General features: G+C 48.3%; 3 protein-coding genes across 12 annotated transcripts in view; 1 reads left to right on the forward strand and 2 right to left on the reverse strand.

The window, feature by feature from the left end:
- Window positions 1-14,122: 14,122 nt before the first annotated feature.
- Window positions 14,123-28,565, reverse strand: LOC147349086 (uncharacterized). Of its 7 annotated transcripts, none has more exons than XM_086363133.1 (6): window positions 28,463-28,565; window positions 21,059-21,209; window positions 20,525-20,677; window positions 16,064-16,093; window positions 14,882-15,043; window positions 14,123-14,373 (listed from the first exon to the last, which is right to left on the reverse strand). In XM_086363133.1, the coding sequence occupies exons 2-6, from the start codon at window positions 21,129-21,131 to the stop codon at window positions 14,144-14,146; spliced, it is 648 nt and encodes a 215-aa protein (XP_086219259.1). In that variant the 5' UTR covers window positions 21,132-21,209; window positions 28,463-28,565; the 3' UTR covers window positions 14,123-14,143. The 7 variants fall into 7 exon arrangements, with proteins under 7 accessions (XP_086219259.1, XP_086219257.1, XP_086219263.1 ...); XM_086363131.1 differs by having other exon boundaries at window positions 21,059-21,214; XM_086363137.1 differs by having other exon boundaries at window positions 21,059-21,214; window positions 28,311-28,565.
- Window positions 28,566-28,652: 87 nt separating this feature from the next.
- On the forward strand, window positions 28,653-47,039 carry DDX24 (DEAD-box helicase 24). Of its 4 annotated transcripts, none has more exons than XM_086363129.1 (9): window positions 28,653-29,659; window positions 29,927-30,646; window positions 36,999-37,511; window positions 38,579-38,732; window positions 39,055-39,570; window positions 41,043-41,118; window positions 44,277-44,465; window positions 45,767-45,896; window positions 46,499-47,039. In XM_086363129.1, the coding sequence occupies exons 2-9, from the start codon at window positions 29,932-29,934 to the stop codon at window positions 46,762-46,764; spliced, it is 2,559 nt and encodes an 852-aa protein (XP_086219255.1). In that variant the 5' UTR covers window positions 28,653-29,659; window positions 29,927-29,931; the 3' UTR covers window positions 46,765-47,039. The 4 variants fall into 4 exon arrangements, with proteins under 4 accessions (XP_086219255.1, XP_086219253.1, XP_086219251.1 ...); XM_086363127.1 differs by having other exon boundaries at window positions 28,653-29,087; XM_086363125.1 differs by having other exon boundaries at window positions 28,653-28,751.
- Window positions 47,040-51,780: 4,741 nt separating this feature from the next.
- OTUB2 (OTU deubiquitinase, ubiquitin aldehyde binding 2) overlaps window positions 51,781-56,560 on the reverse strand; it is a 20,324-nt gene continuing 15,544 nt past the window's right edge. The window contains exons 4-6 of the mRNA XM_086363130.1: window positions 53,693-53,777; window positions 53,011-53,209; window positions 51,781-52,040 (exon numbers count right to left, since the gene is read on the reverse strand). Of these exons, the coding sequence (XP_086219256.1) occupies window positions 51,838-52,040; window positions 53,011-53,209; window positions 53,693-53,777 (487 nt within the window). The 3' untranslated portion in view covers window positions 51,781-51,837. The remainder of the gene's footprint in view (window positions 52,041-53,010; window positions 53,210-53,692; window positions 53,778-56,560) is intronic.

Raw genomic sequence — 56,560 nt, forward strand, 5'->3', positions numbered from 1 at the left:
GTGAAAAAGCTGGCTTAGGACTCAACATTCAAAAATCTAAGATCATGGCATCTTGTCCCATCTCTTCTTGGCAAATAGGTGGGGAACCAATGGAAACAGTAACAGACTTTATTTTCTGAGGCTCCAAAATCATTGCAGATGGTGACTGCAGCCATGAAATTCAAAGATGCTTGCTCCTTGGAAGAAAAGCTATGACCAAACTAGACAGCATATGAAAAAGCAGAGACATTATTTTGCTGACAGTGGTTTGTCTAGGCAAACTAAGGCTTTTCCAGTAGTCATGTATGGATGTGAGAGTTGGGCTATAAAGGAAGCTGAGCACCGAAGAATTGATGCTTTGGAACTGGGTGTTGGAGAAGACTTTTGAGAGTCCCTTGGGTGTCGAGGAGACCAAACCAGTCAATCCTCAAGGAAATCAGTCCTGAATATTCACTGGAAGGACTGATGCTGAAGCTCTAAAACATTCACTACTTGATGAGAAGAGCTGACTCTCCTCAGTTCTTAATCACCCACTTGATGCTGGGCACTAGGACTCTGGGGCAACAAGCCTGGTCTGCACCAGGTGACCCTCAAGTCTCCAGGCCGGGTAGGCATGAGATGGGCAGGGAAGAGACAGCCATTCAGTTCTGTTCAGTTCAGTCGCTCGGTCGTGTCCGATTCTTTGCAACCCCATGAATCACAGCACGCCAGGCCTCACTGTTCATCACCAACTCCCAGAGTTCACTCAAACTCACGTCCATCAAGTTGGTGATGCCATCCAGCCATCTCATCCTCTGTTGTCGCCTTCTCTTCCTGCCCCCCATTCTTCCCAGCATCAGAGTCTCTTCCAATGAATCAAGTCTTCACATGAGGTGGCCAAAGCACTAGAGTTTCAGCTTTGGCATCATTCCTTCCAAAGAAAGCCCAGGGCTTATCTCCTTCAGAATGGACTGGTTGGATCTCCTTGCAGTCCAAGGGACTCTCAAGAGTCTTCTCCAACACCACAGTTCAAAAGCATCAATGGGAGTTCCTGGAGATCCAGAGATTAGGACACTGTCCTTCCACTGTAGGGGACACAGGTTCCATTCCTTGTCTGGGAAAAAAGCTTCAGCATGCTGAGATGTGGCAAAAAAAAAAAAAAAAAAGTCAGACTAGAAGAGATGATTCTTAAAGAAAAACTTGTTTACTACCAATGAATATTTGAGAAGACATTCAATCTTGCTGAGAGTAAAAATAATTTTTAAAAAAAGTAGCTCTGTGTGTGTGTGTGTGTGTGTGTGTGTGTGTGTTCCATGAATCATTCAGTTAGAATTTGGCTGCAGATATCAGGACTCACTCCAGCTAACTGAAGCAGAATGTGTTTTTACACAAGGAGTTCCATGCCTATAAAAGCACCCCAGGATTGGAGAAGAAGGTTCAGGGTTGAGCCTCCGGGAATGAACACCCCACCCTCTAGAGGAACACTGAAGGACTGGGCACCGAGCATGCTGGGACTGCTGCCGTGATCAGGAACCAGAGACACTGGGAAGCCACTCTGGGACCAAACTGCCTTGTATGTCATGTCTGCAGATAAAACGATGCATCTCAGTCAGGTGAGAGCTGGATTCTGACTCCACTGCTGCTGCAGAAGACCTAGTCCTCGCTACTGTGCTTGGCAGCAAAGCAGCAGCCCTGTCTCCCTGCCTGACACAAGATCCAGTGCCTTTGCAGAACCGGTGTCGCCAGAGAATCTGGGGAATATGGTCATTACTCTTGTCCTGGGGGTCACAGCAGGGGTGAAGCAGAACTGAGTGAGGACGACCCCCACTGCTGCTCCAGAGAAAGTAAATCAAAATACCCGGTGTTGGCTTGGGGCAAGGAAAGCTGAATGCTCACGCCTTGCTGGGTGGGATGTGCTCTGATACCTAGGTCACAACCGGCATCACAGAAATGTGTAATAACAGCTGTCACTCCACTCGATTCAGAAATACTCTTTCTGGGAATTCATTGTAAGAAAAGAGTCAGATATGTGCACAAAAATATCTGTACGTGATTGATTTTCATGGTGTTATTCAGGACACCGAACCTTTAAAACAAGACGAAATCAAGGACTCATAATTTTATGTCCCTGAGTAACAGACGTCTATGTGGCCACTGATGCTAGTGTCAAAGATCAGTTCACCATTCAATGAAAGAAGCCTGGGAGAGTTGAACAATAAAGAAAGCTGAGCTCCGAAGAATTGATGCTTTTGAACTGTGGTGTTGGAGGAGACTCTTGAGAGTCCCATGGACTGCAAGGAGATCCAACCAGTCCATCCAAAGGAAATGAGTCCTGAATATTCAATGGAAGGACTGATGCTGAAGCTGAAACTCCAGTACTTTGGCTACCTGATGTGAAGCACTGACTCGTTGGAAAAGACCCTGATGCTGGGAAAGATTGAAGGCGGGAGGAGAAGGGGATGACAGAGGGTGAGATGGTTGGGTGGCATCACCAACATGAGTTTGAGTAAGCTCCAGGAGTTGGTGATGGACAGGGAGGCCTGGTGTGCTGCAGTCTATGGGGTTCCAAAGAGTTGGACGTGACTGAGCGACTGAACTGAATTAAACTGAAAGAAGCCTGAGTTCAGGGACCCTCACTTGCACTGGTTCTGTCCAGGAGAATCCCTGAGAACAATTCTGCAGTATGCTAGAATTGCTATCATTCAGTTCAGTTCAGTCACTCAGTCGTGTCCCACTCTTTGTGACCCCATGAATTGCAGCACGCCAGGCCTCCCTGTCCATCACCAATTCCCAGAGTTCACCAAACTCTTGTCCATCAAGTTGGTGATGCCATCCAGCCATCTCATCCTCTGTCGTCCCCTTCTCCTTCTGCCCCCAATCCCTCCCAGCATCAGAGTCTTTTCCAATGAGTCAACTCTTTGCATGAGGTGGCCAAAGTACTGGAGTTTCAGCTGTAGCATCATTCCTTCCAAAGAACACCCAGGACTGATCTCCTTCAGAATGGACTGGTTGGATCTCCTTGCAGTCCAAGGGACTCTCAAGAGTCTTCTCCAACACCACAGTTCAACAGCATCAATTCTTTGGCGCTCAGCTTTCTTCACAGTCCAACTCTCACATCCATACATGACCACTGGAAAAACCATGGTCTTGACTAGACGGACCTTTGTTGGCAAAGTAATGTCTCTGCTTTTGAATATGCTATCTAGGTTCGTCATAACTTTCTTTCCAAGGAATAAGCGTCTTTTAATTTCATGGCTGCAATAACCATCTGCAGTGATTTTGGAGCCCCCTAAAATAAAGTCTGACACTGTTTCCACTGTTTCCCCATGTATTTCCCATGAAGTGATGGGACCAGATGCCATGATCTTCGTTTTCTGAATGTTGAGCTTTAAGCCAACCTTTTCACTCTCCTCTTTCACTTTCATCAAGAGGCTTTTTAGTTCCTCTTCACTTTCTGCCATAAGGATGGTGTCATATGCATATCTGAGGTTACTGATATTTCTCCCCGCAATCTTGATTCAAGCTTGTGCTTCTTCCAGCCCAGCGTTTCTCATAATGTACTCTGCATAGAAGTTAAATAGGCAGGATGGCAATATACAACCTTGACGTACTCTTTTTCTTATTTGGAACCAGTCTGTTGTTCCATGTCCAGTTCTAACTGTTGCTTCCTGACCTGCATATAGGTTTCTCAAGAGGCAGATCAGGTAGTCTGGTGTTCCCATCTCTTTCTGAATTTTCCACAGGTTATTGTGATCCACACAGTCAAAGGCTTTGGCATAGTCAATAAAGCAGAAATAGATGTTTTTCTAGAACTCTCTTGCTTTTTCATGGATGTTGGCAATTTGATCTCTGCTTCCTCTGCCTTTACTAAAACCAGCTTGAACATCTGGAAGTTCACGGTTCACGTATTGCTGAAGCCTGGCTTGGAAAATTTTGAGCATTACTTTACTAGCATGTGAGATGAGTGCAATTGTGCGGTAGTTTGAGCATTCTTTGGCATTGCCTTTCTTTGGGATTGGAATGAAAACTGACCTTTTCCAGTCCTGTGACCACTGCTGAGTTTTCCAAATTGGCTGGCATATTGAGTGCAGCACTTTCACAGCATTATCTTCCAGGATTTGAAATAGCTCAACTGGAATTCCATCACCTCCACTAGCTTTGTTCATAGTGATGCTTTCTAAGGCCCACATGACTTTACATTCCAGGATGTCTGGCTCTAGCTGAGTGATCACACCATCGTGATTATCTAGGTCGTGAAGATCTTTTTTGTACAGTTCTTCTGTGTATTCTTGCCACCTCTTCTTAATATCTTCTGCTTTTGATAAAGGACCATTTCTGTCCTTTATCGAGCCCATCTTTGCATGAAATGTTCCCTTGGTATCTCTTCAAGAGATTTCTTGAAGAGATCTCTAATCTTTCCCATTCTGTTGTTTTCCTCTATTTCTTTGCATTGATCGCTGAGGAAGACTTTCTTATCTCTCCTTGCTGTTCTTTGAAACTTTGCATTTAGATGCTTGTATCTTTCCTTTTCTCCTTTGCATTTCGCTTCTCTTATTTTCACAACTATTTGTAAGGCCTCCCCAGACAACCATTTCACTTTTTTGCATTTCTTTTCCATGGGGATGGTCTTGATCCCTGTTTCCTATACAATGTCATGAACCTCCATCCATAGTTCATCAGGCACTCTATCTATCAGATCTAGGCCCTTAAATCTATTTCTCACTTCCACTGTACAATCATAAGGGATTTGATTTAGGTCATATCTGATTCCCTAAAGATCCAAATGGCTAACAGGCATATGAAAAGATCCTTGAATTCAGTCAACATTAGGGAAATGTAAATCAAAACCATGAGATACCACTTCACATCCATCAGGATAGTTACTACTAAGAAAACAAAAAAAAACATAAAATAACAAGTCTTGGTTAGAATGTGGAGGAGGTAGCACTCCAGCTGAGAGGTTCGTAGGAATGTAAAATGCTACAAGAGTTATGGAGAACAGTATGGCAGTTCCTGAAAAAATTAAAATAGAAAATCATATGATCCAGTGAGCCAATTCCTGGATATAGTTTTAAAGGAATGGAAAACAGGGTCTGAAGATATATTTGCACCCCATGTTCAGAGCAGCATTTTTCACATTTGCCGAGAAGTGCAAGCAATCTAAGTGTCCATCAACGGATAAATGAGTCATAAACATGTGGTAGATACACACAAGAGAATACCATTCTGGCTTTAGAGGAAGTTATGACATATGGGTGAACCTAGGGAACATTATGCTAAGTAAAACAAACCAGTCAGAAAAATACAAATACTGTATGATTCCACTGATGTGGAAATCAGATTACATTACTCAAAATTTGAGAGACAAAAAGAATTGTGGTTGCCAGGATCTGGGGGCAGGAGGAGGTGAATGTTTAACGGGTACAGAGTTTCAGTTTCGGTAATGAAAAGAATTCTAGAGATCAAGTACACAGCAATGCAAATGAAGTTAACACTATTCAACCTCTGCTGACAGACTGTCATCTTGGCGCATTAAATTCTATTGTGTATTGTCACCTGATTTTAAAAAAAGAAGCTGATACCTTTGGTGGCCTGGCCCTAGGCTGCCTTCATGTTAGAGACAACACTGCTCTTGGAGGGTGTGTTCTGGGAGGACCAGGCTCTAGGGTATCAAGGGAGGAGCACAAATGGAGAAATGAAACTTACCTGCCTTGGGTGCTGTGGGGCAACAGGGCAATCATGGGCAGTGACCTTCAACTGGCAAAGAGCCATGCCCAGCCTGTGCCAGATGGCTGTCAGGCATCTAACCTGAGCAGCACCTCTGCCCCACCTTATTGGAGGTGACACGACACTGAGAGACCCCTAAGAGTGACCTCATCCTACCCCTGTGCTTAAAAACAAACCTATGAAAGCCCAGAGAGGGCAAGTAACTGGCTCTTGGTCACTCAGCAAGTCAGAGGCAGAGCTAAACCCTGAAGTGTGGTCCCTCTGATTCTACAGTATCATTTATTTCATCTCCTATGTACACTGTGGCTTTTTTCTGACAGTGTGTCAGAGAGATTCCATCAGGAAGACTGTCCTTACACTGACAACTTAGCAGGTAGAGCTGAGCAGTGGGTGTGGGCATCCATGGATTGGTGCTCAGAGACCCATTACCTGCATAATGGTAGACATTGCTGCCTTCCAACATGGGTGGGTTTCTGGGGTCAGAGCCAGAACCATCTGGCCGCTGAAGTGGTCCCTATGGTACCTTCCCAGGAGAAGAGCCATAGGAGGCCTGGTTGGTTGACTAGGAAGGTTCTTCTTCCTCTGGAAGAAAGAAATAATGGGTGAGCACACAGCGGGGGGGTGGGGGGGAGCAGCTGGGGGAACAGACCCCACACAGCCCCCTCCACCCTTTCCTGAAGACCCCAGGATCTCTGATGTAGGGAGGGGACCTCAGGGGAAGCTGAGCTGAGAGGTGTCAAGGGTGCTTGGAGGTGAACCAGGGAGAAGACAGAGACAGGGAGGCCCAGCACCAGTGGAGAGCTGGGGGTCCTGACTGCACAGAGCAGGAGGCTGAAGCCCAGGGGAAAGAGCCTTGATGGGCCCAGAGCCCCTGGTGGCAGCACCAGGCCAGAACCCAGACCCCCGCTGCTCACGTCCAGGAACCCCAAGCTCTGGGCCACCCACCCTCAGGAGCTTTCCCAAAGGCACTCACCTTCAGACAGCAATTCTGGCAGGAGCGGGCCCAAGGCATCGCCTTCCCCACTCTCTATGGCTTTATCTAACATTCTGGAGGCAGTGTGGGAACAATGGTTCTGGAGCCAAGGACCCCACTGTCTTTCTGAGGAACAGAGTGTGAAGTTAAAACTGCGCTGCCTGATTTCGGGCTTCCCTGATAGCTCAGATGGTAAAGAATCTACCTGCAATGCAGGAGACCCTGGTTTGATTCCTGGGTTGGGAAGATTCACTGGAGAAGAGATAGGCTACTGACTCCAGTATGCTGGCCTGGAGAATTCCATGGTCTTGGGGTCCATGGGGTCACAAAGAGTCGGACATGACTGAGCGACTTTCAGGGGGGTATCTCTCTGCCATTCCAGCCCTGCCCTCTGTCCCATTGCAGCCTATGGACCATTTCCAGCCCACCCCTTTAATCTGGTCAGACCACAGTTTTGAAGTTAATAATGACTTTGCTTGGCTCCCTGATCTCCAGAATCCTGGCCACTTCTAACACCCCATCTATGTTCCCTGCTCACTGCCCAGCTGGTCTAAGTTTCAGGGCTTCATAGTAACCTGGGTCAAGACAAGACCAGAGGTTCCCAACACCCCATGGTAAAGGTGGGCTCAAGCCCCCTCTGCACATTCAGCTCTGGTCACAGGGACAGCAGTCCTGATGGAAGTGGAGAGGGAGGCTGAGAGTGGAGTCCCTTTGCTTCCTCCTCTCCCCACCTCCCAGGCCCCTGTTCACGCTGCTTAGTAATTGTTGGGGATCGAAGAGTAGTGTGTGAAGCCCTGCACTTAGTGAGGCTGTTGAGAACTCCAGCCGGCTAAATAGTCCCTCTCTGGAAGACCTCTGATCCCAAGAGTCCAAGGCAGAGGTGAGTCCCCTTCATCCCAGGCTGGGTGCCATGTAGACCTCACCTTTGCATGCTAATCGGAGGATGAGGGGCAGGGCTTCTGAAGGAGCATGACTTTCCCTCTCAGATTCCCCTTCTTGGATATGTGATGAATCCCTAGTCCTCCTTTTTATAAAACTTACCTGCAATTCTTGTGAACTTTATTTTCCCTGCCCTCCACGATTTGCAGGTTTACAATACAAAACGTTTTTCCTTACTAACAAATGCAGAGAGCCCTAATCTCATATCTGTAATAACTGAGGAGGCAGAGCAGGTTGATGGTCAAGAACACCATCTCTGACCAGTGCCTGGGGAGGAATCTGTAGTTGTGACTAAGGGAGTGAATTTCCCTTGTTGTGCCTAGCTTTGGTGACACACTGGCATTCACAGAATCGGTGTTATTACTACATTTACTTCTTTTTGTCCCTTGATGTGTGGAAGTGTTAGTCACTCCGTCATGTCTGACTCTTGGTTACCCCAAGACTGTAGCCTGCCAGGCTCCTCTGTCCACGAAAGTCTCCAAGTTAGGGTACTGGAGTGGATACCCTATTTCCAGGGGATCTACCCGACACAGGAATTGAACTGGTGTCTCCTGCATTGCAGGCAGATTCTTTACCAGCTGAACTACCAGGGAAGCCCCCTGAGACTTATATATTTATAAGCCTTATTATTATATAACATATGTAAATATTATATATTCTTATATATGTATATATTTTACTTATTTTACATTATCTGCTGAAAGGAAATGACCAGATTATTTCCCTTTAAGAAAGAATAGTGAATAGTTGTTTTACCCATAATTTTTTTTTTTTTTTTACTATTTTTGCTATGCAAAGCAGGACCCAATGCAGGTTCAGCTGCTTCCAAAGGGAGGTATTGGAAAGGCTCTTATTTGCTCCTAATAGAAAAAGCACAAAATGGAATCAAGAATGCCGGGAGAAATATCAATAACCTCGGATATGCAGATGACACCACCCTTATGGCAGAAAGTGAAGAGGAACTAAAAAGCCTCTTGGTGAAAGTGAAAGAGGAGAGTGAAAAAGTTGGCTCAGAGCTCAACATTCAGAAAATGAAGATCATGGCATCTGGTCCCATCACTTCATGGGAAATAGATGGGAAACAGTGGAAACAGTGTCAGACTTTATTTTGGGGGGCTCCAAAATCACTGCAGATGGTGAGTGCAGCCATGAAATTAAAAGACGCTTACTCCTTGGAAGGAAAGTTATGACCAACCTAGATAGCATATTCAAAAGCAGAGATATTATTTGGCCAAAAAAGGTCCATCTAATCAAGACTATGGTTTTTCCAGTGCTCATGTATGGATGTGAGAGTTGGACTGTGAAGAAAGCTGAGCGCTGAAGAATTGATGCTGTTGAACTGTGGTGTTGGAGAAGACTCTTGAGAGTCCCTTGGACTGCAAGGAGATCCAACCAGTCCATTTTGAAGGAGATCAGCCCTGGGATTTCTTTGGAAGGAATGATGCTACAGCTGAAACTCCAGTACTTTGGCCACCTCATGCAAAGACTTGACTCATTGGAAAAGGCTCTGATGCTAGAAGGGATTGGGGGCCGGAGGAGAAGGGGACGACAGAAGACGAGATGGCTGGATGGCATCACTGACTTGATGGATATGAGTCTGAGTGAACTCCGGGTGTTGGTGATGGACAGGGAGGCCTGGCGTGCTGCGATTCATGGGATCACAAAGAGTCGGACACGACTGAGTGACTGAAGTGAACTGATGGCTGATTCATGTTGAGATTTGACAGAAAACAACAAAATTCTGTAAAACAATTATCCTTCAATTAAAAATAAATTTACAAAGATACAGGACAGAGAATAACATTTGTGTAACTGGATGTTTCTGCCTGGGAAATCCCATGGACAGAGGAGCCTGCCCGGCTACAGTCTATGGAGTCACAAACAGTTGGACACGACTGAGCAACCAAACAACAACATTGGAACCTTGTGACCAGACCTAACTGGATAGCTGCAAGAAGAAAGGCATCAAGAATATTCCAGTAACCAGCTACACCAGCTATACTTCTCATTATCAGAGAAGACTGAATTGCAGCCCTGCGAAGAGAGTTCTTGGGAACACTGGTCTACCATCTTCTCAGTCTCCTGGCATTTTGAATAAAGTCTCTATTCATTGCCCAAACAATTTTTCTCTCAATTTCTTGCCCTGTCATGTGGCAAGCAATATGAGCTTAGATTCTGTAACAGGTGTAGACTTCGTGGTGGTGGGGGATGGGGGTGGAAGGCACACACACAGATGATGTCATTAAGGGTCATTTACCATACCCCCTCGATTACCAGGATGACCATATTCTCCATGCCCTTTCAATGTATCTGTAGCGCTCCTGGATGTCACCTTGCTTATTTAACTCATATGCTGAGTACCCCGTGTGAAATGCCAGCTTAGATGAAACACAAGCTGAAATCAAGATTGCTGGGAGAAATACCAGTAACCTCAGATATGCAGCTCACACCACCCTTATGGTAGAAATTGAGGAAGAACTAAAGAGCCTCTCGATGAAAATGAAAGAGGAGAGTGAAAAAGCTGGCTTAGGACTCAACATTCAAAAATCTAAGATCATGGCATCTTGTCCCATCTCTTCTTGGCAAATAGGTGGGGAACCAATGGAAATAGTAACAGACTTTATTTTCTGAGGCTCCAAAATCATTGCAGATGGTGACTGCAGCCATGAAATTCAAAGATGCTTGCTCCTTGGAAGAAAAGCTATGACCAAACTAGACAGCATATGAAAAAGCAGAGACATTACTTTGCTGACAGTGGTTTGTCTAGGCAAACTAAGGCTTTTCCAGTAGTCATGTATGGATGTGAGAGTTGGGCTATAAAGGAAGCTGAGCACTGAAGAATTGATGCTTTGGAACTGGGTGTTGGAGAAGACTTTTGAGAGTCCCTTGGGTGTCGAGGAGACCAAACCAGTCAATCCTCAAGGAAATCAGTCCTGAATATTCACTGGAAGGACTGATGCTGAAGCTCTAAAACATTCACTACTTGATGAGAAGAGCTGACTGTCCTCAGTTCTTAATCACCCACTTGATGCTGGGCATTAGGACTCTGGGGCAACAAGCCTGGTCTGCACCAGGTGACCCTCAAGTCTCCAGGCCGGGTAGGCATGAGATGGGCAGGGAAGAGACAGCCATTCAGTTCTGTTCAGTTCAGTCGCTCGGTCGTGTCCGATTCTTTGCAACCCCATGAATCACAGCACGCCAGGCCTCACTGTTCATCACCAACTCCCAGAGTTCACTCAAACTCACGTCCATCAAGTCGGTGATGCCATCCAGCCATCTCATCCTCTGTTGTCCCCTTCTCTTCCTGCCCCCCATTCTTCCCAGCATCAGAGTCTCTTCCAATGAATCAAGTCTTCACATGAGGTGGCCAAAGCACTAGAGTTTCAGCTTTGGCATCATTCCTTCCAAAGAAAGCCCAGGGCTTATCTCCTTCAGAATGGACTGGTTGGATCTCCTTGCAGTCCAAGGGACTCTCAAGAGTCTTCTCCAACACCACAGTTCAAAAGCATCAATGGGAGTTCCCGGAGATCCAGAGATTAGGACACTGTCCTTCCACTGTAGGGGACACAGGTTCCATTCCTTGTCCGGGAAAAAAGCTTCAGCATGCTGAGATGTGGCAAAAAAAAAAAAAAAAAAAAGTCAGACTAGAAGAGATGATTCTTAAAGAAAAACTTGTTTACTACCAATGAATATTTGAGAAGACATTCAATCTTGCTGAGAGTAAAAATAATTTTTAAAAAAAGTAGCTCTGTGTGTGTGTGTGTGTGTGTGTGTGTGTGTGTGTTCCATGAATCATTCAGTTAGAATTTGGCTGCAGATATCAGGACTCACTCCAGCTAACTGAAGCAGAATGTGTTTTTACACAAGGAGTTCCATGCCTATAAAAGCACCCCAGGATTGGAGAAGAAGGTTCAGGGTTGAGTCTCCGGGAATGAACACCCCACCCTCTAGAGGAACACTGAAGGACTGGGCACCGAGCATGCTGGGACTGCTGCCGTGATCAGGAACCAGAGACACTGGGAAGCCACTCTGGGACCAAACTGCCTTGTATGTCATGTCTGCAGATAAAACGATGCATCTCAGTCAGGTGAGAGCTGGATTCTGACTCCACTGCTGCTGCAGAAGACCTAGTCCTCGCTACTGTGCTTGGCAGCAAAGCAGCAGCCCTGTCTCCCTGCCTGACACAAGATCCAGTGCCTTTGCAGAACTGGTGTCACCAGAGAATCTGGGGAATATGGTCATTACTCTTGTCCTGGGGGTTCACAGCAGGGGTGAAGCAGAACTGAGTGAGGACGACCCCCACAGTTGCTCCAGAGAAAGTAAATCAAAACACCCGGTGTTGGCTGGGGCAAGGAAAGCTGAATGCTCACGCCTTGCTGGGTGGGATGTGCTCTGATACCTAGGTCACAACCGGCATCACAGAAATGTGTAATAACAGCTGTCACTCCACTCGATTCAGAAATACTCTTTCTGGGAATTCATTGTAAGAAAAGAGTCAGATATGTGCACAAAAATATCTGTACGTGATTGATTTTCATGGTGTTATTCAGGACAGCAAACCTTTAAAACAAGACGAAATCAAGGACACATAATTTTATGCCCCCAGGTAACAGACGTCTATGTGGCCACTGATGGTAGAGTCAGGGACCAGTTTACCACTGAGTGAAAGAAGCCTGTGAGAGCTGGACTATAAAGAGAGCTGAGCGCCGAAGAATTGATGCTTTTGAACTGTGGTGTTGGAGGAGACTCTTGAGAGTCCCTTGCGCTGCAAGGAGACCCAACCAGTCCATCCTAAAAGAAATCAGTCCTGAATATTCATTGGAAGGACTGATGATGAAACTGAAACTTCAATACTTTAGCCACCTGATGTGAAGAGCTGACTCATTGGAAAACACCCTAACGCTGAGAAAGATTGATAGCAGGAGCAGAAGGAGACGACAGAGGATGAGTTGTTTGGGTGGCATCACTAACTGGATGGACATGAGTTTGAGTAAACTCCAGGAGTTGGTGATGGACAGGGAGGCCTGGCGTGTTGCAGTCCATGGGGTTGCAAAACACTGGACATGACTGAGCGACTGAAGTGAACTGAACTGAAAGAAGCCTGAGTTCAGGGACCCTCATTTGCACTGGTTCTTCCCAGAATTCCTGAGAACAATTCTGTAGTACGCTAGCATTGCTATCATTACTATTTGCAAAAGTGTGATATTCTAAGAGTAACAGGTTAAGACTACAGACTCCTTCCAAATTGTCTTTCCTCTCCCGCCTTCCCTTGTTTCTGAATGACATTTTAGTGCTATTGGCATTTTAGATTGTAATTCTCTATTATATTTTTTAGAGTTTTCTCTTCCCAATTACTTTAATCTCAAACCCCTAAATCCTAGATCTGTCCTTGGTTATATAGATTTATATTTGTCAATATGGGTAACTGTTCCTTAGGTATTATTAAGAAGGAATTTGACAACGCAGTAGTAAGGGAAGATACTGTTTGGTGTTTTAACATGTACATATGTTTTTCTTTTGCTTGTTTGTTTTTCTGGTAAAATGTCACATAAAGTCAAACTTGCTATTTGAATTACATTTAACTGCATGTACATATCTTTTTCATTATTTAGTTTATTTCTCTTTGGCTGTATTGAGTTTCATTGCTGTGCAGGCTTTCTCTAGTGGTGCTGCTCAGGCTGCTCACTGTGGTGGGTTTTCTTGTCTCAGACCATGGGTTCCAGGGCACATGGGCTCAGTAGGTGAATCTTGGGGGCTAAGTTGCCCCAAGCATGTGGGGTCTTAGTTCCCTGACCAGGAATCGACCAATTCTCTGACCAATGTCTCCTGCATTGGAAGGTGGATTCTTAAGCACTGGACCACCAGCGAAGTCCCTGTACCTGTGTTTGTGATGTATGGTACTTGGAGCAACTTTGGAAGTCTGGGCAAAACTCTAGGTAATTTACGATGTCGCAGACATAAATTACTTTTACCATCTGAGTAAGAAAACAGAGTTTTTCAGTATCATGGCCACTCAGACGACTTTGGACGTCAGACGTGTGGATTTCTTTACAAGAAACTCCAGTTGCCTATGGATAGCAGCTGGGTGTCCTGGAATTTAACTTGATTCTAAGAAAAACTAGAGTTAACCCCATGGGTTAAGGGCTCAAACCCACAAGATTGCCCCACTTAGTGGCTCAGATGAGAAAGAATCTTCCTGCAATGTGGAAGACCCAGTTTCTATCCATGGGTCGGGAAGATTCGCTGAAGAAAGGAATGGCAACCTACTCCAGGATTCTTGCCTGGACAATTGCATGGACAGAGGAGCCTTGCCGGCTACAGTCCATGGGACCGCAAATAGTCAGACACGACTGATTGAATAACACTTTCACTTTTGGTCACAATAGAGTGGAAACAGACCTGGCTTCCTGTCATGGATATCACTGCCCATTCTTACAGAGTTCTTGGCCCATATCCTGTCACCAGTGGCTCTACAGATGCCCTGCACCCTGTCTGATAAATAAGACCCCAGTAGGGACACTCATGAAAGGTCACAGTATCTTGCTTTTACTTCTTATGATTCTTTGAAGCATTTTGGGAGGCAGAGGGCTTGTCATTTGGGGGACTGACATCCTGAGGCCCTGGAGGGTCGTCTCCAGCATGGGAATCACTCTCTTCTTCAGTACTGGATCCTGATGGAGAAAAGGCCTTCTTTATTGCATCCCAACACGATGCCCCAATTTTTGCCCCAGCAGAGCCCAGGAGGATGTTGGATGATGTGGAAAGTCCAGCTGCCCCTGGAAAAGAGGACGAGGTTAGAGCACAAAGGGACAGGCAGGCCCAGCAGCCCCCGGCAAGGCTGTGGGAATCAGAAATCCCAGGACCATCTGGAGGCCCAAGAAATAGACATCCCACCTTTGTTCCCTCCTCTACTTCCTGATACCCCAGGATGTCTGGGATGCTGCACATGGCTGCCCAAAGAGGAAACATGAACTCTGATGGTCAGTCTATCAGCGACAGGACAGATCCTCTGAGAAACGACAGGCTGCCCCTCCCTCCACAGCACCAGGCTGGGCCCAGGGAGGGGACCTACATGTAGGGTTGAGGAGGAATGCCCACCTCCTGAGCTGCACGCCACTCATCCCACCAACCGTATTCCCAACTAGAAGAGGGGACAATGAGGGTGACACAGAGGACCAGGGACCCTGATGACCACGAAGCTGGAAGAAGCACAGAGGCCCTCCTCATGCCTGAATCCTGAGCTGGTTTGTCACACCCTCCCCATCCTCCTGCCCGGACACCTACCCACGGACTGGAGAGTGGCCACCAGGCTGCCGGCGGCAACTCCGCCCCCATTAGCCACGGCGGCCGCTGACATCATCTTGGCCGCGATGGAGGAGGCGGCGATTCCAGCCCCGGTGAAGCCCATGGCACCCAGCACCACGGGAACAGACCCCACGGCTAGGGCTGTAGGGAGAGGGGAGATTTGGGGTTAGCCCCATGGGACCGACTCCCTAGATCTCCCTGACACCTTCCTGTGACATGAGGTGAAGGGTCCACTTTGCTCTCCTGAGAGCCTCGGCGTCCAAGGCAAGGGAAGGCTGTAGATATGGACACACGTGGGTAGGGGGAACCCCTCCAAAAACCTTAATCCCAGGCCTGTTTGTGCCTCATTTTAGCTGTGTTCCTGGGAACCTCAGGAGCCCTCCCTGGGCTTTAGTTCGCCCTTTATAAAATAAAGTTGAAACAAGCAGGGGTTTGACGGGGAACTGGTGTCTTTCACGCAAGCACAGGCCCACAGTATGAGGACAGAACTGCTCTTCTGAAAAGGTGCTGGGTGGAAGCTTCTGACCTCTGGCCCGAGGCCACTGGTGAGCATTCCCCTGGGTCCCTACATCTCAGATGGTGCAGGCATAGAACCTTCTGCAACCTGGAACCTTCTATGTCTACACCGTCCACATGGTGGACACATGTGGCACTGAGCACTTGAGACTGGCTGGTGTGACATAAATGTTTGATTTTCTTTGATTCCAGCCACCACAAATGACCCTCACCAGTGAATGACCCTCACCAGTGGATGACCCTAACTGGGCTCACTGGATGGGCTCCAAGGATTACAGAGCAGTTCTGAGGAATACACACAGTTCAGCTCACACATTTCCTACAAGCCTTTGCAAGAAACCATGCCCCGGCTTTCTGGGGAGATATCACAGATTCAGATAGCTCTAACGCCTTGCCTGGGTTCCCACAGTTTGCACTCGGGAGAAGCTGAGATTGGCAGTGGGTGATGTGAATGGCTTTGCTTTGGTTCCTTCTTGGCAAGGTTCTTGTTACCTCAAGAATTCCACCTCTGACCACTTCCACCCCACCCCTACCACCCAGGTCTTGAAGCTCAAGGCAATCTTGGACTCAATCAAGGCCAGACTCTCCCAGGCGCCCAGGGACAGGGGCACATGGGGCCTTGAGTTGCTTTACAAAGAGACTCACCTCCTCCGATCACGGCTGCGGCAGTCTTGCCTGTAGACAGAAAGAACTCCCATGAATAGCCAGCATTTGCCTTCCCCTACGTCTCTGCTGCTGTCCCAGTGGGAAGAGTTCCCTGGAGTTGGGATCACAGGACAGAGCAGCCCCTGTGTGGCTCTCTGCTTTTACATAGTAGCCTGATAGTCCAGGAATCGGAGGAGGATGGAAAAGAGTCCAGAGCCCTGTGATGCTCCAGAGGGGAGCACAACCTGCCTTGAAACGGTTTCATACTGCTCCTTAACTTTAATACCTTCAGTATCATTTTCTCAAAAAGAAAAAAAAAGAAGTCAGAAAAGCATGCTGATTTTATTTGCAATGGAATAAATGTGACTGTTCTGATTTGTTCATCTTTCAGACACCCTATGCCCTTCCAAGGATATAGCTTGAGTGGAAGCACCCTGTCCTCCAGGGCTCAGCCTACTTGTGACTTTCTGCACAAAGCATCCCTGACTCCCCCATCAGGAAATGTGTGTGCTGCCTTGAGGCTGGAGCCCCTGGCCACACTGGATTCCAGCAAGCCTGTACCACACTGAATTGCTCAGAGCTCTTGGGTCTGGCAGGGACACCTGACCGCAGCAGGGACTGGGGTGTTCGGCAGTAGAGACCAGGTGTTACGGAGATTTCAGGAACTGTGGGAGTGAGCTCAGCCAGCTCCCCAGGAAAAGGAGCCTTGATGCTAGGCAAGGAGGAAAAGGTGCAAAATCAGCCTTGGGCCCCCAGTCATTTCTGGAAGGTTGTAGCTCCTGACTCACCAACACCTCTCTGTCTATCAGGAGCCCTGACTTGTCTTGAGGGCTTCCATTTCTGCACAGATGAAATTTCTAACAACCTGGTCTTTCAGTTCTCACCTCCCTACTTCCAAGGATCTTAGACTCTATGCCATACACACCCAAGGTCATACCCTATACCTACGCTGCCTGCTATGGGAAGCACTAGCTATGTGTGCTACTTAAATCTTGAAAGTGAAAGAGAAAGTCGTTCAGTCCTGTCTGACTCCTTGTGATCCCATGGACTATACAGTCCATGGAATTCTCCAGGCCAAAATACTGGAGTGGGTAGCCTTTCCCTTCTCCAGGGGATCTTCCAACCCAGGGATCGAACCCAGATTTCCCACATTGTAGGCAGATATCTTACCAACTGAGCCACAGTGAATTACAATAAAATAAAGATTACAACTCAGTTTCTGGGTCACATGACCCAGTTGTCATTAGTCAAACATGGCTAATAGCTACTGTCTTGGATCACACAAAGTTCATGGTCATCACTGCAGAAAGCTCTGTTGGACAGTGGGGCCCTAGATCTTGTCACTGACAAACATTGCCTCCTCCCTGCGATCAATTTCAGCACCCCTCTAGAAACTCCCAGCTCCTCCTTTCACAGATTCTGATTCCAATATAGCTTTCAACAGTTCCTCAACCGCAATGAGATTTTTGATCTCTGTCCAGACACAACTTGGAGTGCTAGGGATTCAGTTCCAGGTTACTGCAATAAAGCAATTATCAGATGATTTTTTAGTTCCCCATTGCATATAAAAGTTATGTTTATAATATGCTGGAGTCTACTAAGTGAGCAATGCCCTTATGTATTAAAAAATGTGTATATCTTAAGTTAAAAATACTTTATTGCTAAAAATATGAACCAACTCTGCCAACTCTTGGTTGCTACAAGCCTTCAAATTGTTAAAAAAAAAAAAAAAAGAGTATCTGCAAACTCCAATAAAATGAGATTTGCCCACATTAGTTCCCTGAGGCTGCAGTAACTAATGACCACAAGCTCTGTTCATTCTCTCATGTTCTCCCAGTTCTGGAGGTTAGAGGTGTAGGCAGAGCCAGGCTCTCTCTGAAGGCTCCAGGGGAGGATCTTTCCTTGACTGTTTCAACATCACTGTCTAGTGCTTGCTGACAACTCCTGGCTTGTGGCTGCCTCGCTCCGATCTCTCTGACTCCACCACTGCCACCCTCGTGGGCATCACCTCTCCTTGTCCAGGATTAGAGATGGGGGGCAACACACAGAATGAGACACATCTGTTGGCTGCTGGGTACAGAGAAGAGTGAAGGTGTTGGGGTCCCTCCTTGGCCCTGGTGCCCACAGGCGAAAGTTCACCTCCTTAGTGAGGATGAGGAGGCTCTCGTTGATCTGGCTGCTTCTATCCTGGGGAAAGAATAGAAGCCATGCCCAGCCCTCAGCATTCAATCTCTTGCCTGACAAATCCAGGAACATCTTCCAGACTCTGCCACACATTCCCAATATTCCTGAGCCACCTCCACCTAAAGACTCAATGTGAGTCTACTGCGCTCCTGCTGCCACAGAATTTTCCACAAGGCAGTATGATTCTCTATCGTTTCTACTTTTTGAGTGTTTTAAAGTCAAGGGTAAATCCTCCTTCTCTGCCATCTCCCAACATGCCAAGAAGTACTGGCTTGGGAACAAGGAAGCTCTGAAGGTGAATTTCAGAAAAAGAAATATGAATGAAGTATATCTTTGTGCATGCAAAGTCATGTTATGATCTGAATGTTTGTGTTCCTGTATTTTCACAGGTTGAAACCTAATACCCCGTGTGATGGTGTTAGGAGGGGAGCTTCTAGGAGGTGATTCAGTCTTGAAGCCAGAGCCCTCTTGGTTGAGATCAGTTTCCTTATGAGAGAGACTCCTCCACCCCATTCCCCTGCCAGTTCCTTTGTTCCTCCCAGCATAGAAGCTTACAGGGATGGCTGTCTAGGAAGTGAGCTCTCACAACACACAGTCTACCGGTGTCCTAATCTGTGACTTCCTAGGCTATACAAAAGTGAAAAACAAATTTCTGTTCTTTTTAAGACACCTAAGTTATGGCATTTTGTTATAGCACCCATAATGATCTACATCAAGACACAATCCACACAGTGGAAAGGCAACTGATAGAATGGGAGAAAACCTTGGCAAATCACGTATCTGCTGCAAAGTCGCTTCAGTCGTGTCCAACTCTGTGCAACCCCAGAGATGGGAGCCCACCAGGCTCCTCCGTCCATAGGATTTTCAGACAAGAGTACTGGAGTGGGGTGCCATTGCCTTCTCCATCATGTATCTAGTAAGGGACTAATATTCAAAGTGTGGTAGATAGAATTCCTATGAGAGAGAACTCAAAGAACTCGGTTTAAGATTGGCAAAGAATTCAAATAGGCAATTTCCTAAAGAGATACAAATGGCTAACAAGCATTAGGAAAGATGCTCAAATTCAGTCATCATTAGGGTCTTGTACACTGTTGGTAGGAATGTAAAATGGTGCAAGAGCTATGCAGAACACTATGGCAGTTCCTGAAAACATTAAAACAGAAAATCATATGATCCAGCAGCAAGCCGATTTCTGGATATGATTTAAGAAACTGAAAACAGGGTCTTGAAGAGAGATTTGCACTGCATGTTCATAGCTGCATTTTTCACAGTTGTCAAGAAGTGGAAGCAATCTAAGTGTCCATCGATGGATAAATGGATCATCACCACGTGCTAGAGACCACAAGGGAATACCATTCTGCATTAAAGAGGAAGCTATGTCGTATGGGTGAACCTAGGGCCTTATGCTAAGTGAAATAAACCGCTGACATGGAAATTAGATTACCTTACTTAAATTTTAGAAATAGAAAGAACTGTGGTTTCCAGGAGCTGGGAGCAGGAGGAGACAGATAATTAATGTTTAACATGTACAGAGTTTCAGTTTTGAGAAATGGAAAGAATTCTAGATATCAAGTACTCAACAATGCAAATGTAGTTAACACTATTCAGCCTACGCTGACAAACTCTCATCTTGGCAAATTAAATTCTATAGTGTATTATCACCTGATTTAAGAAAAAACATACATGTACCTTTGGTGCCCTGGCACTAGGCTGCCCCACATTAGAGGTGACTCTGCTCTTGGAAGGTGTGTTCTGGGAGGACATTAGTGACCAGGCCCTGGGGTATCAAGGGAGGAGCATAAATGGAGAAATGAAACTTACCTGCCTTGGGTGCTGTGGGGCAACAGGGCAGGCATGGGCAGTGAACTCTGATCGGCAAGGAGCCGTGCCTGAGACCGGGCCTGCCGGCTGTCAGGCATCTAACCTGAGCAGCACCTCTGCCCCACCTTACTGGAGATGACCCAACACTGAGAGACCCCTGAGAGTGACCTCACCCTACCCCTGAGCTTAAAAACAAACCTATGAAGGTCCAGAGAGGGCAAGTGACTGGCTCTGGGTCACTCAGCAAGTCAGAGGCAGAGCTAAACCCTGAAGTGCGGTCCCTCTGACTCTACAGCATCATTTATTTCATCTCCTGTGTACAGTGTGGCTTTTTTCTGACAGTGTGTCAGAGAGATTCCATCAGGAAGACTGTCCTTACACTGACAACTTAGCAGGTAGAGCTGAGCAGTGGGTGTGGGGTGAGGATCCGAGGATTGGTGCTCAGAGACCCGTTACCTGCATAATGGTAGACATTGCTGCCTTTCGACTTGGGGGGATCTGTGAGGTCAGAGCCAGAGCCATCTGACCCCTGACGTGGCTCCTGTGGTGCCTTCCCAGGAGAAGAGCCATCAGAGGCCTGGTTGCTTGACTGGGAAGGTTCTTCTTCCTCTGGAAGAAAGAAATAATGGGGGAGCACAAAGCGTGGTGGGCAGCTGGGGAACAGACCCCACACAGGCCCCTCCACCCTTTCCTGAAGACCCCAGGATCTCTGATGTAGGGAGGGGACCTCAGGGGAAGCTGAGCTGAGAGGTGTCAAGGGTGCTTGGAGGTGAACCAGGGAGAAGCCAGAGACAGGGAGGCCCAGCACCAGTGGAGAGCTGGGGGTCCTGACTGCACAGGGCAGGAGGCTGAGGCCCACGGGGAAGAGCCTTGATGGGCCCAGAGCACCTGGTGGCAGCACCAGGCCAGAACCCAGACCCCCGCTGCTCACGTTAAGGAACCCCAAGCTCTGGGCCACCCACCCTTGGGAGCTTTTCCAAGGGCACTCACCTTCTGACAACAATTCTGGCAGGAGGGGGCCCAAGGCATCGCCTTCCCCACTCTCTATGGCTTTAGCTGACATCCTGGAGGTGGTGTGGAAACACTGGTTCTGGAGCCAAGGACACCACGGTCTTTTTAGAAACAGAGTGTGAAATTAAAACTGCTCTGAAAAAAAAGAAAAATAAAATAAATACATAAAACTGCTCTGCCTGATTTCGGGCTTTCCTGATACCTCAGATGGTAAAGAATCTGCCTGCAATGCAGGAGACCCTGGTTTGATTCCTGGGTTGGGAAGATTCACTGGAGAAGAGATAGGCTACCGACTTCAGTATTCTTGGGCTTCCCTTGTGGCTCAGTGGGTAAAGAATCCACCTACAATGTGGGAGACATGGGTTCAATTCCTGGGTTGGGAAGATCCCTGGAGAAGGGAAAAGCTACCCATTCCAGTATTCTGGCCTAGAGAGTTTCATGGACTGTATAGTCCATGGGGTGGCAAAGACTCGGACATCACTGAGCGACTTTCACTTTCACTGCCTGATTTAGGCTGCACTAAGGTTTCAGGGGGGTATCTCTCTGCCGTTCCAGCCCTGCCCTCTGTCCCACTGCAGCCTATGGGCCACTTACAGCCCACCTGCTTAATCTGCTCAGACCACAGTTTTGAAGTTAATAATGACTTTGCTTGGCTCCCTGATCTCCAGAATCCTGGCCACCTCTAACATCCCATCTCTGTCCCCTGCTCACTGCCCACCTGGTCTAAGTTTCAGGGCTTCATAGTAACCTGGGTCAAGACAAGACCAGAGGTTCCCAACACCCCATGGTAAAGGTGGGATCAAGCCCCCCCACCCACACACACTCAGCTCTGGTCACAGGGACAGCAGTCCTGATGGAAGTGGAGAGGGAGGCTGAGAGTGGAGTCCCTTTACTCCCTCCCCTCCCCACTTCCCAGGCCCCTGCTTACCCTGCTTAGTAATTGCTGGGGATCGAAGAGTAGTGTGTGAAGCCCTGCACATAATGAGGCTGTTGAGAACTCCAGCAGGCTAAATAGTCCCTCCCTGAATGACCTCTGACCCCAAGAGTCCAAGGAGGAGGTGAGTCACCCTCATCCCAGGCTGGGTGCCACGTAGACCTCACCTTTGCCATGCTAATGGGAGGATGAGGGGCGGGGCTTCTGAAGGAGCATGACTTTCCCTCTCAGATTCCCCTTCTTGGATATGTGAGGAATCCTTAGTCCTCCTTTTTATAGAACTCACCTGCAATTCTTGTGAACTTTATTTTCCCTGCCCTCCATGATTTGCAGGTTTACGTTACAAAACGTTTTTCCTGACTGACAAATGGCACAGAGCCCCAATCTCATATCTGTAATAACGGAGGAAGCAGAGCAGGTTGATGGTCAAGAGCACCATCTCTGACCAGTGCCTGGGGAGGAATCCTTAGTTGCGACTAAGGCAGTGAATTACCCTTGATGTGCCTTAGTTTGCTGACACCCTGGCATGCACAGAATAGGTGGTATTACTATATTTACTTCTTTTTGTCCCTTGAAGTGTTAGTCACTCTGTCGTGTCCGACTCTTGGTGACCCCAAGACTGTAGCCTGCCAGGCTCCTCAGTCCTTGGGGATTCTCCAGGCAAGATTACTGGAGTGGGTTGCCGTGCCCTCCTCCAGTGGATCTTCCCGACCCAGGGATTGAACATAGGTCTCCTGCATTACAGACAGATTCTTTACCACCTGAAGCACCAGGGAAGCCCTTCTGTCCCTTATCCCTGGTGGAATAAATCTTATGAATAGCATAGATTTGTCTGTCTTCTCCTGGGTCTAGAGCTCAATAAATATGTTTTGAATGGTAGAACAAAGAAGAAGAGGGAAGTGAGAATGTCAGTGTGAAGCTGGGTCAGGGAACAAGGGGCAGAAAACGGGGGAAGGGGCAGAATCAGTGCTGGAAGAGGCCTCTGCTTGGGACGGGCTTGAGTGTCTTGGGAATGGAGGCCTTGTCCCTCCTGCAAGACGAGGACAGGAGCGGCCAGAGCCAGGGCCCTGTCTTTCCCCAACCCCCACCTCTGCTTAAGCTTTGGGACAACAAAGCCAAACATTTCCGCAAATCTGCTCCAGTTTTGGTGAGCCACTGCGGGACGCTGTCCACGGGGCCAAGAGCAGAGAGGCTGCGGGAGCCCCTCCTCGGTGTCACGTGGTGTTGACTTTCCTGGCAGAATTCAGGACACAAGGAACATCCCCAACCTGGAGAATCAGGCCGATTGGTTTCTCTGAAATTCCTGTCACTAGAAGATAGCTAGAAAGACAGCCTATGAAACAGAAAAGACTGGTATCGTCCGATCACAGGTGACATTAAAAACACCATCCATCCCTGTCTCTTTGACCTAAGGGCTGTGGTGGTCACCTTGGGTCACGGTCTGGGACCCGGTCCCGTCTGTGGCGCCGGAGGAGCTTGAGAACTGACTGGGTTCTGGATGCCTGGCTCCTTCATGATGATACCTGGACAGGGTTTGGGGACCAGGCCCTGAGGGCACCACCAGCTGAGATCTGCCTCCTCAACCAGGTCTGGGCACTGTGGGAGGACCCTGATGGGGTACTTGACCTGGGCAGGGTAACCTACCCCTTCATGTACCTTCTCTCCTCTTAGGCAGGGCCTGAGCCTCGGAGGGCAAAAGTTGTACCTTGGGACCTTGCTCTTCCTGCTTCCTTGGCAGGACAGAGAATAATCTTTGTTTGGTGGAGATTTACAGGAACATAGTGCCCTGACTGGGACCTGACCTCTAGAACAAGGGATCTGACATCAGGAAGGTTACAATAATCAAATACACCCCTCCCTCGTTTTTCCTAGAAAGGGGCTTTACTGAAAGCTTCCAGATTTCTGGATTTTTAAGGCATGAGCCACCTGTCTCCTTCCTGGCCCTGCAAGAAACAGTCCTCTGCTCCAAACTGACGTTTTGATATTGTTTGGCCCCACTGTTTGCTGGGCACACGGACATACATTCGGTTACATAACCTCTTCCTTGGGTTCTATAATTTGCCAAAAGGCTTACGGAACTCAGAAAAGCACTTTCCTTACTATTACTGATATACTACAAAGAGTATTAAAGGATGCAAGTCAACAGCCAGATGGAAAGATACCTCCGATGAGGCTGGAGCACAGGAGTTGCGGTCCCTGCGGAGTCTGGGGTGCATCACCCTTCCAGAGTGTGGATGTGTTATTGTTTCCCAATTGGCAGTTCTCAGAACTCCATATTGTAGGGATGTTGATGGAGGCCCCATAGTGTAGGTGTGATGGAATATTAGCTTCATTTTTATCCCTCTCCTCGCCCTGCAGGATTGGGGTTGGGGCTGATCATGGCTTGGTCTTTCTGGTGACCAGCTCCCATCCAGGAGCCCAGCTAGAATCACCCCGTTAGAACAAAGGATGTTTCTGTCACTCAGGAGACTCCAAGGAATATAGGAGCTCTCTGTAAGATGCACCTATCACTGGTACAAAGGTTTTAGGAGTTCTGTTGTTAGGCATTAGGGTCAAAGATCAATATATATATATTTTTTCCTTATTATTTCACATCATCATGATATTCCCTATTACTCCACATCACCTTCTGCTAAAACAAAATGCCAAAATTATTTCCCTTTAAGAACGAATAGCAAATTAATTGTTTTACTACTAGTATTAATTATTTTAGTAATCAGAATTAGATGCAGGTTAAATACCTTGTGATAAGAATATATGGGTGATGTAGTTTCTTCTTTACTTGTTAAACATTCAAATACTGATAGATTTAAAGAAGTTCCCAAGTTCGTGCAGAGGGGCTCTGGGGGTCCTTCACCCAGTTAACTCCACCGCTTATATATTATGTAATGATAGTATAAGCTAAAAGCTAGGAAGCTAACATTGGTAGAAAGAGTGTGCATGTCATTTTACTACATGTGTAACCAATATTGCCTCAAGATACAGAACTACTCCATCACCACCAAACCTCTCTCTAACTGAAGCCTCACACTGAACCTCTAACTATCTCCCTGGCCCAGCTTTCCTTATCCCTTGAAACCACTAATCTGTTTTATATGTCTATAATTATGTCATTTTAAGAATGTTATATATTTCGTGATGGGCTTTTTTTCATTCAACATAATGCAGTTTAGATCCATTGAAGTTGTGTGTATCAATAGTTTGTTCCTTTATATTGTTGAGAAGTATACCATGATATAGATCCACGGGGTTTTCCCCCCCGTTTTATTGAAACATAATTGATGTATACCATTGTGTAAGTTATAGTGTGCAATGTGATTTAATACATGTATATATTGCAAAAAGATTATGTACACTGCCGTTTGTTTATCCATTCACCTATCTTGGTTGTTTCCGGTTTTCAGCTATTAGCTATTAAAGCTGCTATGAACTGTCAACAAATGGCTGACCAGGTCAGCACTCTGTAACTTTTGGTACCAGGTTCAACTACAAAAGTGGACTTGAAGAGTCTGTTCTCAGCTAGAATCAACTGCTTACTCATTCATTCATTCATTCACTCAACAAATATCTATGACTCACAAAGAGTCAGACATTGATTAGACATTTTGGGGGGATGCCAAGATAAATCTGATGGGATTTGGTGAGGAGTTTGCAATCTAGGAAGAAATATAAGACAAGAAAAATACATCTCTCTCTCTAATACAGAGCTACAAGTGCTATTCAGCACAGCAAAAGCTCTGGGAATCCTGAAGAAGGAGATGTTGAGACAAATTCTTAGCCTGAATTATACTTTATTCAACTGTGGTTACATGTTTGAAACAACATTCGGCAAGGAAATTATTACAAATTTCAAGTTAATTCAATCTCAATGCTTTTATACTTTGAACTACATATTGAGCTAAGGGTCACAAAGCTGGTTTTGAGACAACTTCCTTGCCAGGTCTAAGGCTCTCCAAGCAACTTACTTTGCAGAGTGAGGAAATTTGACAGCTATTGTTTTCTTCTCAGTTTGAAACCAACTCAGAAAGAATGCCATTTCAACATTGTATCTATAATAATCAGGAAAAGTTTTATTATGAAAAAATAATGCATACATAAAAACTTAATCTGATGTCAGAATTTCCATCTCATGTGTCATTCATAACTTCTCCCCTTTCCCCAGCTTAGATTTGATTCAGGCTCTCATGTGGAGAGGTTTCAGAAGGGGAAGGGAGACAGAATCTGCTCCTCGCTTTTCTTTCCTCTACTTCCTTACCAAATGGCTGCTTTTGGCAACGTCAGGGTCAACTGAGTAGAGCCATGAGACATAAAGGTGCAAAAAGCTATTTTACTTTAGGTGGTACAGTATGTAGAGGTCTCTTGACTGTCCAATAGAGCTGTCTCGGTCAGGGAGGACATCCAAACAAAAGCTGCCCTTTTCTCTCCAAGGATGTTTTGATGGTTAATTCTATTCATCAGTTTGACTGGGTCATCATGCCCAGATATTTTTCACACATTATTCTACATGTTTTTGTGAAGGTGTTTTTAGATGAGATTAATATTTAATATCTAGACAGCATATTAAAAACCAGAGACCTTGCTTTGCCGATAAAGGTCTGTATAATCAAAGTGATGGTTTTTCCAGTAGTCATGGATGGATGTGAGAGTTGGACCATAAAGAAGGCTGAGCGCTGAAGAACTGATGCCTTCAAACTGTGATGCTGGAGAAGACTCTAGAGAGTCCCTTGGACACCAGGGAGATCAAAACAGTCAATCCTTAGGAAAATCAATCCTGAATATTCATTGGAAGGACTGATGCTGAAGCTCCAATACTTTGGCCATCTGAGCTCATTGGAAAAGACCTTGAAGTTGGGAAAGATTGAGGGCAGGAGGAGAAGTGGGCGACAGAGGATGAGCTGGTTGGATGGCATCACTGACTCAATGGACATGAGTTTGAGCAAGCTCTGGGAGATAATGAAGGACAGGGAAACCTGGCGTGCTGCAGTCCACTGGGTCACAAATTGCTGGACACAACTTAGTGACTGAACAACACCAAACATTAAAAAAATATTATTATTATTATTACAATTTTGCGGTGTGCTGGGTCTCCATTGCAGTGCACTGGTGTGGTTGTTGCTCCACGGCATGGGAGACGTTAGTTCCTCATCCAGGGAGTCAACCTGTATCCCTTGCATTGGAAGACAGATTCTTAACTACTGGACCACCAGGAAGTCCTAAAGGACATTAACATTTAAATCTGTGGACTTTGAGCAAAGTAGATTCCCCTCTACGGTGTGGGTGTGCCCCAGCCAAGCAGTTGAAGGCCTTAATACAACAAAAATTGACTTTCCCTCAGCAAGCAGGGATTCTGCGAGCTAATTGCCTAGGATGCTTTCCCTGAGTCTTCAGCCTGCTGGACTACTTCAGCAGATCTTGGATTCACTCAGTTTCCACAATCACTGTAACTCAATTCCTTAAAACAAACCTCTCTCTATATATGGTATTCTGTTGATTCTGGGTCTCGGGGGAAAGTGAAATTGAAAGTGTTAGTCTCTTGGTCATGTCTGACTCTTTGCAACTCCATGGACTGTAGCCCACCAGGCTCCTCTGTCCATGGGATTTCCCAGGCAAGAATACTAGAGCAGGTTGCCATTTCCTTCTCCAGGGAATCTTCCCAACCCAGGGATCAAATTCAGGTCTCCAGCATGGCAGGCAGATTCTTTACCATCTGAGCCACCAGGGAGAACCCTGACTAATACAGATGCTTTTTTTAGTTTTTTGGAGGCCTCCACTGAGAATCTCTATGTATCTTTTGGACCCCATAAGACAGCCCCCAAGTACCACCTCTGGGACCCTACTTCTAGCCTCTTTCTGGTGAGGTCCCTTTTCCCTTGGCCACAAACTGGGCAAGGTTTGTCAAGGTTCTGTCACGACAACCTTGCAACGCTCCCGAGCTGGGTAGCTGGCCCAGAGTCGGACAGGACTGAGCGACTACCATTTTACAACTCAACCAGTCTGTACTGGAGGTTCTGTTTTCCCCAGGTTTTCATGCCTCCGCCTATTGCTCACTGATGGTTGGGGACTCTGTGCGACCGTACGAACTGCAGCTCGCCAGGCTCCTCTGTCCATGGAATTCTCCAGGCAAGAATACCATAATGGTTGAGTGGTCGGTTAAACGCTAAAACGTTTGCGAGGTTCCAGGCACACAGCCGATACGTAACACAGTGCGCTGAAACTAAAGCAAAAAGACAAGAAAACTTGCATTCCCGTGCATGAGCTAGCACAGAAGTCTCCTGGAGGAAGCAGGGTAAACCTCACCTGTTGCGCTTGCTCCCTAAGCCCTGGAGGAGGACCTACATTTCAGTTCAGTTCAGTCGCTCAGTCGTGTCCTACTCTTGGCGACCCCATGAATTGCAGCACGCCAGGCCTCCCTGTCCATCACCAAACTCCCGGAGTTCACCCAGACTCACGTCCATCGAGTCAGTGATGCCATCCAGCCATCTCATCCTCTGTCGTCCCCTTCTCCTCCTGCAAGCGGAGGCCGATTTCACTCGCTTCCGCAGTCCGGCAGTCAGTCGCGCCGCAGCGAATCAAGTGCGGCGTCTAGAATGGGGGCGGGACTTCCTTCGCTACGCGCACGCGTGCCTGCGTGCAAGCCCCGCCCCGGAACTGCGGCGGACGCTGCCGCGGCACGCCGGTGCTGCGTGCTTGGGCGCGTTTGCCGGGCGTCTGAGGGGGCCGCGGCAGGGTAGCCTCGCGGTGAGTGCCGGAGCCGGAGCGGGGCTGGGGGCGGGCTCTCGCTGCGGGCTCCTCCAGGCCCTCGGGTTGTCGGGACCAGAGAGGGGTGGCCGCCGGCCTTGTCAAGCGCCCTGGCCGACCCTGCTCTGGGGGCCTCTTCTAGGGCCTCCGAACCAGCCGAGTGGGCGTCAGGGCTTGGCTGGTTCGGCTTCTCCGCTTGGTGCGCCCGTTCGAGCCTGAGACGAGGCGCCGGTGCGGGCCGGGCCGGGCCCCAGAAGGAGGGACCTCCGGGCTTACCCCGCGAGTCACACTCCGCGTCCTCGACCCGCTTGTGCCTGACCCTCACGCCTCCCCTCGGTTGGTGAGGGTAGTCTGTGATCGCGGCGTCGCGGATGCGGGGTGGGAGTGGACCTTCCCTGCACGCTGGCGTGCTTTGCCCACGGGGTGCGATGCTAAGCGGTTCTGAACGTGCGCCACTTTTTCGTCATGGCGTGACAATCCAAGGAGCCGCAGGCTCTCTCATCCCCATTTTCCAGACGAGGAACTGAGACTCGTGGAGATTAATAACGGCCACCCCAGACCCACAGCTGACCAGTGGCGCGTCAAGATTTGAACCTAGGTCTCCTTTTGTTTTCCACGGAAGCTATGATTTTCCTCTTCCTTTCTGAAAAAGGGAGAACATGGGTCAAGTTCCAGTCAAACGAGTTGTGCATCAATGGTTTTTAAATTACCTAAAATGTAATGATTAAAGCTGGTTGGGTTTTAAGTCACTTGACAACAGCCAGAGTGGTGACACAGGCATTTGACCTCTTGGGGTAAGATTTGAGAGGGAAGAAAGCTTTGTGCAGTCAGTAGAGCCGACCCCCTAAAATATGAAAACTCTGAGGTTCAGAGAGGATTGAGCAGGACCTGCCAAGGGCACCCAGGCAGTAAGTATTGCGTCTGAAATCCAAACTGGATCTAGCTCGTCTCTTTGCTACACCTCCTGTGTCCTCTCTGTTGTAGGCCTAGCTGCGTGTTCTTGGGTACATTTCTTCCCTTCTGTGATCTTCTCCAGCTGGCAGCGTTGGTGTTAGGCCATCTTTGTGTCCTTAGTTTTTTGTAAGACCTGATAGCTGCTTCGGAAATATTTGTTGCCTCAGAATCCTTTGCTTCCCAGTTGCCAATCTAATGGAACATTTTTTTTTCCTTTTCAGCAGCCATGAAGTTGAAAGAGAAAAAATCAAGGCCGAAGCCAACAAACTGTGGCAGATTTCAGAAGAAGGGAATCAAGGTTGTGGGAAAATGGAAGGAGGTGAAGATAGACCCAAATATGTTTGCAGACGGACAGATGGATGACTTGGTGTGTTTTGAAGAACTAACAGATTATCAGTTGGTCTCCCCTGCCAAGAGTTCCTCCAGTCTCTTCTCAAAGGGAGAGCCCAAGAAGAGAAAGGCACAGGCTGTTGCAGAAGGAGAGGAGGAAGGAGAGCCTGGCTCCTCAAAGAAAAAGATGAAGTTGAAGAAGAGTAAAGATGTGGAAACTGAAGGAACCAGTTCCCAGAAAGCGTTTGGGGTCAAAGATACTGAGCCAGCGCCCCAGGGAGAGAGCACAATTTGTCCTGATCCAGAGGTAGGGGAGATGGCATCAGAAGGCCTGGCGCAGACTGTACCAAAAAAGAAGAAAAAGAAAGGGAAAAAAAAATCAGAGCCTTCCCAGGGTACTTCTCCAAAGGTGCCCAAAAAAGCAAAAACGTGGATGCCTGAAATGCATGATCACAAAGCAGATGTATCAGCTTGGAAGGATCTGTTTGTACCCAAGCCGGTTCTCCGAGCACTCAGCTTTCTAGGCTTCTCTGCCCCCACACCAATCCAAGCGCTGACCTTGGCACCTGCCATTCGTGACAAACTGGACATCCTTGGGGCTGCTGAGACAGGTAAGGGCATTCTTATCTGGCCAGGGCGAGATTGCTTCTGGCTTGTGGCCACTAACAGGCTGGATGGTTGGGAGACTGGGGAATGTTGGGAACATGACCACAAAAGCACTGTTGCATGAAGACTTTAAGAAGTCCGCTAGCTATGGGTTGAAATGGCTCACTTCCTGATTGGTGCCCTATGCAGGTCACTTTATTTCTCTCAGCCCTGTAGACTGCATTATTAAATGGAGATAGGTAAATTCAGTACCTACATCTTTTGCTGTGTGCTGTGTACTTAGTCGTTCAGTTCTGTCGGACTCTTTGCAACCCCATGGACTGTAGCCCTCCAGGCTCCTCTGTCCATGGGGTTCTTCAGGCAAGAATACTGGAGCGCATACCCCTTCCCTTCTTCAGGGAATCTTCCCAACCCAGGGATTGAACCTGGATCTCCTATATTGCAGGTGAATTCTTTACCACTGAGCCACAAGGGAAGCCCTTTTTGCTATGTGGGTTAAGTGTAAATGCTTACTAAATTTATACATTTACACAATAGTAAACTGCTAACAAAAAACAACAGTAAACTAAAATTTACACAGTACATTGTAAGTAATCTGTGAAAGTGAAAGTCACCCAGTCGTGTCCTACTCTTTGCGACCCCCATGGACTGTATACAGTCCATGGAGTTTTTCAGGCCAGAATACTGGATTGGGTAGCCTTTCCCTTCTCCAAGGGATCTTCCCAACCCAGGGATCGAACCCAGGTCTCCCTCATTGCAGGCAGATTCTTTACCAGCTGAGCCACCAGGGAAGCCCAGGTGATCTGTAAATGGTAGTTTTTTCCAATTCTTGGACCTCTTCTGCATGACTCGGGGGTACAGTGGGACTAAGATCAGCCCTCTGGAGAGGTAGGTCTTCATCAGTATAAAGTGTCTAATTCTCAAGAGTTGTCTACAGATAAAAGGGCTGCATTGGGAGTTGGTGGGTTTATTGGCATTGGAAGGTTTCGAGTGTGTAATAACCATTGGGTGGATTTTGTAGGCAAATTTGGGCAGGCGGTGACTGTTGAACTAGGCCTCATACCCGGGCCGTCTGCGGCTTTCTGAAGCGATGCTAGGTTGACACCCTGGGAGACTAAACTGTTGATGGGGGTAAGGAGCAAACAGACCTGAAACTATTAGTCCAACTTGACCAACAGTAACCATTAGAAATAACATATGCTATGCAAGCCTCATGTGTAATTTAAAATTCCCTAGGAGCCATATTATAAAAGGTATTTTTAAAAAGTGAAGATTAAATTTAATAGTATATTTAACCATTACATAACATTTCAGTGTTAATTAATGTAAAATTATTAATTAGATATTTTACGTTCTAATGTTTACACTGTTTTCAAAATCTGATGTGTATTTTGAACCCATCTCAGTTTAGAGCAGCCACATTTTAAGTGCTTGATAGCTGTATGTGGCTAGTGGCTACTATATTGTATGGCATAGACCTGTAACCAAAGTGGGGCGGCTGCTCGCTCCTCAAAAGCCAATGAAGAGGCCAGGTTGGTGGAAAGGAAAGTTTGCTTTATTTTGGATACCAGCAATGGGGAGTGGGGGAAGACTCCTGTCCAAAGGCTGGCTTTCCCCCTGCCACCCCATGACAACCAGTGGGCAAGAACTTTTATAGACAGAGGGAGGGGGCTTCATGCAGAAACAGCACAGTCAGCTCTGACAGACATCTTGAACTTGGTCATTGGTAGTCTGACCAGCCTCATTTTGACTGTTTTAAGTTCATTTAATTTCAGCTCCAAGGTCTGTTTGTTTCAGTTTTCTTGAGGCCGGTTCTCAGAAACGTGGCCGCTTATGGGCTTCCCTGGTAGCTCAGTGTAAAGAATGCATCTGCCAATGCAGGAGATGCAGGTTTGATCCCTAGGTTGGGAAGATGCCCTGGAAAAGGAAATAGCAATCCACTTCTAATATTTTTGCCTGGGAAATCCCATGGACTGAGGAGCCTGGGGGGCTACAGTTCAAGGGGTCACAAAAGTAGGTCATAACTTAGTGAGTAAATAACAACAATGTCACGGCTACCGTCCAGTCATCGTGCAATTAACTTCTTTCATCTGGTGGGAGTTTCAGTATCTACAAGACAGCTCACAGGATGTGGCTCAGAATATTATCTGTAGCCCTTGAGAAGGAACTAAAGGTCCTTAACTGTGTTTATTGACTAAACTATTATTATTTAGTCTTGTTGGACTGCTTTCCTTTTTTTCTGCATTTTCTCACTTCTCTCATTAAACTTACTGTTTGGCTCAAGTTTTTCCACAGACAAAAGGCAGGCAGAGGGTATGATGGGGAAGAACTATTGGGTCCTACTCTGTTTCAGAAATAGACCATCTAGAAACTTTGTGCCTTAGGTTTCTGGAAGAGTGGTCAGGGAACTTGAGGTGAGGTCCTGTATAAAAGTCACACAGATGGAAGAGGGGGGAGCCCCAGGAAAGGGGAGTGGAGGTAGCAGTTGTGTGTTACGTGCGCTACATTGGTGAAAGTTCTCACAACCACTGTGAGGTGGGTGCCGTTTTTATTCCCATATTACTGAAGAGGAAACTCAGCCTCACTGAGGATAGACAGTCCCTAAAACTGCCCCACTGAAAGTAGTGCTAGGATTCTAGACCAGATCTGTGTGCTGTTCAGCGCTGCTGCAGGACTTGGGTATGTGCAGAGAGGCCTGGAGGCAGAGGCCAGGTGTGAGCCACTGCGCCTAGAGATTGGTGTTTGGGCTTATACCGCAGATCCTCTCAGGCTGTTTCTCTTGAGTGCTGTGGATCCACAGGTCCAAGTCTCAGAGACAAACTGCTGTAGACGGACTGCTGCCAATGCCGGTAATGAACTTACCCATCACCCCCAAAAGATGTTAGGCCCCTTAAGAATCCCGCCTTCTCTGGTCCGCTCCTTATCCATCCCCAGATAACCTCTAATAGTCTTTTTATCGCTATAGATTAGTTTGCATTTTCCGGAATTTTAAAATAGATCCTACAAATATGTATTTTGGGGAGGGAGAACCTTGCGCTTTAACTCAGCATCCTTTGAGATTCAACCGTGTTATTGCAGATACCAGTGGTTCGTTTCTTTCCCCTGATAAGCGGCATTCCACTGAATGGATATAGTGCAGTTTGTTTATCTGTGTTGATGGATGGTTCTGGTCTTTCTAGTTTTTGGCGTTTACAAGTAAAACTATCATAAATATTGGCATATCAGTCTTTGGACGTATGCTTTGATTCATTGGCTGAATACCTAGATGTGGAATGGCTAGGTCTTTTGTAAATGTAACTTCTTAGGAGTTTTCCAAAGTGATTGTACCATTTTACATAATCACCAACTTATGAGTTTGAATTGATCCGTGTCCTTGCCAGGGCTTAGTGTGGTCGGTCTTTAATTTAGATTTTAAAATTTTTAGTGTTACTTCCTTGTGGCTTTAATTGGTATTTCCAAAGTAACTAGTGAAGCAGCATCTTTTCAAGTGCTTAATTGTCATCCATGTCATCATCTTTGGTGATACCTGCTTAGTTCTTTTGCCTGTGTTTCAATTGGGTTGTGGTTTTATTACTGAATTTATTATATGTTGTAGATACACCTCCTGTATCAGATATATGGTGTGCATTTTTCTCCCCTAGTTTGTGCCTTATCTTTTAGTTCTCTTCTGAAGAGCAGGAGTTACTATTTTGGTGAAGTTTAAATGATCTTTTACAGATTTGCTTTCCTGAGAATCTTTTGCCTAACACAAGATCACAAAGATTTTCTCTTACGTTTTCTTGTGGAGGTGTTACTAGTTTAGTTTTAGGTTCTGTGTTTCAGTCGGATTGTTCCTGTGTTAACTTTTGTGGTCAGAAATATGGATCAAAGATTTGGTTTTGTTTTGCATATGGATATCTAATTACTCCAGCATTGTTTGTTGAAAAACTCTTTCCCCACTAAATTGCCTTCACATCTTTTTTGAAAATTGGTAACAATATAGGTGTGGGTTTATTTCTGGAGTCTTCTCTTTTCCATTGACCCATTTGTCTATCTTTACTGTTTTCCCAACACCTCACAGTGTTGGATAGTGTAGCTTTAGTGCAAGTCTTAAAGTCAAGTAGTGTAAGTCCTCCAACTTTGTTCTTTTTAAAAGTTGTTTTGGCTATTCTGGTGACTGCAGCCATGAAATTAAGTGACGCTTGCTCCTTGGAAGGAAACTATGACCAAACTCGATAACATATTAGAAAGCAGAGACATGACTTTGCCAACAAAGGTCCATCTAGTCAAAGCTATGGTTTTTCCAGTAGTCATGTATGGATATGAGAGTTGGACTATAAAGAAAGCTGAGTGCTGAAGAACTGATGCTTTTGAATTATGGTGTTGGAGAAGACTCTTGAGAGTCCCTTGAGCTGCAAGGAGATCAAACCAGTGAATTCTCAAGGAAATCAGTCCTGAATATTCATTGGAAGGACTGATGCTGAAGCTGAAACTCCAATACTTTGGCCACCTGATGTGAAGAACTGACTCATTGGAAAAGACCCTGATGCTGGGAAAGACTGAAGGTGGGAGAAGGGGATGACAGAGGATGAGATGGTTGGGTGGTATCACTGACTGAATGAACGTGAGTTTGAGTAGGCTCTGGGAGTTGGTGATGGACAGGGAAGCCTGTCGTACTGCAGTCCATGGGGCTGCAAAGAGTCGGACACGACTTAGCGGCTGAACTGAACTGAGGCCCTTTGCGTTTCAATATGAATTTTAAAGTCAGCTTTTCAGTTTCTTCAAAAAAGCCAGCTAGTATTCTGATTAAGATTGCATTGGTTATAGAGCCAACTGAGGATGTGACATCTAGACAGTCTAGAATCTTCCAGTCCATGAATGCAGTATATCTCTCCAATTTTTTAGGTCTTTGCTTTTTCTTACTGCTGTTTGTAGTTTTCAGTGTATATACTTCCGCTAGCTTTATCCTTAACTATTTCATATTGTTGATGCTTTTGTAAATAGCAATTTAAAATTTCCTATTTCTGTTGCTAGTAAATAGAAGTATGCGTTTATTTATATTGATCTTGTATCCTGCAACTTGGTATAATTAACTGGTTTCCTGAAGATTACATAGGATTTTCTACAAAGGTGATTATGTCATCTGGTCTGGTTGCATTTTGTTTACTTTTTTCTTATCACACTGGCTAAAACTTGTGGGCACCGTTGCTTTGTCCTTGATTTGGGGAAAAATGTTCAGTGTTTCATCATTAAATATGATGTTAGCAGTAGGTTTATCATATTTAGCTTCTGTCAGGTTGAGAAAATTCTCGTCTATTTCTAGTTGGAGAAAGAGTCTTATCAGGAATGGTGGTGGTATTTTTTTAAAATGCCTTTTCTGCATATATGGGATGTATACTTTTTTCATTTTCAATTTGTTGATGATAAACTGAATTTAGTTGCAATATATTATTCCATTTATACATTGTTGGATTTGATTTGCTAAAATTCTGTTGATGATTTTTTTAATTTCTCTTAATGGGATATTTGTAGTTTTCTTCTAATGTCTTTAGTTTTGAAATCAGGGTAATACTGGGCTCAGAAAGACTTGAAGTGTTCTCTTCAGTTTTCTGAAGGAGTGTGTGTAGAATTGGCATTTTTCTTCCTGAAATATGCGATAGAAGTCATCTCAGAAAATGGGCAGCTCTAAGGAACAAGGTACTATAAGCAAGAACTCAGCTCATTTACTCTGAAAAATCATCTGTGAGTTTTTTGAGGCCTGTGATAAAAGCTTCTTCACATAGAGATCACTTATTTGCTTCTGCCTGGGGCATTGTAATTTTGGAATCACTTTAAATTCTCAGCCTGAGGTATTTTGTTTCATTTTGTTTTTTTGACGACATAGATGGGCTCCATACACATTCAGAGGCTAGTTTGAAAATGTTCAAGCGTACACAAAAGCTTTAAAGTTTCCTTGAAAACTAAGAAAACTTTCTTTCATTACCTCCTCCACCAAAGAAACGTGTTGGGAACGTATTATACAGATTTCCATTTTTTACCCTTCAGTTTTATGTTCCTCCACAACAGCAGCAAAACACTCACACCCACAACTCACCTGCCTCTTTGGGTCTCATTGTTTGGACATTTGTCTCCGGTTACTGTTGGCCTCAGCTCAGTGCTGTCTGTCGGACGCACCCTCAGGTGCCTAAGTATACGCGTGCCCTCTGGGTGCAGTGCAGTTGGGATACCGGCGTAGGGTGGAAGGAGCTTTGCATTGGTCAGGGTGGCACTTGGCTATTTCAGGGTCCCTTATTCCGAGTAAGAATAGAACCTCAGGCAAGAGTGTGTACCTCTGTTGATTCACACTGCTTTTGTTTGTTTTTTTGTTCTGCTTTTAAGGAAGTGGGAAAACTCTTGCCTTTGCCATTCCAATGATTGACGCAGTGCTACGGTGGCAGGTGAAGAAGAAGCCTACCCCAGCAATAAGTAACACAGGAGCTCCACCTGGGGAGACCGGTAATGAGGCTAGAGCTGCGCCTGGAGCTTTGCCTGATGAGATTGGAATTGAGGGGGAAGCACCTCCCAGTGAGGTCGGAGCGAAGACTGGACCACCACCCAGCCAGGCAGGAACCAGTATTGGAGCTGCCGCCTCAGACCCGGGGCTGCTGTCCCGTGACGGTGATGGTGACGCTGGTGAAGGGCCTTCTTCCCTGATCAGGGAGAAGCCCACCCCGGAACAGGAAGACAACCAGGTGGAAAAGCATGATGAAGAGCAGGCTGGAAAGTTGAAACAAGAATTGGGTGGCAGCACTGTGCCGCCGAAGCGTCCTCTGCTTGGACTGGTTCTGACTCCCACTCGAGAGCTCGCTGTTCAGGTCAAACAACACGTCGATGCTGTGGCCAAGTTTACAAGTGAGGTTTAATTCATTGAATAAATGTTTCCTGAAAGGATCGCAGTGGTGGGGGTGGTAGAGGTGAATGAGCTGTGCCTCCCGCCCTCTAGAGGGAATTTGATTTGCCAGAAAATTAAGCCAGACAGAAAACTGTTTGAGTGACACATTCTTAATTCTCCCAAGGATGACACATAGGTAACGCTGTTCTAGCTGCATAAGCGCTTAGTTACCTTACGGAATACAGTGGATACTTGGAGGGGTTTGGCAAACCACCGTTTAGGGGGTGGTTTATTTTTTTCTGGTAAATAAAGTGCTGCCACACCCATGTATTTACACATTGTCCATGGCCACTTTTGCACCACCAGTGAAGAGTGGAATAGAGCTAGTAGTTGTGACAGAGACCGTTTAGCCCACACACAGGGCCACAACTGTTGACTGTTCAAAAAAGTGTGCGGACTTCTGCTTTAGGGCATTAGCACTTAAATTTTCTCAGGGAATTCCTTGGGAAAGGCTGCATAGTGGGGGTTTCAATTTTATAGTAAAAGGAACGATTCTTTACCGAGCTCTTACTGTGTATGTGAGGCACTTGACTAAGCACTTTGCCTGCATGATCCTTTTTGTTCCTCCCACACTGGACACCTTGAGAAGTCCTCCACTGGAGAGAAGAGAACACTAGGCATTAGAGGAGATTGAGATGAATCTGGATTGAGGGGGACGGGCAGGAATTCCCCTGGGAGAAGTGTCACAGCTGCTGGTTCCATCTTCCCAGCACTGCGGTGTGCCACTGGTCTGCTCCAGAGCCTTGGATGTCACCATCCCTGGGTTCAAATCCAGCGCTACTGTTGCGGGTGAGGGGAAAGAGTAGAAAAAAATGAGGCTGGGGGAGTAGGCCAGGCCTAGATCATAGCAGACCCAGTAAGCCCTCCAGTAATAGCATCAGCAGCCCAGGCCAGCTCTTAGCACTCCCCTGGAGAGGGGAGCTGTGCCGCTGACTGGCAGCCTTTGCTAATCTGGGGGCACTGGTGTCCACGGTGGAAGAAATAAGCAATCAGACTAACACTGTCCCTCGTGTTGTGTGAACCATAGGCATTAAAACCGCTATTCTGGTTGGTGGAATGTCCACGCAGAAACAGCAGAGGATGCTGAACCGCCAGCCTGAGATCGTGATTGCCACTCCAGGCCGGCTGTGGGAGCTAGTTAAAGAAAAGCACCCTCATTTGAGCAACCTTCGGCAGCTCAGGTGAGAGTACCTCCCTTTTCCCCCACCCCTTGTTCTGAAGTGGGCCTGAGGTGACTTGGCACAGTGCATCCTCCCTGTCACAAAGTGCCATTGTGGGGTACTAAGCCTTGGTACTAGATACCCTACTAGGTACTAGAGACTTGGCCTTTAGAAAACCAAGCATGTGTGAAGGAGGTTAGTTGAGGGCCCTGGTGGAGGTGGTGAAAGTGGTGTTTGTCTTGGGTTGGCCAGGGGTGGGGGGGTGGGCACTGGCAGAGTATGCTGTGGTGACTCCTCTTTCCTGCTACTAACCTGGTGATCACGGGTCTGTCTGGATCTGTAGGTGCCTGGTGATTGATGAGGCTGACCGGATGGTTGAGAAAGGCCACTTTGCTGAGCTCTCACAGCTGCTAGAGGTGCTCAGTGATTCCCAGTACAACCCAAAGAGACAGACCCTTGTTTTTTCCGCCACACTGACCCTGGTACATCAAGCTCCTGCCCGTATCCTTCACAAGAAGCACGCTAAGAAAATGGACAAAACTGCCAAACTTGACCTCCTCATGCAGAAGATTGGCATGAGGGGCAAGCCCAAGGTCATTGACCTCACAAGAAAGGAGGCTACGGTAGAGACGCTGACAGAGACCAAGATCCATTGTGAGACTGACGAGAAAGACTTGTATCTGTACTACTTCCTGATGCAGTATCCAGGCCGCACCTTAGTGTTTGCCAACAGTATCTCCTGCATCAAGCGCCTCTCCGGGCTCCTCAAAGTCCTGGATATCATGCCACTGACCCTGCATGCCTGCATGCACCAGAAGCAGAGGCTTAGAAACCTGGAGCAGTTTGCCCATCTGGAGGAGTAAGTCAGGCCTGTGTACAGACTGGCCACTGGGTCCAGGTTGCCAGGAGGGTGGGAAGCTACCTTCTCTCTTGGGAGCCTTATTAGTAGAAGGTAGCAACGGCACCCCACTCCAGTACTCTTGCCTGGAAAATCCCATGGATGGAGGAGCCTGGTGGGCTGCAGTCCATGGGGTCGCTAAGAGTCGGACACGACTGAGTGACTTCACTTTGGCTTTTCACGTTCATGCCTTGGAGAAGGAAACGGCAGCCCACTCCAGTGTTCTTGCCTGGAGAATCCCAGGGACGGGGGAGCCTGGTGGGCTGCTGTCTATGGGGTTGCACAGAGTCGGACACGACTGACGCAACTTAGCAGTAGCAGCAGCAGCCCCCAGCCTTTTTTAAAATTTTGCACAGCATGAGGCAGGTTCACTCTCATCTAGTACATTTATTTTTAAAACATATCTCAAGTGCTTTTGACTCTCCTCAAACTACACATACATTATGAAACATCATCCAGTACATAGTATTGAGTGTTTGTTTTGAACCTGCTACTGTGGTGCTGCTGCTGCTAAGTCACTTCAGTCGTGTCTGACTCTGTGCGACCCCATAAATGACAGCTCACTAGGCTCCCCCTGGGATTCTCCAGGCAAGAACACTGGAGTGGGTTGCCATTTTCTTCTCCAATGCATGAAAGTGAAAAGTGAAAGTGAAGTCGCTCAGTCGTGTCCGACCCTCAGCGACCCCATGGACTGCAGCCTTCCAGGCTCCTCCGTCCATGGGATTTTCCAGGCAAGAGTACTGGAGTGGGGTGCCATAGGGCCTGGTAATAGAATAGTGCATAATGCAAAGTCCCTGCTCTCAGGGAGTTTACATCCATGTGGAGGAAAAAGTAAGTATATAGCTTGTCAAGTGGTGCTAGGTGCTAAGAAGTGAAGTTACCTAGGGAGTTGAGCAGACTGCGGGTGTGTGGTCTGGGAGGCTTTTCTCATAAGGTGAGATTGGAGCAAGCGTGGAAGAAAGTAAGGAAATGTGACTATCTGAGGAAAACCATTCTGGCCTGAAGTACGCTAAGCAAAGACTTGGAGGCAAGAGCAGATCTGGCATGTTTGAGCAAAAGCAAGGATGTCTACCTGTGTGACTGAGGGAATGAAGTGGGAGGGTGATAGGAGACGAAGTCACAGACCTAGAATATGACCCTATTTAATTCACTTAAAGTAGTCTGTGTTATTGCAGAGTGTGGCTTTATTGATTGTGGCCAGTGAAACCCAGGTTTGGATCCTGGCTCCACAGCCGAATAGGCGTGTATGTATCTTGGGAGGTTAGTATCTCTGAGCCTCAGTTTTTTCATTTCTCAAAGGGAGATATGTACATAATAGTGTTATCTTGTAGAGTGTTAGTAAGGGTTGTAGTATTTAGAGTACTCGATTGTGGTAAGGAGTTGGTTATGATAGCTGTTAGTTGTTATTAATAAGTTTTCTCTCTCTACCACAGTTGTGTGCTCCTGGCGACAGACGTGGCAGCTCGGGGCCTGGATATTCCAAAAGTCCAGCATGTCATCCATTACCAGGTCGGGACATCGGGGAATTTGTGGGCATCTCCCAGCATTGAGCAGGGACTTTTTAAAGCCAAGGTTGAGGGAGAGAGCAGGGAGAAGGAGAGTTGTTGGTCCCAAGGCCTCATGCAGCAGAGAATACCACTGGTGTCTGGTGACCAGCTAGCTGCTTCCACGTAACTGTGGTGAGATTTATTCTCCCAAACCTCTTGGCATTGTCTGGTGTCAAATAGGCCCTCTCTTTTTGACTTGGGTAGGCTATGTAATACTGGCAGGTAGGAGTCTTAGTTTCTTCTGTGAAGTGGGCGTAGTAAAGTTTAGCATGTAAAATGATTACCCTGCAAGAGAGAAAAGACTGTGGTGGTTAAGTCCTGCAAGGTGAAATAGGTTATTATGTGTGAGGACTTTAGAAAGCCAGGCGGCACTTCCTAAGTGTTAGCTCCTGTTGATGCGGACGTTAATATTCGTGCGTGAACCTAGCAAGAATTAGCAGAGAGTGGTGGTTAGGAGCATGGGCTCTCAAACCTCACTTCCAGCCTTTGAATGCTTCTTGGCTGCTTCTCAGTGGGTTAGCCTTTGGCATGTTACTGAGTGTCTTTGGTTTCAGTGTCTTTGTAAATTGGGAGTGGTGATGCTGCTGCCTACTTCATGGGGTTATTCTGATGAGATGAACTTAGGCTGATGGATTACTCCTAGCACCGTGTAAGTACTTAGTAACTGGTGTAATTATTTCTCCTTTTAAATCCTTCTTGCTTTCTTTTTTTTCCTTTAAATCTTTCACACTTCTAACAGTCTTTGAGGGTGCCAGTTCAGTTGAGCAAATCTTTATTCTTCCTCTTTTTGGGAGAGTCCAGGTCAGTCTGTGGGAAGTATCCAGATGAACAAAATACAGTTCCCAGCCCCTAAGAAGTATCAAATCCACTAGAGGAGGTGAGATGCCCACGGCCATAATTTAAGGCAGAAGATACTAGAAAGTGGCAAAATAAAGTTGGACAAAGAGATAACTTCTGGTGTGGGAGGTTAGGTTGGAAAGTGTTTTCTAAAAGATGCTTGGCATTTAGGGATGGAGAGGATTCGGGCATGTAGAGGTAGGGACGGAAGGAGGAGACAACGTGTGGTAGAGGGCTGTTGCTGGGCAGTGAGAAGAGGGGGTGTGTGCTCTAAGAGGAAGTGAAGGATATTTCACGTCTCGAACCATGATGAACCATGGGTTAGGTTCATTTAATTTACTGAATTAAATTTGCCCATTCTGGTCCATTTTAGTTCACTGATTCCTAAAATGTCGATGTTTACTCTTGCTGTCTGTCTCCTGTTTGACCACTTCCATTTGCCTTGATTCATGGACCTAACATTCCACATTCCTGTGCAATGTTGTTCTTTACAGCATCGGACTTTACTTCCATCACCAGTCACATCCACAACTGGGTGTTGTTTTTGCTTTGTCTCAGCGTCTTCATTCTTTCTGGAGCTGTTTCTCCACTCTTCTCCAGTAGCATATTGGGCACTTACCAACCTGGGGAGTTCATCTTTCAGTGTCTCATCTTTCTGCCTTTTCATACTGTTCATGGATTCTCAAGGCAAGAATGCTTAAGTGGTTTGCCATTTCATTCTCCAGTGGACCACGTTCTGTCAGACCTCTCCACCATGACCCATCTGTCTTGGGTGGCCCTACAGGGCATGGCTCATAGTTCACTGAATTACACAAGGCTGTGATCCATGTGATCAGTTTGGTTAGTTTTCTGTGATTGTGGTTTTCATTCTTTCTTCCCTGTGATGGATAAGGATAAAAGGCTTGTGGAAGCTTCCTGATGAGAGGGACAGGCTATGGGAAGTCTGGGTCTTGCTCTGAAGGGCGAGGCCATGCTCAGGAAATCTTTAATACAATTTTCTGTTGATGGGTGGGGCTGTGTTCTCTCCACTGTGGTTTGTCCTGAGGCCAAATATGGTAGGGGTAATGGAGACCTCCTTCAAAAGGACTTAAGCCAGCATGCTGCAGCTACCAGAACTGTTGCAGTGAGTGCCCCTGACCCCACGGCAGGCCACTGCTGACCCACGCCTCCACTGGAGGCTCCTGGACACTCACCGGCGAGTCTGGCTGTCTCTTGTGGGGTCACTGCTCCTTTCTCCTGGGTCCTGGTGCACACAAGGTTTTGTTTGTGCCCTCCAAGGGTCTGTTACCCCAGTCCTGTGCAAGTTCTGTAATCAAATCCCCCTGACCTTCAAAGTCAAATTCCCTGGGGGTTTTCAGTCCTTTTGCCAGATCCCCAGGTTGGTAAATCTGTTGTGGGCCCTAAAACTTTTGCAACAGTGCAAGAACTTCCTTGGTGTAATTGTTCTCCCGTCTGTGGGTCATCTGCTCAGCGGCTCTATGGTGGGGCTAATGGTGACCTTCTCCAAGAGGACTTAGGCCACACACCGCACCTCCCAGGTCTGCTGCAGCCAGAGCCCCTGTCCCCACAGCACATCACTGCCAACCTGTGCCTCTGCAGGAGACACTCAAATCCTCAAAGGCAGGTCTGGCTCAGTCTCCGTGGCGTCTCTGGGTCCTGGTGTGCACACGGTTTTGTTTGAGCCCTCCAAGCATCTCTGGCGGGCATGGGATTTGATTCTAAACACAGTTTTGCCCCTCCTACCATTTTGTTGGGGCTTCTCCTTCGCCCTTGGGTGTGGGGTATCTTTTTTCAGTGGGATCCAACATCCTCCTGTTGACGGTTTTTCAGCGGTTAGTTTTGATTTTGAGCACACAGCCTCTACTCCACCATCTACTGGGTCTGCCTGGAGCGCTGCTCTAGGAAAGACACTGAGCCTTGCCTGGGCTCCGTGGAGAAGACTGCTCTTGATTAGTGGTGTGCGCCACGGTGTGGGGGGGCAGTCGTCCACTCCCGCGCCACGTTAGCTGTGGATGACACATCCACTGTTTCTGCTCTTTATTGGGATGGTCATGAGAACCTGAACCAGGGCAGGGGGCGGAGCCTGCACAGTGAAGGGGCCAAACCTGGGGACAGTTTGGATGTGGGACCTAGGGAGAAGGGCTTGATCTCTCCACAGGGCTGGCGAGGTTTCTAGCTGCCTGGCTGGGAGGGACGAGAGTCCTGCCTTGGGTTGTTGGCCTTGAGGGGACGAGCGGTGTTTGGTGACGGCCACGTGTTAACCTCCCAGTTCTTTATTGGTAGGTCCCTCGCACCTCAGAGATTTATGTCCACCGAAGTGGTCGGACTGCCCGTGCCACCAGTGAGGGCCTCAGCCTGATGTTGGTTGGGCCTGAGGATGTGATCAACTTTAAGAAGATTTACAAAACCCTCAAGAAAGATGAGGACATTCCACTGTTCCCCGTGCAGACACAGTACATGGATGCAGTCAAGGTAAAAAGAAAAGCCAGAAGCCCCGTGCTGACGAGGGGAGGGCTTGTGCTGCTCCCTGACTTTGCCGTGGGATTCTTGGAGTACCACTCTTGGAAACTAGTTCCTAGTTTTGTGTAAAAAAGAAATGGGAGGGTGCCGTTCCTCGAAGGGGGGGAAGAAAGGGCAAATGGCCAGAGTGAGGAGCTTTCTTCATGAGCCCTTCCTTTACTGTGCCCCCGAAACTTCCACCATCAACCGCCGCCCCCCGCTGGCCAGTGCAGAGAGCATAGCTGGACGGATGGATGGTTGTAGGGAAGTGGGGTCAGTGTGCCTCACTGAGGCAGAAACTGAAGGTCTGTCACATCCCTGAAGCTGATGCCTATAGTTCCTACCTTTGGGGTTTTACTCAGTAAACATTCACTTGAGTGAGTGCTACTGACTATGAGCTGTCGCGTGTCAGGCACCCAAGCGGGGTGGCTGCTTTTCCATAGGAGTCCACTGGCTCGTGCGGCAGGTTGAAGTTCAGGTGCAGAGGAAGCACTGTGGGCGGGTGGGCGTACAGTAACACGGGTAGGGGATTTAGTTTCCTACAAGCCTCCTGCAGGCAGAGATGTGAGAAGATGAAGAAGGGATGGAATTCCAGGAATTGGGGGAGCAAAAAGCAAGGAATGGCTCCAGTTCTGTTGGCTCCTCTGGTTCAAAAGGAATGTCAGTTGTGTGGGAAAATGAGGTGGGAGATGAGGCGGACAGATGGAGATTGCAGAGAGGCTTAGGAGCCACTGTGCTTCCCGTGGTTCTTCATCACAAGATCTTTCCCTTTTTTTTTTTTTTGGTGTTTCCTATCACTGCGGTCTGAACCCAGTACGCATAAGGAGAATCGAAGTGTTTTGGGAGGAGGAGGACGGGGGGAGGCAGTCCTGTGACAGGTCTGTGTTATCCCTGTAGAGTGAGAGCTGGGCCCTCACCCTGCTGTTGGGGTGTTTCCAGGTCTCAGCTCGGCTGTGGAGGTCAGCCGTGGTATCTGGGAAACATGTTTCCCCTTTGAACACGTGTAGATTGGGAGTCTGACCAAGGTGGGCTGCCAGGAAGAGGGGCTGTTCAAGTTGGCTTGGAAAGCTGGCTTTTGAGGTTCGTGTGTACACACTCACCAGTCGTGATTACTTTAACCAGGGACCAAAGAAATGCTTTTTGATGGGAGCTGAGGTGCCTCTCTCTGAGCACTGACGTCAAGAGTTTTTTTAAAAACACAACTTAAATGAGCCTTTATTCCCCAGAGGCCTGAACCCTCTGTCGGATGAATACTTTCTCTACCTTGCCCCTAGGAGCGAATCCGTTTAGCTCGACAGATTGAAAAAGCGGAGTATCGGAACTTCCAGGCTTGTCTGCACAACTCGTGGATCGAGCAGGCCGCGGCTGCCCTGGAGATTGAGCTGGAAGAAGAAATGTATAGGGGTAAGGAGCCAGATGGGCTTGAGGAAGGGTTCATTCAGCTTTTAGCTTTGGTTTTTCCCTTCAACTTCTGTCTGTTGGAGCCTCCCCCACCGCCATGGGTCCCCTCAAAACCAGCAGGATGCCTCCTCCTCCTTTTCGAGAAGCCCTAATCTCAGATGAGCCTAAACCCCTCAGCCATTGCCATCATGTCTGGAGGCTGTAGTTCCATCCCTTGTGTGGAGAGATGGGGGAGGTCAGGGCAGGCTCTGAGAGCAGACTGCAGGTGTTTGCTGCCTATTCTCTTAACTAGCTATGTGACCAGGTCAGGTTACTCAACTCTGTTGTACCTATGCTGTCCTCATTTATAAAACCAGGGCATAAAGTACCTGCCTCATGGGGTTGAAGGACAGGGTGGCCCTGAGTGGTTCTCCTAAACTGTTGGAAGTTAGCCAGCACTGGCCTCTGCAGAGAACCTAGGAGCCCTGTCTCCCCAAGAGGTCCAAAACATTTTTTCATCATGAGTATTATCCATCAAGGGAAAGAAAACGCTCCTATGCTGCTGCTGCTGCTGCTGCTGCTGCTAAGTCATAGTAAATGCGATCTATTTTGAATTGTGTTTCAAGGAGGAAAAGTTGATGAGCAGGAAGAGCGTCGGAGACAAAAGCAGATGAAGATCCTGAAGAAGGAGCTGCGCCATTTACTTTCGCAGCCGCTGTTTAAAGATGACCTGAAAACCAAGTATCCCACTCAGTCAGGCAAGCTGCCCCTGCTCACGTCTGCCCCAAGAAAGGGTGAGTCCGCGCTGAGCTGCCTTTCCAAACAGAAGAAGAAGAAGAAGAAAAAGCAGCAGCCGCAGGAGCAGCTGCGGCCGAGCACAAGTGCAGGCTGACCGCCCCCAGGCCAGAGTCAGCTGGCGGCCGCGCCGTGTCTGTGCTCGTGCTTGTATGGAAACCCTCCCGCCTTGGATCTCACCCAGTGTCAGCTCTGGTTCCAGAAATCCCCCTCTCTTCCACGCCACCCCTCACAGCAGGACAGACCTCATGCAGATTTGTGTTGTTTCAGAGTACGAATTCTGTGTGCCAGCTTATATATTTCTGCATTTCAGTGTTTACAGGCTTCTTATATATGTAACTTGATTTTCTCAATTAAAAACAATGGTCAGAACCAACGTGTCATCTTGAGTTTCTGCCAGAGCCGGGGAGGGGGTGCCGTCCAGGCCTCTGGCTGCAGCCTGCTCACAGTGTGGATCAAGCAGAGGTGGTGAGTTTCGCCGATCACGATGGAGTCATTTCTGCCTGGGTCCCCAGCGTGTGTTCCCGCTGTTCTCCATAGCAGAATCCTAGCAGTTTCTTCGCTCTTTCTGCCTCACAGCTGTTGTCTGAGCCTCCTTGGGAGGTGGGCAGGGTAGAGATTGCTGCTCTCGGGTTCCTAGAGAACACAGCTTCCTTAACCTCACTGAGCCCCTTGTGGGGAAGCCAGGAGCAGTATGCGGAGTCTGACCGTGAGGCGTGCAGGTTTGGCTCTGGCCGGTCTCCAGCCTGGTCTCTCAGCTTCCCTCCTCTGTATGACAGAATGGTTGCTGCCCACGCTCTCATGCCCCCATTCCTTTCCCCGAACCTTTGTCCCAGCATTTCCCTTGGCCTGTTTGCCTTTTCCCACCCCTGAGCAATGCTGGCCCCTGAACCCCAGGAGGTGAGGTGTTCCTCCTGTAGACACCCACAGCACTGGCTGCACTGCAGTCTGGTATCTTGCTGGGCTCCCTGAGAACAGAAGCTGCTTTATTTCCCCTGGCAGCCCTTGTGCTAAGATCTGGGCCTGGTGTAAATAGGAGCTGAGGGGACATGTGACCTCCCGGCACCACCGCAGGTTCGCCGGTCAGTCTGGGTGAGTAGCCACAGGCATGGGAGAAGCAGACATTTCTGCACAGCTAAGTCTGCGCTTCAAAAGGTGTTCCCGTGGCCTCGTAGTTGGCACCTGTATCCCCGTAGCCCCTGTAGGTAACTGCAACAGGGTGTTGGCCTGAACTCAGATTCAGGTATCACTGGGTGTTGCTTCGGTGCTTTCTATCTGCTTTAGTTATCATTTAGTTTCTGTCAAGGCCCTGGGACATAAGTCTTAGTACCCTTTGTTGTAGTTGAGAAAGCTCATGCTCAGTGGTTAAGACTTGCTCAGAGCTAGGATTAGAACCCTGGGCATTTCCTTGTAGGTCAAAGGCAAATTTAGAAAACTGCTTTGGTTTTTATTTTTTTTGGGTATGCCTTTTTTTTAAGTGTTTTGTTTGTTCTGGCTGTGCTGGGTTTTGTTGCTGTGCGCAGGCTTTCTCTAGTTTGCAGTGAGCAGGGCTCCTCTCTAGTGGCAGTGTACAGGCTTCTCATCTTGGTGGCTTCTCCTGTTTTTTCGTGGAGGAGCCTGGGCTCTAGGCTGAGGGGCTTTAGTAGTTGTGGTTCCTGGGCTCTAGAGCACAGGCTGGTTGTGGGGCATGGGCTTAGTTGCCCCGTGGCATGTGGGGCACTGATTTTCCTGGACCAGGGATAGGACCCATGTCTCCTGCATTGGCAGGCAGATTCTTCACTATTGAGCCACCAGAAACCCCCTGTTTTATAGGATGTCTTCCCAGCATCACCAGTGACGTGGAGGAGACTGTGAAGTCAGCTTCTGAGTGACAGCTGTCAGGACGGCAGAGGCTCTCCCATTTTCCAGATGAGAGCAGTGGAGGTACAAGCAGACTCAAGGTCCCTCAGCAGCTCCTGAGCCTTGAGAGGCCTGAGGACACTCGTCACAGGCCAAACAGACCCACTGATGTCCTTTGACATCCTGTCCTTGCCCCCTAACAGCAGATTCTTTTGTGGTGGGGTAACATGGTAAAGAGCTGGGTTTTAAAAGATAGGGCCAGGCTCCAAGGCAGTTTTGCTCTCTGACCCAATGAGGTAAAGCTCTGGCGAGGCCTGTGGTTCCTTTGGCACTTACAGCCCAGCCCAAGGACAGAACTTCCTGAGCGGCTGGACCTTTCACTCAACGAAGACACTATGGCCCCTGCTGATCCACTCACACAGACAAGCCCCATGGGACAGCAGTGTTGCTCTTTGGTGCGGGCCAGGTACCGACTATTAAGAAGCCAGGACCAAAAGTTGTTATGGAAACCATTTTAATACTAGAAAAATGTTTTTAATCAATTGCCGAGGAAGCTGTAGGGCCTGGCCTACCTCCCACAGAACCAGGGGCCCCTGGGGACCCACTCTCGGAGCCACAGCCCGTGCCCCTGCCTCCGCTCAGCATGGCAGTGTGTGTGGTCCTTTGATGACTTCCCTCTGCCTGGGAAACTGCAGAGCCACCGCCAAGGTGGCTTTTCCCCGTCTTGGGGTGTTCTGCCATGTCCCATTGGGAAGGGTCTGCGGGGGAAGCATCCCAATTGTAGGGCACCCACTACACGTCAGGTCACGTGATTATTTTCACACATAATCTTGTTTCACTTGAACCAATAATTCTGTGATATGTTGGTAATTGTCTCCATTTCACCAGTGTGGGAATTGGAACTCGGGGAGTGAAGTGACTTGGCTAAGGTCATATAACTAGTTAGTGACAAAGTCGAGATTTCGAACCCAGGCAATCTGGCTCCAGAGCCACTTTGTGCTTAAAGTAGGAACCAAAAGCGAGGACAACTCTGTTGCTAAATAGTCACACTGATTTATAAAGTTCCCTTCGGAAGGAAGGTAACACATATGCAGTTGTAAAGACAAACTCTCAAAACAACTTTCCTTCCAGCTTTTGGTCTGCAAAGAGAAGGCATCATGGGATGGGTGCATTACCCAGGAAGTGGGATCTCCGGCATGACTGGCTGCTGTAGCCAAGCAGGGTAATGTACGTGGATGAGTGGATTTCTTAATTTTGTGTTCCTTAGAGTTCCTCTGAATTCTGCCACTCCTTTCCTCCACAGCGCTTTCCCTTCAGAAGCAAGATCTGAGGGCAGATGTGAAGGGAAGAGAGCGGTGCTTTGGGTTAGGCCAGTGGTTTTGTGAAAAATGGGAGAGCAGAGGGCAAGGTCATGACAACAGCCTGCCTCTCTCGGGTGCTCTGATTCTAAACTGATAGCATCTCTCCTGGGAAGAGGGTCCCCCCCCCACCCCCCGCCACCCACAAGAGCACTGGCAGGCCTGGAAAGGCACAGACACACCCCGAAGGGAATTTCTCCAGCCTTCTGCTGAAGAGAAAGCTTCACTTTTGTGAATGCTGCACAAACTAGAAATGCAGTTAGGGAGCAGCCACTGCTGATTATACTGTGCCTGACAGCCCGGCCCGAGACCCAGGACACCTCTCATGATGGCTCAGAGCAGCCGAGATTGAGCTCGGTGTCCTTCAGTTTGGAAACAGGGATCATGACATTCACAAACCATGTAACGTGTTAGCCCACTCTGACAGTGTACTTGTCACAGTGTACTCCTCCCCAGGCCAAGGTGGGAGAGGCAGGGAGGGGGAACCCCTGCACCAATTCAGAGATCAGGATCAGATTTACATTCCTGTGAAGAAGGGACAATCACTTAGCTTGAGCTCGTGGGTCCACATTCCAGCCCAGGGCAGTACGGGAACCTGGGCCCCTGCCTGCGATTAAGAGCACCCTGACACTGGTCTTCCCAAAGGCAGAAAATGGACGCAAGAGTGCCCTTTGTATACAGGGACTAGGAGCAGTCTGTTACCCAGCCCTGGCACAGTCTTGGCTGTCAGCAGACACTGCAGTCTGACACTGAAGCACCAGTAGATTCGAATAAATCCCTGCAGATTGGAACCTTTGAAGGCCTTCGATTAAGGAAGGCAATTCCACACCCCTGCATTCTCCCTTTCTTCCCAGAGGGGAAGACAGCTTGCTGGCAGTGGCCGTGGCCCAGCCAGGGCTCCTTGAGATCCTGAGGCAGCAAGGTGAGCAGGTTATTAAGGGCCAAGTCCAGATGGATGAATGAGGAGGCTGGCAGGAGCCAGGGCTCTTGGCTCCCCGGCAGCTCCCACAGTGGTGGTCTCCCACACTAACACCTGCTCATCTCCGTCTTTCCCACCTAACCTCTAGACAGCCCGTAAGAGGGAAGGGAGAAAGAAGCCAAAGACAGCCTCAAAAGGCTTGTCTGCTCTGCTCGGCTGGAGTCTGGTTGCATGTGCTGGTCAGTGCCTCCACCTGGCTGCATCGCTAGATCCTACTTCCAAGGTGTGTTAGGGATGACGAGACAGCTTCTTGGTCCTCCAGGACTCTCGTCTTTCTCAGTGTCTGTCCAGGTGGGGCTGGTGGCAGAACCCTGCAGGGCTGCCCTCCAGAAGGCAGGCAGTCCTGGCCCTGAGGGAGGTAAGGGGCCCGACAACTTGGGCTTCATGCTGATGGCCACAGGCCCCTTTCTAGACTTTGGTATTAAAGTCTTGTTCCTCAAGTTCGGGGTGAGAAAGCACTCCATCGTGAATGTTTCGAAGTACACTGGAGATCTCCAAGTTGGCCTCAGTTCAGCATCCCACATGCACTCCAGCAGCTGACTGGACTTGATTTTTTATAGAACTGGTAAGACCTTGAGCTTGAGCTTTTCCTCCACTGCAGAGAGGCACTGCCTCCAGGGAAAATAAACCAAAGGACATTTTTTTACCCAACAACAGAATGTCAGCACTGGCAGGAACCTCCTCCAGATGGAGATTTGGACCCAGAGATGGGAAGTGACCTATGCAATGTCTCAGAACTGGAGGTAGAGCCAGTCTGGCATCCTTGCCCAGAGTTATAAAACATTAGATCCTCCATGAAAATAAATATTAAAAATATTATCACCAAGTTACCAACAGTCCATAGTGAGTAGGCCTTATTCCCAGTGCCTTTGCCCCAAAGGCGGCAACGTTCTCTAACTATAGTCTATATCGCTTAAAAAACTGAAAAGCCGTAATGTCCATTCAGAATGCAGTCCCGTTAGGTGACAGGCTCCACTGCATGGCCTAAAATTAATCAATGTTTATCGGCTGCATAAAGGATGTTGTAGTGGGATGTTTTATAGAGCAGGTACACGGAGGGGGTGGCAGCCTCGGGGAACACGTGGTGGTTCAGGGCCGTGTCCATCTCGTCCACGTACTCCACCTGCAGGGCGATGTTCAGGGCCTGGGACAGGGCCGTGATCTGGATGTGGTCACACTCCATAGCCATGGGCTCCACTTCCAGCAAAAGCCACAAGGAGAAAACAACCCAGTTGAGGATGCATGCCCAGCAGAGGACAGGTGAGAGGTCCCACCCTGGCTTTTTGCCCAGTTGCAGAGCTCAAAACCTCTGCAACTGTGCAATGGTTTCCACAACAGGCCTTGAGGCAGATGTCGACACACGCATTTTCTAGAGAAGGAAACGCAGGCTCAGTGAGGAAGGAACAGATAGAAATCACCAGAATTAAAAGGTTTGAATCTAGATCTTTTTGATTCTGGTCCCCTCGTTGTATGTCGTATGTCAGAAGAACACACCACTTTGAAGAATCTGGAGAGGAGAGCAGGAGTTTTTCAGCTTGGGCTTTCTAATGTATAAGGAACCTCAGAGCAGAAGGGGACTCTATCATAAAGGGATTTCAAGCTTACGTGCTTAAAGAGGGCTGGGCAAGCAAGTGAGCGAGTCAGTGGAGACAGGCAGAGATGGTGACAAGCTGGTTAGTGAGTCCCAGTAACTCAGGCAGCTGCCACTTAGCTCCTGCTGATTGTTGCCAGGCAAGAATAAAGCCTGGGGAGCTGGATCTTCTGATTTTTCCAGAGAAATCCAGACATCCATATAAAAACTGCACAACGTTTAAATGGTTGGCAGTCCTTTCAGGTAAACACCACACATCATAAAACATGTCCTGGAGCAAAGATGACTATGGGGTTGCTACTCTGTCATTTTGTAAACAGTCCAGTCCAAAGGCCCTTTCATGAGACAATCTGAGGCTCAGAGAGGGAAAGCGACTTGCCCAAAGCCACACAGCTCAGGCAGCTCAAGGACAACCTGTTCAGTTTTCTAATCTAATCTAATGCTCTGAATTGCCATGTAGACGTGACACCCCAGCCCCCTGGTTAGGGAATGTCGGTGTTAAGGTCTCCTAAGGAGAGAGGGATGAGAGCAGAGCCCAGGGTTGGAGGCCACATCCCAAGCCGGGACCCCGAGGACCTACATGAGCGCAGAAGTCTTTGATGTCCATCTCCTCGTCGATGAAATGTCGGAAGAAATCTGCACGGTTCCTGATGAAGGCGGAGGTCAGCAGGCGCAGGAACTGCACGATTCGGTCCGAGAAGCTCTGGTCGTTGAATACCTTCAGCAGGCTGGACACGGAGCCATCCTTCTCCACCAGCTCTACCACGCTGTAAAACTGTACCCCCGGGCCCTCAGCTGGGGGCCAGGCAAGCCCTGCCCCTCCCTCCACGAGCCTGGCTCCATGAAATTTCCACTTTGAAATCCTCAAGTTGAGGCACCAGAATCAATCCATCAGAGATCTCACCAAAGCTAAGTGATAGGGTTAGAGACACTCTGTAGTGAGTCCCTTGGCCCCAAGTCTCCCCTCCTCACTGCCGTGACTGCGATTCTTACATACAGATTCAGAAGTGAGAGTCCTCCAGCCCCGCACCGCCCTCACTAGTGGGGTCAGGGGGGTGAGGTGGGGAGGCTGGGGGAAGTTTCCAGCCTGACAGCTACCGTTCCAAAGGAGGTGCCTCCTCCCAGAGGAAGGGCAGGGCCTTGGGCTCCCTGGCCCCTCATGTCCCCACAAGCTGGAGGCAACCCTCAGTCTTCTGTCTGCTCTGCCAGCCCTGAGAAAAGCTGAGTCCCTCAGCTGTCATGCCCAGGGTTAACTCACAGCGTTGAAGAAGTTTCGGAACGTGTGCTCCTCGAAGCCAGCCACCAGGAGGTCGTTGGGGGTCTGCAGTACACGCTCTTTGAATCTGAAGGAGAAAGCCAGTGCTTTCAGGGAAAGGCAGGGGGCGCTGCTGTGACAATCAGCTGTCCTCTCACTCCCCACTCTGCCACCACACACCTGAGAGTCACTGGAGGTGGGTCGTAGACCCATTTCACAGATGAGGAAATTGAGGTACCACCCATTCCAAAATATACTGATTCTATCTTCCGAAGGTCTCTTGACTGTCCCGTGGTTCCTGGGGCATCAATACCATCTCTGGCCTGGCAACGCCCAGCCTCCCCTCCCTCCTGGTCCCCACTCCACAGGGACTGTAAGAGTGACCTGCCGCAGCCTTCTCCCTCAGGTCACAGCTTCTCAGCACCGGGGTCCCGGAAGGGCCCCTGCTGAGCTCACCAGCCACATCTCCAGTCTAGTCCACAGCCTCCCTCATGCCCTACAGCCACTCTCCCTTCGCATCTTCACCCCTTGACATCCACTGTCCCCTCGGCCAGGCCTGCTCTTCTCAGAGATGGGCTGAATGTAAAAAACATTGTTTTTTTAAAAAAAACAAGAGTATCATCTGTGCTCGTGAGGTTATCTTTGTCTGTTGTGTGTGGACGGTGGAAATACAATCTGGACTATAGGGTATGTTGCATACATCTTCCCAACTCCCTGTTCAGTGAACCCATGATGGTAGCTTGAAAAAAAAAATCATGACAAGAGGATTTAGACCACAGAAATCAACTCACACCACAGGTCAGGTCTCCCAGCCAAATGGCCATTAAACCTTTGCCAGCACTGACCTACCGCAAGATCTGGTCCAGAGACCCCACCTCTTGTCACTGCTCCCGCTGCAGACCGCCAACAGGCACAGCCCCTTCTGAGACCTGTCCTCACCCCCAGGGACAGCGAGGAGCTGCCCCAGGAGACAGAGTTCAGCAGCAGAGACGAAACACAGTCCAAGGGACTGGTCCACAGGAGGGAACACCTTCCACACAGAAGGGCCGAGTGGAGAGGCTCAGGGGGACCAGCTGGCTCGGGCCTAACTGCAGTCCAGCCCCTGGGAGGGGAGCCCAGGCTCCAGTGAGGACGCAGCAGGGGTTTTCATGAGGGACTCAAGGCACAAGGAGAAAGGCCTGGGAGGTGTAGGTGCCCGGTGGGAGGGCGAGGGGAGAAGAGGCTGGTCTGAAGCCAAATCATCTCATAATCTGGAAGGTGAGGCACTTTTACTTTTGCTGAAAGGCAGCCTGCCCCTGGCTGGGCCGGTGTCTCTAAGCCCATTTTGGCCAGGGCAAGTGTGGGAAGGAGTGTGGAGCGGGGGGCTGCAGCCCCGCTGCTAAGTCGCTCTCTGGCTTTATAAGGCTCCCCTTCTGTGCAGGGTGGGTGATGGGGACAGGTCTCCATGGCAGGCTGTGAAGGCCTCTCTGGCCACTGTTCCCGTGAGGCCGACATGCACAGCTCGGCTCCCAGCTCTCTTGCCTGCACACCCTCCCATCCCCGGCTACGTGCCCATCGCATCCCCACGCTCATTCCTCACCAGTGCCTGCGGGCCTCACAGTGCCAGCCCTGGGGTCACAGAGACACAAGGGCCCAGTCTAGTGGGGGCCAACAGTCAGGGCAGGACTCCCGCCCGGATGAGGTGAGGGAGGGGAAGGAGGACGGTGTCCAAACTTGCAGCGCAGGTCCCCTCTTGCGCAAGTCATGTAACCTATCCAAGGCTCAGTTTACTCATCTGTAAAATGGGATGACACCAGCCTGGTACTTCCCACTGGACCCCACCTGGATGGCTCCCAGGCATTTCAGACTTGGCAACCTGGAGCTCCTGATCTCCCCCAGCCTCCCTGTGTGGCAAGGGCTTCTCAGTCCTGATAACTCAGGGCAAACGCCCAGCACTCAGCCTCAACTCTCCGCTACACACCCCACTCCAGCCATGAGTGGATCCTGTGGTGTCACCTCCACTCGATCAGGCCACCTCTACGACCTCTCCTCTGGGCTCTTCAAGATCACACCCCTTGCTGCTCTCAGACGCCATCATTTGTGCGTAAGCCTGGTTTTTCCTGCACACAGCAGCCTGCACGTCAGGCCTTTTGCTCTGCCAAACCCTCTGTGGCTCTATCTCATTCAGGCCAACATCCGAGGTCCACGAGGCCCATGAGGCCCTACCCCACCGGCCCCCGCTATGTCTCCAACCCCTACTTAAAACTGTAGCCCCTAGCCCTGGACAACCTGGCTGCCTTTCCTGCCTGATTTTTTTCCCACAACGCTTCCCACCATCTGACACAGCAAGTTCTGTCCGTATCTACTGTCCCTCGTTCCCAGTTAGGATGCGAGCTCGACAGGCAGAGCGCTTTGTCTCTCCTGTTTGCTGCTGCATCCCCGGGGCCCACAACACAGTCGGCATGTGGCACCCACTTGGGTGATGGCTGCAGGGAGCAAGGGTGCCCCAGAAGGAGGGTAGAGTAGAAACCCGCTCAGCAGAGGAGTTCTGGCACCAGGATGCACGAATCAACCCCATGTGCTCTGTGACCCGTGGCCACTCTGCACTCTTCCCTGGTGTGTGTGCAGGAGGGCATCTGATGAAGCCTGAGATCTTCATCAATCCTCTAAGGGCTGTGAGACTTCCAAGGTTAAGGAAGCGGGTCTCAGCATCTTGCTACTACTCCTTGTTACCCAGCAGCAGCGGCAGCTTCTCCGGGAACCTGTGAGAAATGCAGAGTCCCCGGCCCCAGCCCCACAGAACTGGAATCTGCATCTGAAAAAGATCCCAGGGGGTCTGCACAAATGCTGACGTCTGAGAAGCCCCGAACTAAGCCGAACCCCAGGGGTCAA

Source organism: Bos grunniens, chromosome 21 (assembly GCF_055505025.1).
Source record: "Bos grunniens cultivar Pamir isolate PY7600 chromosome 21, Bosgru_T2T1.0, whole genome shotgun sequence".
Taxonomy (NCBI): domain Eukaryota; kingdom Metazoa; phylum Chordata; class Mammalia; order Artiodactyla; family Bovidae; genus Bos; species Bos grunniens.

What these genes read in the sequence shown, in the direction of transcription:
- LOC147349086 (XM_086363133.1), bottom strand. Translation starts at nt 21,131, where the DNA reads ATGTCAGCTAAAGCCATAGAGAGTGGGGAAGGCGATGCCTTGGGCCCC. An exon ending in GCCAGAATTGTTGTCAGAAG is followed by an intron (nt 20,678 to 21,058) that starts GTGAGTGCCCTT and finishes TCTTTCTTCCAG; the next exon opens with AGGAAGAAGAACCTTCCCAG. An exon ending in CAATGTCTACCATTATGCAG is followed by an intron (nt 16,094 to 20,524) that starts GTAACGGGTCTC and finishes TTCTGTCTACAG; the next exon opens with GCAAGACTGCCGCAGCCGTG.
- DDX24 (XM_086363129.1), top strand. Translation starts at nt 29,932, where the DNA reads ATGAAGTTGAAAGAGAAAAAATCAAGGCCGAAGCCAACAAACTGTGGC. An exon ending in CCTTGGGGCTGCTGAGACAG is followed by an intron (nt 30,647 to 36,998) that starts GTAAGGGCATTC and finishes TCTGCTTTTAAG; the next exon opens with GAAGTGGGAAAACTCTTGCC. An exon ending in AGTACATGGATGCAGTCAAG is followed by an intron (nt 44,466 to 45,766) that starts GTAAAAAGAAAA and finishes CCTTGCCCCTAG; the next exon opens with GAGCGAATCCGTTTAGCTCG.